The 72,089-nt window shown below is 31.7% G+C and overlaps 6 protein-coding genes across 11 annotated transcripts in view; 4 read left to right on the forward strand and 2 right to left on the reverse strand.

Annotated features, from left to right (window-relative positions):
• The first annotated feature begins 1,199 nt into the window (after window positions 1–1,199).
• On the forward strand, window positions 1,200–4,377 carry LOC113863376 (fatty-acid-binding protein 1). Its single transcript, XM_027496936.1, has 4 exons — window positions 1,200–1,607; window positions 2,090–2,339; window positions 3,187–3,278; window positions 4,073–4,377. Exons 1-4 carry the CDS (start codon window positions 1,250–1,252, stop codon window positions 4,204–4,206), a joined length of 834 nt encoding a protein of 277 aa, XP_027352737.1. The 5' UTR covers window positions 1,200–1,249; the 3' UTR covers window positions 4,207–4,377.
• A 5,156-nt stretch (window positions 4,378–9,533) lies between these two features.
• Window positions 9,534–31,711, reverse strand: LOC113862114 (ent-copalyl diphosphate synthase, chloroplastic-like). Its single transcript, XM_027495252.1, has 18 exons — window positions 31,645–31,711; window positions 31,293–31,365; window positions 27,571–27,722; window positions 27,290–27,383; window positions 27,169–27,200; window positions 14,555–14,637; window positions 14,154–14,457; window positions 13,742–13,925; window positions 13,381–13,595; window positions 12,740–12,860; window positions 12,395–12,507; window positions 12,039–12,265; window positions 11,615–11,730; window positions 11,073–11,171; window positions 10,736–10,972; window positions 10,318–10,435; window positions 9,911–10,102; window positions 9,534–9,767 (listed from the first exon to the last, which is right to left on the reverse strand). The coding sequence occupies exons 1-18, from the start codon at window positions 31,709–31,711 to the stop codon at window positions 9,534–9,536; spliced, it is 2,661 nt and encodes an 886-aa protein (XP_027351053.1).
• Window positions 31,341–36,844, reverse strand: LOC113860584 (protein TIME FOR COFFEE-like). Of its 6 annotated transcripts, none has more exons than XR_003503971.1 (12): window positions 36,672–36,844; window positions 36,144–36,428; window positions 35,969–36,063; window positions 35,695–35,875; window positions 35,309–35,588; window positions 35,155–35,209; window positions 34,833–35,076; window positions 34,637–34,703; window positions 34,442–34,508; window positions 33,921–34,304; window positions 31,984–33,802; window positions 31,391–31,900 (listed from the first exon to the last, which is right to left on the reverse strand). XR_003503971.1 is itself a non-coding variant. In XM_027492992.1 (11 exons), the coding sequence occupies exons 1-11, from the start codon at window positions 36,591–36,593 to the stop codon at window positions 32,057–32,059; spliced, it is 3,495 nt and encodes a 1,164-aa protein (XP_027348793.1). In that variant the 5' UTR covers window positions 36,594–36,837; the 3' UTR covers window positions 31,341–32,056. The 6 variants fall into 6 exon arrangements, 3 of the variants coding, with proteins under 3 accessions (XP_027348793.1, XP_027348794.1, XP_027348792.1); XR_003503970.1 differs by having other exon boundaries at window positions 31,394–31,900; window positions 36,503–36,837; XR_003503969.1 differs by having other exon boundaries at window positions 31,447–31,900; window positions 31,968–33,802; window positions 35,963–36,063; window positions 36,503–36,837.
• A 10,838-nt stretch (window positions 36,845–47,682) lies between these two features.
• Window positions 47,683–49,398, forward strand: LOC113862116. Its single transcript, XM_027495253.1, has 3 exons — window positions 47,683–47,994; window positions 48,211–48,598; window positions 48,743–49,398. The coding sequence occupies exons 1-3, from the start codon at window positions 47,683–47,685 to the stop codon at window positions 49,396–49,398; spliced, it is 1,356 nt and encodes a 451-aa protein (XP_027351054.1).
• Window positions 49,399–57,150: 7,752 nt separating this feature from the next.
• Window positions 57,151–58,662, forward strand: LOC113863458 (probable inactive patatin-like protein 9). The gene is made up of 2 exons (XM_027497048.1): window positions 57,151–58,156; window positions 58,353–58,662. Exons 1-2 carry the CDS (start codon window positions 57,230–57,232, stop codon window positions 58,560–58,562), a joined length of 1,137 nt encoding a protein of 378 aa, XP_027352849.1. The 5' UTR covers window positions 57,151–57,229; the 3' UTR covers window positions 58,563–58,662.
• Window positions 58,663–70,324: 11,662 nt separating this feature from the next.
• LOC113862117 (ARM REPEAT PROTEIN INTERACTING WITH ABF2-like) overlaps window positions 70,325–72,089 on the forward strand; it is a 5,331-nt gene continuing 3,566 nt past the window's right edge. Inside the window, exons 1-6 of the mRNA XM_027495254.1 lie at window positions 70,325–70,541; window positions 70,626–70,789; window positions 71,411–71,583; window positions 71,680–71,800; window positions 71,873–71,947; window positions 72,047–72,089. The exon at window positions 72,047–72,089 is cut by the window's right edge and continues 52 nt beyond it. Coding sequence (XP_027351055.1) covers window positions 70,325–70,541; window positions 70,626–70,789; window positions 71,411–71,583; window positions 71,680–71,800; window positions 71,873–71,947; window positions 72,047–72,089 — 793 coding nt within the window. The remainder of the gene's footprint in view (window positions 70,542–70,625; window positions 70,790–71,410; window positions 71,584–71,679; window positions 71,801–71,872; window positions 71,948–72,046) is intronic.

The raw sequence follows: 72,089 nt of genomic DNA on the forward strand, positions 1-72,089 counted from the left end.
TTAATGGGAGACACATTTATATTTGATGTAAAGTATCTTAAATAAGTTTGTCTCTTTTGAATATTATCTATTGAAAAAAAATAAAAAAAGATAGAAAGAGAGTGGTCTCTTATCAAAATTTGGACTAGCTTAACCCCAAAATATGGTAGCCCAGTTGAGGATGGAATCCACAGCCCAGTCTCAAAGTCTCGTTGCAGTTCTGTTTGAAGTCCGAAAGAAACGTTTTTTGGTCAAGAGAGTCCACGAGACTAACCTTGGAATAAAGGCCTGGTTGTGTGCTCTTTATTAACAGAATTTTGGGTGAAGTGATAATTTTTTACTTTGGAAAATTTATATTTGAAATCTCATAGCCTCTGTTTTAATTGTTTTTCAATAAGAGATATCAGTATGGTGGGTGTGTGATTATAATGTGATCTAAATATGCAACTAACAATAATTAATCATACTGCAAATTTTAGCAAAGGAATTGCAAATTTCTTTGACCAGTGAAGCCACGTTGTGTTGAATTTGATGGTTAAAATTATAAACAAACTTACCCGATAAACAAGTTAGACAACGGAAATTTATTTTTTTTATATAGGGATTCTATCATAAATTTATTCAAACTAAGTTTAAATAATTTTTTATTTTAATTTTGATATATTATTAATATACATTTTTATTCATTATTATAACTATGGCTTTAAAGTAAATATTATAAAATTAATAGTTTTTAACATTGTACTATTTTATAATTTGATAATAATATAAAAATATTAGTATATTTAAAATAATTTTATTTATTATTATTATTATTATGTAATCACAGTTATTATTCACCTATAAATGTCAAACTTATAGATTTTAAATTGAATTTAATGTTTAGTTTAGTTTAAAAATAAAATATGAACTGATGTTTTAATATTTTTTTATTAATTTCAGTTTTTAAAATTAATTTTAAGTATTTATAAATAATCAAAATTTTGTTAAAAATATGATACTTATCATATTTATACATTTTTAATTAATTTTTTTACTATATTTTTAGAGAATGTTATTATCATTTTTTTAATTTTTCAATTAAAATAAATGAAATTGATCCAACATTTAACAAGTCAAAATTAATTAATTACAGTCACTTACATTAATCATTTATTATTTTAAAAAGTGAAAAATAAAAAACTTGGGGGCACCTGTGCAAATTTTGTTTTCCCATCTAGACGCGTCTTGCGTGGTGTGATTCCGAAACAGCGACAATAACGAAACAAAGATGGTGTCCCTCCGCTTCCCTTTCTTGTTTTCTCAGCTCCAACCGCCTCAATTCCCTCGCCCCTTCACTGCAATCGTTGCAGCCACCGCCGCAACCGCCGGAGCCACCGCAGCACTCGTCGCTGTCTCCTCATCTGACCGCCCCTTCCTCCCAAATGCTATCACTTCGTTTTTCTCTTGTAATCACTCTCTCCCTCTCTGGGCTTCACTTAGTTTTGCTGACACTGGAGTTCCCGTCGTCGAATCAAAGACCAGAGCTTCGTTCCCTTCTGTTCTATCCACTTCGCAGCAGCTATGTGGAATTGGGTTGCGGAGAAAAAACATTTTGGGATTGAAGAACATCGATGTATATGCATTTGGTATCATATTTTATTTTCCTTCTATAATCACAACCCTCAATACAAAAGAAAAAGGGAAAATATTTTCTCAATTTAGCATACTACTTTTAGATGATATCACATTAACGTCTTTTCCTTATGTTCTTTTATAATATATACTTAGAAAAGACCTAAGTAGATTCCCTTTAAGATGCAGTGTCAATATGGTTTTACTGTAATTTAATTTTTGTGTAATTAGTTTGTAAATTTGCTGAGTTTTACCTTGGACAAAAGGAAAAGGAAAGAAATGTATATAGAATGGCGATGTAATGACGAATGCTAAAACTCTTTTTACGTTGAGAAACTTACCTAGAGAAATTCTTCGGTTATTCTCTTTTGTTATGTGTTCATATTTTCTAGGTTATTAGTGGCCTCGTCATGAAAAGATCCAATTGTTGTAATGCGCTGAAGGGACTGAAACAAAAATTTTATAGTATTTAGAAAATTTGTGTCATTTGTTGCAGGTGTCTACGCTGACGATAATGACATAAAGAGATGTCTTTCTGAGAAATATGGGAAATTTTCTGCTTCCGAATTGAAGGGCAATAAGGAGTTTACTGAAGATCTTATGGAAAATGATATATCAATGACAGTTAGACTTCAAATTGTCTATAGCAAATTGAGCATTCGTTCTGTACGTAGCGCGTTTGAAGAGTCTGTAGGAAACAGACTGAAAAAGTTTGGGGGATCAGACAATAAAGAATTGCTTCAAAGGTCAATAGTTCCTTCAACTGCCAATCTCATTTGCATGTGTTGTGAGTTTAGTCATTACATATTTATTACTTGTGTAGAACTAGTTGTGAAATTGCTGATCTGCATCCAAATTATTGAACTCTAAAATCCACACACAACACGCACTCAAATTTTTTTGTAAAACATTGAGTATATATGTGCATATCACTGTAACACCTCAGAACTCTCTTAAAGTTGTCGGAGAAGTTGGCTTTTGGGAGTAATATCTTTGAAGCCTTTACTTTTTTCTTCTCAAGCTCTAATGCACTATTTAGTTCAAGGAGGGATTTTTAATAGAAGTAAGGCACACCTTGTTTGGTTTGCAAAGGGAGAGGAGAGAAAAGAGCAATTTACCGTTGTACCTTTACTATAGATAAATAAAGCCATTAAACTCAAATGTTTGATTTAAGAATAATTTAATTAGAAGAACACAAAAATTTGAACTATTTTCTCTCCACTCCAAAGCAGCCCCCCCCCCCCCCCCCCCTCAACACACACACACACAGACATTGTAGGGGAATCAAAATAGGAAGGGAGGAATTTTGGGCCTCTTCCCTCCAAATATTGAACCAAACATCCTATTTTTAAAAGAATCCCTCCCTTCCCCTCTATTTCCCTCCAACCAAGCTCTATACCACTCAACGATATCTCTTACATGCTTTAAAATCAAAAGCATTTTATAATTGTTTCTAATATATTGGCTTTGATAAGCCGTGGAAAATTTTATTATGAGTATCTCTATTCATGAGATGTAACTTTTTCCATCCAAGTGGATCAGACTTTTCTGTTGTATTTTGTAATTTTACTTTACTAGCATGCTGTGATGTAGGTTTACTTCACAGTTTAAAGATGAAATCAAAATACCATGTGGATCAGTGATTCATCTCTCAAGAGAGAAAGGTCACGTTCTTCGCACAACCAGTAAGTCATCTTTCACTGTGTCTGCATTTCCGTCTTCTAAACTTTCAGAATTGTAATACAGTTAAATGTATATTTTGTGCTTCAATGAGCGTTTTGTATAAGAATAAATCAGGTCTTTTCGGCAGTGATTCAGAAAATCAGTTGAGAACTCATTCAGATGATTCATTTGTATAAATCTTCCTTCAATTAAGAACTGAATCTAACTTAAGGGTTGCCCCCTTATACACCATGCACCTAACTGGCTGCATGAAGCTTATGCAATGAATAGAAAGACAACTCCATGGTCATATGTCATTTATACCTTTCCAATTACAATTTACAACAAGGAAATGGGTGGAAGTACTACCGCAATTTTATATTCTGAATCTGAAAAATTGATAATGGGAAAGAGTTTTGTCTCAAATGAATTCAGCTAATGTCGAAATGTATTCTCTTTTTATAATTTGCACTGAATCTTTTGAGAAATTAGCTTTTGAGGTCACTTTTACCCTTACTAAAAATAGCTAGCATAAATAACACAAGTAAAGGTTTCAAATTTAAATTTACTGTATCTAGTACCTGATGCAATTATACGTTGGTAAGATTGTCATTCATTAGAGACTATTGTTAAGCGTTTAACTTGGGGGGACCTTTCAAAGTGGAACTGGTACAACAATGTGTTGTATGCGTGTTTTAATCGCTTTATGTGATTAATGGGTACGCTGTGAATTACATGCTTTATATTTTTGTTATGTTACACTGCAACAACAATTTGTTACATTAATTTAACATTAATTTAATCTCATATCTTGTAGTTGACGGACAGGAAGTGGGAAGCATCCAGAGTAAACTCCTATGTAAGTCAATTCTAGATTTATATTTTGGTGAGGAACCATTTGATAAACAGGCCAAGGAAACCATTGAGCTCAACGTGGCTTCTTACCTTTAGAGTTAGAATGTTAAACTAAGAATCTTCTCTGAGACGGGGATTCTATATACCCTTTTCAATTCCATGCTTCGAGTAATTTTTGTTTTCTCTCTCGTTGTAAAATAATAAGATTATTATAAGAATATGTTCGAGGATATAGCAAAATCTATCTCCAGAATTCTGCACATCGCTTACTAAATTTTCCATTTGCGACCGCATAGAAGTTAGTTTCACTTCAAAGAAAATCTTGGGCAAAGTGATACAATCGACTTGTGATTTTGCCCCAATAAATAATCAAGATTAACATCATGAACTTAAATCACATATATATCTCAATCTTTACTTTCCCCGTGGAAGGTTCAAAAACAAGTTGAACTTCTATAATTACATGGTTACAAGGAACGGTCCACAGCTCAAAACAGAACCTTGCTCATGATCGCATGTAATCTGTTAGTACTTGTATGAAAACGTGCATATAGCCCGAAATACAAAAATCCAAGCAATATGTTACTGTAAATATTTTTTCCCATTGTATAAATAGTTGATACATTGTTTAATAAGTAATGTGTTTTTCATCTTTTAACATTTTGTTTCAAAGCTTTTTCCTTCTTGCTCAATAACTTTTTGTGGGTGGGTGATCCAGTTCCAACTAGATGTAATTACTTTGCAATGAAAGCCTTAGCCAGTCATGCTTTTAAATAACATAGTTAACTAACTATTATATACACACAAACAAAATATTATTTCAACATTGTAACGTGAGCCCTGCTTAATAGTTACGGGACAGTCGTGCTTTTAATAATTTTATTGAATTTTGCACTAAGTCTTCATAATTTAAAAGGTTTTAATAAAATTTGTGTTACTGATAAAACTTTTTGAGTAAGTTCTTAAAGGTTAAACATTGTTAACTTTTGCAAAACTATAAGACCTATTTGAAATTTAAATAAAATATACTTATTCAACTATGCTATCTATCAAATAAAATCACTACTGTTTGTCTAAGCTTTTAATATATTATTTTTTATATAAACATATTATAATTTTTTTTTTTAAAAAGTTGAGAAATCTTTGACAATTGTTAGCAAGCAAAGATTCCCTTTAAATTTTTGTTAAATATAAAGACTTTATTAAAAAAATTTAAACTATAATGTTGTGTTTGAATAGAATAATTCAAAATTATTGCATTGCATGTATTTGGATAGTTAAAAAAGATTTTTTAAAATATCATAATATTTTAATTAAATAATTTTTATGTTAAATAGAAATAATTTCAAATGACTTGTCTTTAGAGAGAATTTAAAAATTTCAACATTATACTTAACCTTTTATATTTATTATTCATAACTCATTTTATATTAAACTTTTACTGTAATCATCTCTCATTATTAATTTTTTATTTTTAAAATTTTAAAAATTTTCATCTAAACAAAACTAAAAACTTTATTTTAAATTTAAAAAAATTATAACAGCCTAAAAAAATATTTAGTCATCATTAATTTAAACAATTTAATTTTTAACTAAACCAGTAAATTAACAAATTAAGTACCTTCAGTGTTCTAATTACCATTTCAATTTCAGAATAACGTTCAATTGTTTTTTCTTGTTTGCTACACCAAATATTTTATTGAGAAATCCTAAAGTTTCAACCTAATGGAAGGATATTTGAAGAGTAGGTTACCTTACAAACAATTAGTTAGTAAATAGTGTGAAGAAATTATTAGGAGATAGATCGAATATGAGCTTTTGGAGTGAGATGTGGTTGGGCATGAACAATTTTGAGTCTCACTTTCTAAGATTGTTTGCTTTGGCACTACATACGGAGAGTGTGGTGATAGATAATAGTTTTTGGTTAGAGAATAGATGAGTATGGAGGATTCGGTGGAGGAGGAAACTTAGACTATGGGAGGAGGAGATTGCTACTAACTTTTTTATTATTTTGCAGAATTATCGACCACACCAAAACACTTTGGATAGATGTATTTGGATGAGTGATAGTATTAAAGATTTTCTACAAAATCTGGGTATTGTACTATACAAAGCAATGTGGATGTAGGATAAAATTTTAACATTTTAAGCATTCAAATTTTGAACAAGGTACGGTGTTGTTAGGTTCCTCATAAAGTCTAAGTGTTTATATGGTAGGTGATCCATGACTCTTTTCCCTTCAAAGCTAATCTTATTAGAAAAAGGACTAAATTATATTTTAGATAATGATATATGCGTTTTTTGTAAAAGAGAGATAGAAAATATTGTACATTTATTCATAGATTATAGTTTTGTAAAGTCTATTTGGAGGGCATTTCAACTTGGTTGAATCGTTCATTATGCTCATATTCTTCCTTAGTATAGAACACTATTAGTTTTTCTGAGCTGCTACCAGATAAGAAACGATGGAAAGTCACTTTAGTTATTTGGAGCTTGACATTGTGGTATATTTAGAAGCATAGAAATAAAATTATTTTTTTAATTGTGAATTGAATATCCTAAAAGTGATGGAGATGATTAAATTAAAGACATGACAAGCTCTTGCAACTTGTGCTAAGATAGTTTGCTTCTCATTCCTTACTTGGTGCTCTAAACTTGTTCTTACCATAGAGTTACTCTTTCTTGCATAATGACAGAGAACTATTATTCAAAACATATTTTCCTTCTTATTATATAAGAGAAGGTTAGGTCTAATAGAAATTGTTTGTTTTGGGTTGATTTGTAAAACTTAATATATGGAGCTTAATACTTGTAAATATGAGTTAAGCACTCCTAGTGCTTAATTAATGAAACTTTTGTGCTTCTAAAAAATATATATATATCATCAAATAATGGTGGGCTTTAAATTTGAGATTTCACTTGACGTACAATTAAGTTGAATAAAATTATTATGATCATCTTAATTTAAATCATCACATCATTTAAGACAATAAACAATTTCTTCTGCTTGCTTTTCATGGAGTTGCCGACAGTCAAATGCCTTGACGCACACGACTAAAAATCTTGAATTTCTCTTCCCAGGGTCAAATATGGGTCCACCTTTTTTCCCCCGGGTAGTGGATGCAAGACAGTATCAAATAAATTGACCTTTTGGGTGGATAAATAAATTGACTTCAAGTAGGTGCAAACGTTTTCTTTCGTAGAATGGATATTTTATTCAAATTGACTTTATGGGTAAAAAGCTAGCTCTTTAGATTCTCTTTCTGGAATATAATAAGAAATATTGCCCTTTCATTGGTTGAGGGAAAAACAAATCATCCTGTGATCACCCTACCCCTGACCATAGTTATCGTCATTTACAAGTTACAAGCCACAAAACTCCCAATTAACAAATAGTTCTTTTACTAGTTTAATGCAATGAATCCTTGACGAGTGATAATATTATAAAGCTAGCTCCAAATACAGAGCACTGAACCATTATTACTTTTGCAATCTTAAATTCAAAACAAATTATGATAGTTAGAGCTGTGGTGTCGTCTATCTATCATGCTTTTCATTCTGAACTAGACATTATTCAACACTCTGACCGTGGAAATTAATTAACGAGAACGAGAGTATGCTTCAATATTCAAAACTTTAAAGAGTAAGATAACCATTTCTTGAGTAATTAAAGTTGTGTTATCCAATCCAAGTACGTCTCTTCAGTTATTGAAAATGGCAATCAAGCATGAATACAAATAAAACGAGGACGACTCACCATTCAATTTGAATACTTTAAATTAGTTCATAAGAAAAAAAAAAGTTAAAATTCATAAGAAAAATTCTAATTGTATTCTTATATGTGAGATATCTTAACAAATATTACATTGTTTAACTATAAAGTATACTTGTACAAATTTTTTGTAAAAAAGAGATAAAAAAAAGAAAAACGTTACGTAATAACCATTGTGATAGAAAAAAGAAGAAGAAAATATTACATAATAATTATTAAAACTCTTGTTTAATTAGGTTTTATAGTAGTAAGTGTTTAAAAAAACATTTCAAATTCCCTATGAGAGACTCGAAGTAGCCTAAAAATAAATAATTATTTAATTAATATAAATTTATGGTTAACTCATTCTTAGTCATTTTATACTTTTCATATATTTAAAAAATATAAATTATTTCAGTATTATAGAAGTCAATTATTTTACTTTAATAATATTTTTTACATAATACAGAATAATATAAAAATTTTCAAAGCATGTAATTAATTACTTTAATATAAACAAAAGTAATATATGTATGAAAGTAAAAAATAATATAATTAACACAAATAACATAATATAAGTTTGAGTGGAAACAATCTGCACTATCATAGTATCATTATTCTTCTTTTGTACTGTACCAGCTGGAATTTTCTTATGTGTGTATATATTAGAAGAGTCAAAATTGATGAATACCAGGCCAAGTGTCTTTACAAGCTAAATAACGAGGGGGAATTGACGAATTCAATTATCTAAATTTGACTATTACCGTGGAATCTGTATAGTAGTTATTACTCATATATACCCTCAAATATATTTAGTAAAAGAAAAAGGCTATCTGGATTTTCAAGTTGATTAATTAAATATCATCATGCAAGGATACGTAGCCAAACAATGAACTTATAAATGTTAGAGGATTTTATTCTATCGGACAAATTTGAATTTCTTAAAGTTATTTGATTAGATGCATAATTTTGAAAGACCCTTATATTTCAAGTTAAATAAGTAAAGAAGGAATTATCATATTTCAATTTGAGTATCAAACTAATAAATTAGGTCATGCTTTTTCACAAGCAAAATTTTGTGCTACTATAGTAACATATTAGTTTCAGTAGTCCTATATTTTCTTATAAATGGTTAAAGTTTAGTTACATTTTTATAGATTTCAAGCTCTAATATTTTCCTTTTATAATTTTATTGATCTACCGAAATGGAGGCGATTATTTCAGTTACACAATTGCTTGGTTTCTACTCTTTATTAGGATGCATTCAAGGTAGATATTAGCACTCCAACTGAGAAAAGTTAAAATTTGCAGTCCCTGTAGAGGCGTTGAACATTTATTTTATCATTTCTTCCAATTGAATGCTAATTTCTGAGTGGAATCCTCTTTCTCTCAACTAATGTCTTCATAAGAAACTATTAAAGAGTTTAAAATTCAAATCAGGTCTATTATGATTCTAAAATGTTAATTTTCAATCCTCTAAATATTATTATTTGTTAATTATCAAATAAAAAATTGTAACACTTGATATAATTTGTTAAATCTTTTTCCCTTTAATTTATTGCATTTTTATTTACAGAAAACAAAATGATCACCAATTTAGCACTTATTCCAATGGCCACAAGGGAAAATAACATAATGAACTCTGACTACTGTTCTAAACATTATTAGTGATTTACATCACTTTTTGAAAGAGAACCTTCTCAATATGAGAGTCGATGTTCTCTGGGTCACAATATGCTGCATAGTAGAAGCTCTTAGTCACTGTAAGAAATGAATTTTTGATATTGGAGTGCACGCCATCTGAGGAATTTTGGACCAGCAGTTGCACAAGTTCTTGCATATCTGATTCTATTTCAGGGGTAGTGATAGTGGTTGTACTCAGCTTACTTTTGCCACTGTCATGTGCCTAACAAAATGCAAAAATTCAAGATACAAAGATTTAGAAAAGCTTATACATATTTTATTTTAGTGTATGAAAATTACTAAAAGTATTTTTTTATAAATTATGTTTAACTTGTTTGATAAATTGCACCATTAAATTTCAGTAACCTTGTCGTTTTGGTAATTTCGGAGCCCATGGCAGACTCTATTGGCAACTTCCAGCAACCTATGGTACTGTGGATTGAGCTGAAGTTCTTCTGACCAAAAGCCAGCCATTAAATTTATGGTTTCAACAATCAGTTCTGCTTCTCTTTGAGTGCTTTTCCCTTCATTTTGCCAACTTGACAGCCAGCCTTGCCACTGATAATAAAAATAAAATAAAAGTTTAAGCGAAGAAATCTAATATCTAACAACCTTTTTAATTTGAAAAAAGAAATTTGTAGTTATTTATAAAAATAAAAAATGTTTTCACAGACTAAACAAGTCCTAAAGTTCTTGTTATTACTATTCTTTACATATTTCACATAAGTATATATATCATATAAAGTTATAAAGCTCAAGAGAGTTTCACTCACTGTTTGATTCAAAAAATGAGAAACTTCTTGACCATGAGCCTTGAACATCTCAAACCCAAGGTAATCAAGGTTTGCCAGCAAAATCTCCAGGAGTTCATCCTCTCTCTTGTTCAATTGCCTGCAACACACTCAAGACAAATTTTGTTATTATTGATATAATTTATCACACAAAAATGTTAGTGACATGTTTTTTAAAATACCCCCTTTAACATATTTTTTTTATAATTAGTTAGTATTTATAAAAATTAAAATAATTAAACTTTTTGTAAAACTAGATTAATGATAAAGAATGTATTATTAACAGTTTTTTTTACCATATATTATCTTCTGCAAGTACAAATTTTTTCAATACTAAATACAAATAGGCATGCACAAAGTAATATTGTGTGACAGTACAAACAATGAATGGAATGCTTACTTGTTTGAATGGTTTGGTCCGTTAATGCTGCTGTTAAACCGCTCCACAAATGCAGTCCTAGTTTCTTTATCCTTTATAAAGGACCTCAGTGTCTCGAGCAACGCTAGTGTTTTTGCCCATGCAAGTCGCTCTCGAGACCTCTCAGACTCAAATATGCTTGCAGCTGCTACAAAGTAAGCAAATAGGACACTTCTTTTGCTCAATCCAAACCCCTCTAGTCCTGATTCCGAGTACCACCTAACATACATGCCATTCAAAATATTCCAAGTTTATTTGGCTATTGCGTACTATATTGAAATTAGCATATATATATATATATATATATATATATAGTTACCTTTGGATTTTTTCCCATTCTGCACAATGCACTGCTTGACAGTTGCTGTAATCCAACTTTGCGAGCTCCAGATAAAGATCACTGTTCACGTGGGGCATCCTGATAAGAGAGAATAATAAACAGATTTGTTATGACTTGAGTGTATATCTCAAATATGCAACAAGTTTCGTCACAAGAAAAAGAAAAATCCTTGAAGAACTTCGAATCATGGATCATACGTACTTTTGCTTATATTCAACATTTCTTATAAAAGTGAGAATTGATGTCAAGGATTTAACTCTAGATTACTTGTTCATAAAAGTTGTAATATCATGTAATAAACTAACTATCTTAAAAGCTTGAGTTATGAAAGGTACATAATAATTTTATATTAACATTTTGGGTAATAGTTATATTTGATAAAAGTGATCGTCTCACTGAATTATTGATGAATATATTGAGTACCCAACTGTGGACTTTTCTCCATAATCATTTGACCATGGTTTAAAAAAAAATTGAATGTTATATTTGATTTATTAGTATTGGCATTAAGAGATTGGTACCTATAAAGGGTCTTGCCAATCCAAACATCATTGTTGCCACCATATTGTTCAAGGAAAAATCTTGTCTCCAATCGGGATAAGCTAGCATACCAGGGCACATCCAGCGCGTAACTAACCTGTAGAGTATTCGTTACAGTGTTAATGGGCTAAATTCCGAATTGGAGAGAAAATAAAATGAATTGCTCTATAGCCACATAAAATTATCGAATCTTTTTTTCATTGTTTTTCTCAGAAATACATACCTTGGTGTGAAGTACGCTGATTGCAATATAACTCTATTCTCATTTCACTTCATTTATAGTTCATTTTCTCTTTATTGTAAATATATATAGCTAGCGTGAGAACGTGTTGTGAAAATAAGATTACTTTTTTTAAAAAAAAAAAAACTTAATTATAGGTGAATAGTAATGCTCTTGGGACGCACCTCGCCAGGTAAGTCTTTGGTTATGATCCATTTATCTAGGAGCTCGTTAGCAGCACGTTTCTCAGTTAAAAAGTTTGCTGAAAAATTCTTGGCATCCTCAAGAATCTTCTCTCCTTGAAATAGCACTTGAGATGCTCTAAAAAGATTAAACATCCCTGTCACAGCTTGGTTTGACTGCCCAGAGAAGCAGAAGAATTCACCATTTTTCTTAAAATGCTCGAACACATCTACCAAAATTGGAATCAAAATTAACACTTTAGTCATTTATGAAAACCATATATATTTATCTCTCTAAGCAATATAAGATATTAAAGGAACTAAGATATTTTAGCTTTTGTAGTATAAGGATAACTTACTCGGTGAAACTTGGTGACCATTCAACCTTAGCAGTCTAAATCCCATTGCTGTGTCATCTATATCTTGAACATTTGAATTCCTTGCCCAGCAAATACCCTTCTCAGTCCAAAATCTGGAAATTTTTAAATTACATTTATTCAGTGATTAATTAGATAGGAGACAATGCAGGTCTCTTTTCTCTCATTTATAATTTTTCTCCCTATTTGAAGAGTACTATTCAATAGTAAACAGTAGAAAGTATTTAATAATTAGAATGTAATATCAAAAACATAACAAAATAATATACTTGATAACGTGTGTTTTCTTTTAGTATTTGCAATTGTTGATAAACTCATTCCACGTACCTGGAAATATAACTCACACAATCCATGATCTCTGATTGAAAGTATCTTGAAATTCCAAGACGATCTAGCCGATCAACAACCCATATGTGTTCAAACAAATCCACCGGGAAGACATTTGGAACTAGAAAAATAAAAATAAATAAATTATATTTGCCCTTGGAATATTGAAAACGAAAATTAATTATTTTTCTGTTTTTCTTTTTCATTCTAACTTAGAAAATGAAAACTTAAAAGAAATCCCTACTTTAAATTATAATATTTTGTTTCTTAGTTGTTATATATTGAGATTTTTTTTTATTTAGAGTAACAAAGAAGTAAATAAATAAATAATGATTTAACTCCTTAAATCAGTTTAGTTGAAAATGTATGTACCAAACTTAATTAAGTGCAACTGTTTAAGTGTTGTTTAATAAATTTAAAATTGTATCTTGATAATTTGCCATAACATTATATATAAATATGTTATTAAAATAAAATTCTAATTTTAATTGATAAATAATACTAGAAGCATTTACAAAATAACACTTAAAAGTTTTCTCCATCATTTATGTGTCTTAAATGTTTTCTTATCCTTTTATAATTATTATGGGCAAAATTTGTATATATCATAATGAAAAAAGCATTGATCAAGACAGTTTTACCTCCCCCATTGAACCTCTTGACTGTTTTTTCCAGGTATTTGAGAGCATTTTCATCTTTGGTCATCATAAGAGCATAAGCTGTGGAGGATGGAGAGAATAAGAATGACCCGTCTTGGGACTGCAGCTGAAGAAGTTGTTTCCAGTCCAAATTTGGCATTCCCTCCAAACTATGGAGCAATGTTGTGGGCACCTTGTGCATCACTTCTTTCGGTATTCTACACCGCGCGCACGACAATTAAAACGTTACATAGGATCAAAAAATAATAAAAAGAATTAGACTCATATGCAACTAAATTATAATTGAAAAAGCCTACGTAAACATTATTTTAGTCTCCAAGGTTAGTGTTACAAGAATGTATACTTTTTGAGCTTTATGTCTCTCATTGCAAAAATGTGTTTCAGGATAGGAGAATCATCTGGCACTTCAATATTCAAACTTGCGGCTAAATCGAGGAGAGAAGGAAAAGCAACTTCAAACCCGATTGGCATATGCTCTACATTCTCATCCTGAAGCTTGTGTAGATTTTCCTTGAAGAATTTAATTCCTGTAACATATGAATGTATAACAAGCACAATAGAAACATATTAACTCAATGCCGATCGACCATTGTTTGCTCAACCATCAAAAAGTGATGAAATTCTTGTATATGTGTAAAACAAATAAAGATTAATTCATAGTTAAAAAGAGCGGTGAAAAGAGAGATAAAAGAAAAAGAGGAGAGAAAATAATAAATAAAAATAAAGGTAACAGAAAATAGGTATAATAAATTTACCTTTCTCACACTTGTCATGATGCATATTCCATGATCTTAAAGCAACAACACAAGCCAAGGTGTTAATAAGTCGGTCATGGGCTTCAAATAATTCAACGTCTCCCCAGGAGCCATCGGGTAGCTGATTATTGGCAATCCATTCAAGACAGGATGGGAATTGAGGTGAATTTTCATCATTAACATTTTTTACTAGAGCAACCCATGCTGTGTCATAAGCTGATATGGTTATCTCTCCTTCTTCCATGGAATCCAACATTAACTTGATAGCATTTATCTTCCTTCGAATCTCGTTTGTTACCAAAACCTTCAAGATTACGATTGTAAGTAAAAAATCAGGTGTCAAACCCTTCATAGGCAGTATGTGATAATTACAAAATCAAGATTAAATGAGAAACATGCACCTGGTGAGCAGCTTCCTCGTTTATATCATCATCCTTTACTGTCTCAAGCCATATAGAGGATGGCAATTCGTCAACATAATTGCCTATAAAAATAAAATCATCAACATAATTTACTAAATAGAGTAATTATATTGATTTTAACAGCGTATAGAAAACGAGAAGTATTAACTAGGTTACTTAAATTAAATGATAATAATGTATGTGAATATGGATCTCATATAAAAATAAACTAACTAAAATTCATATCACCTTGAGTCCGAGACCATATTGGCTGCAATCCACCAGAGTTCTTGAGATGTTTGCTTTCGGTGATCCGGAGGGGACATTTACCTGTTTGAAATTTGAAGTGACATTCGATCAGTACGTGTTCGGATTTCAGGCCTAATAGCTATTTTACTATTCTAACCTACCCCTACATGTTTTCTTAATTACCAAAACATTTTAATAATAAATATAGGATTATATATATTGCTCTGCATTTTATTTCAGTTTAATTCAAATACATTTTTCATATTATTATAAAATTACTGGATTAATTCAAAAATTGGTAAAGCGATAAATAGATATTGTGTTTTTGTGTATAATTTAATTTTTCTTTTCTGTGACCACCTCTCCCTTCTCCATGCCCAAATGAGTACAATTGATTTTATGGTTAACAAAAATTAATAAAATTAACTTAAAACTATGCATATGTAATGAGACACATTATAAATATATATATATATATATATATATATATATATAGTACAATTTATTCAAAAATTTTGTTAAATGCTGAATTGGTAGTTTTACTGTGTCAAGGATATTTCATTTTAAATAAAAACTTCATAGTTACAATTTTCATGAAAAAAAGATGATAATAATATGTTTTTTGACATTTTTTTATTGTTGAATTAAATTCATATGAAGATTACTAAACTATGTAAACCACTGTCCTTATACATATTTCTGATCATGAATGCATGGAGTTATTAGAGTGTTTTTTCGGTCAAATGGAGTATCAGTATTAGAGGCTACTTTGACTCATTTCACATCATAAAAAAGGTTGACTTCCAAATGGATAATAGGTTAGGGGGCATTAGGGCCTTAGGATACTGTACAAGATAGATGGAATATCTTTCTCCCTGATGGCATTAAAAAATGGGACAGGAGTTGACCAAAAAGAAAATGGAACAAGATCTGTAACAAGGAATATTCAAATGTTAAATCCTTCCAGAACTGTGCATCTTGAAATTTGAATATTAAGAAAATGATTGAAAGTAAAGACGGATTACTTTCTATATATGGTATTTAAAAATTATATATATTATTCATTTTTAAAAATTACAGAAATATAAAATTTATAAATCGTTAATAATGATTTTTAGTATAAGTAGAAAAGTTAAAAAATTATAAATCGAAAAAGTAATGAGTTTTAAAAATCATCAACCGCAATTTTTTAAAAAATAAAAAATGATAATAATAATTTTTTAAATAATAATAAAATATTTAAAAAGTATAAAAAAAATAGTCAAAAGCTGTTATTGATGATTAGTCCTCGTAAAAAATTGCTAAATCATTTAACTCTTCTCCCATTCTAATATAAAGAATTAATCAATCAAATAATAAATGTGATAGTGTGAAAATAAATAAATTGTTGATTGTAGAATGAGAGTAAAAATCACCATTAACAATTTTTTTTAAAAATTCATATTTCTGTAATTTTATTAAAAATTTTATATTTCGATAATTTAAAAGAAAACATATATAAAAAAAGAGAGTCCAAGTAAAGAGAATCAATTTAAAATATAAAATATGATTAAAGAAAAGCATAGAACTGACATACCCCACAATAAACTAAAAGATGGTTGAAGGAAGAAATTGAAGGAATAACTGGATTTTGCTGCAGGTCTTGCACTTGAAGAAGGAAGGCTGTGAGTGAGATGGAAGGACAAGTGAGTAGTCATGGTGCACTGGTTCTTCTTCTCAACCCTTTTGTTATCACTGTGTAGTGTGGACTATATATGGTGCAGTAAATCAGCAAGTATTTCAATGTATATTTATACTCAAAGAGTGAACCCAAACTGAGTAGAACCCTATGGATTGGACCCACCTGCCTCCATTTTGGTTCGTGTATTTTCCCACTGTAAATTTGTGACTATCTTTATCTAAATTTGGTAAAATTTTGAACTATTTTGTATAGATACATCTCACCCCTTTTCTTTTTTGGTACATTTCTCACTTCTTTTCTAAATACATTGAAATGTGTTGCCGTGTTGGCCCCTTAGTTATTCTGATTCTTAATTTGACTAATTTTCCGTAACTGATGCTTTACCTACCTCGACAATTATATTTTATGTTTGTTTGATTTATAATATTTTAATGTTGAGATCTGATAATAAATGTCCTAATAAAATTATTGAATACGAAGCATTTAATACTATCAATAAAATTCTTTTCATTTTACAAATAAAAAATCATAAATTTAATATTTTTTAAATGTCAAAACTATGCATCTAAATTTAACATTTAATATTTTCAACAAGACTATTAAATATGTTTTGATTCTTATCCTATAACACGAAATGATTGTTATTTTAAATTGAAATATATATATATATATATATATATATATAATTTAATACATTAATAATATAAATATTATAATTTTAAAAAACGTTTATTAATTTATTATTATATAACACATATTAAGAAAAAAGATAAAATTTAAGTGTAATATTATAGATATTAATGTTACTATTTTTCAATAAAATTAAAATTTTATTTCGATAATATGTAATCTTTAATATTGAAGTACTGAATTTTATTATATAAACTATTAAAGTAAAATTTAAATTTAAATTCAAAAATAGTTTAAATAGTAAATATTACACTTAAATTTTATTCCTAAAAAATCGTTCATTGAATGACTATTACCAAAAGAAAAAAAGACAAAATACATGAATATATGTAAATAAAATTTAACTCTTGATCAATGAAGCAATAAATAAGTTTTATGAAATATAATTATATTATGTATTAATATACAGAAAAAATATAAAAAAATTATTAAAAATTTGAGATTGAAAATACAAAAATCTAAAATTCTTTCGAACACTTTTAGCATTATTTTAATTCATTGCATAGTACTATAATATATATATATATATATATATATATATATTACACGACATACCAAACTAATATTTTATTTTCTATATTATTTATAAAAATATAAAATTTTATTTTTAAATGATTTATATATTTATTCTATAATAAAATTCATATATATTGCACGACTTACTGAACTAATATTATTACAAGTATTTTTAATCGCTATTTAATATTCTTCAAAGTTTTTAATTTCTAAAGCATAATTAAAGATAAAAGTTTTAAATAAATATATAGATAAAAAATAAAATGTTTATCCAATTTTATACACAAAACATATTACTTTCTAAAATACAGAATTCAACATTCTCACGAATTAATACAAAATAAAATAAAATAAAAAATTTGAATTTGAATCAAATCGGTTACAATTTAGTATTTCTAAACAAATCCATTTATCAAAATTAAATAAAGATGAAAATTGTAAATATACTACTAGAGAAAAAAATTAAAATATTCATTCAATCTTTTATTATTAAATATTTCTAATATCTTAAAAAATAATGCAATATAATTTAATTGAAGATTTTTATTGAGAAATATCGGTATTTGCTTCAATACATTCACTGTGAATTCAACATAAAGTCATGTTTTACTTAATCAATGAAGTAATCAATAATTAAAAAATATTAATTATATTAATAACATTTTTAATGTATATTTAAAATATATATTAATTATTTATATACAGTACATTTTTATTAAAATTTTAAAAATATTACTTAATTAAATATATTAATAAAATAAAATATTATAATTTTTAATAAAAAATTATTATTTATTAATTTTTTATTATATATCTTCTAACGTGTATTAAAAAATTAATATATTATTAATATTAAAACAATACTAAAATATACAATAAATCGTTAAAATTTGTGTATTTAAAAATACAAAAATCTAAAAGTTCTCTTTACACTTTATCAAACTCAATTTTATTGCATAGCATTTTAATTTTCTAGATAACAAATTTTACTTTCTAAAGTATAAGATTTTATATTCTCATAAATTAATACTACCTTTTTTCTATTTATCTGTTTACGAAGAGAAAAACTTATACAAACGAGGAAATTCAATTTTTTATTAAAATTAATTGACAAACTTACTGAGTTAGCCTTTATTAGATAAATATGACAAGTTTCTTTTTTTTTTTTAATAAACAAATAGGAATAACGAGTGCACCACATAAAGAAACATAAATAATAAAATTTAAATCCAATTAATTTAAAAATTAATTTTAAATCAAATTGAATATAACCAATACAAAATAAGTAATAATCAAAATATCATCAATGATTCTTTGGGATTTTAAAAAAAATTCTATCTACCACTCATAAATAATAATAATAATTATATATATATATATATAATTTTTTCCTTATAATATTTATTAAATTATTTAGTCTTAAAATTAATCGTTATATTAAACATTTTAATAATATATATCATATCTACAAAGTTTTAGATCAATTAAAAATTATTTAATATCTTATTTATTTACATCAAATTAACATAATATGTATTTTTACAATATATAAAATAAATATTCTTTAATATATTTTTATATTTAATTAATTTTGATAAAATTTAAAATAAATGATTAAAATGATATAATAATTATAATTTAATAGTTAAATTAATAAAATTTATATTTTATATAAGTTAATATTTGTGGAAGAATGAGGGTAACGTATAAAATGTAATTTGATTTTTTCCGTGTATATATTTATATTGCTAAAAAGACATATTTAGTAATTTTGGGGAAATTCAATTTTGAAGTTTTTTTTTTTAAAAAAAAAACTGTTACGTTGTCTACTTAGAAGTTTCCCCCCTCTTTCTCTCGTTGATGTTTCCCAGATTTAATTTATTATTTTTAATCGAAATTAAACTTATTTCGGAATTCATTTGGCTAATTAAAAAAATTAAAACAGATAGTAAAACCCAACTCACTAGAATTGGTTATAGAAAATAAAAATGTTTATTTTTTAAACTAAAAGTACGACAATTTTTATTATCTTTTTCATCTTTAAAAATAAGAAAAAAAGTAATATACATATATTTATTGGTCTAAATTAGAATACTTTTAAAAGAATAAAAAACAATTTATAATGTTAATTAATTTGTTGAAATTAAAATACTGAAAGTATTATTTAAATATAATTTATTGATTTAAATAAAGTTAAGTTATTTTTTTCTTATAAAAGTAATATTATTTATGATAAGTTCTTTAAAAGTTATTAAAATTTAATTTCTTATTTATTTGAAATGTTAAGATTTCTATCGTAAACTTTATTTTATTAATTGTTAAAACATTTTTGTATCTAATTTTAATTTATTTCGCTTTCATACTTTTTAGTTTGTTTTTTTCAGGGAGTCTTTCGAGGAGCCTTTTGTGATCAGTTAATACCTCTCCTTCAAATAATACCTTGCTCGTTTTGGTAATTTGCTAATTACATATTATTGTTTTTTTAAAGTGTGATTAGAGAAATTGCTTTTTTATTGCAATTTGACCCTTTATTTACTTTTGGTAAATTTTATGATGTTCTATAAAATAGAAGATATTTTATATTCTCATCAATTATGACTATTAATTTTATATTAATAAATAATAAAATTAATGATTTAATTTAAAAATATAAATATTTTTTAATTTTTAAAATATTAAAAGAATTACAACTTTCATTCTAAAAGGATATACAATATTCTCTCAAATTTAGAAGTTTTGTGAGAAGTACCATTAAATTTTTTTAATTTAATAATGTGAAACAAAATTTAAAATAAATTTATTCTCTAATTTTATACTTCATTTTTTAATATGAATTTTATTACTTAATATACTATTGAATAGTTTATAATTGACAATAGGTTATGATTTATACATTACATAAATTGTAAAAATATTTATGTTATCATTTATTTATTATTTGAAGGGTAATTTTAATAAAGATTCTCTCTTTCCTTATAGACCAAATAAAAAAATATTTTTTCTTTTTTTTTCCTGTTTCTTTTTTCTTTCTTTTTCTCTCCTCTCTTCTATTATTGCAATTAAAATTGCAGCAATCATGAAGTATTTAAGATTGGCATCAAATGACATCAAAGTGCTAACAATAAGAAAATGAATCTTCCAATAATTTTTTATTAAAAGTGAATTTTTCAATCTAATCATTGGATTAAAATTTCTTATAAAGTAGATAACGTTTAAAAATCTTACATAATTTTAATATTAATTAATACTTAATTACATAAATTATTTTTTATTTAAAATATAAATAAATAGTTACTATTGAATTATGTGAATTTATTTAAAGTGTCTAAAATTTTATATGAAAAATAATAATTAGATTAATAAAAAATTATTTTTGATAAAAAATTTATTAAAAGTATCATTTTTCTAAATATGACATTTGGTCTCACTGAGTTGTAATTCAAATATTTATTTTGCTATCTAAAGTTTAAAAAGAAAATAATAAAAATTTGAATTTTTATTAACATGGGTAAATTTTGATCTTACATGTATAATAATATAATAATGAACTCAAAATAAATTTTTTTGAATCATATTTTAAAAGAAAGTATTTTATTTCAAAAATGATAATATGTTGATGTAAAAAAATAACAATGAGTTCTTTTTTTTCCTCTCTTAATGTTTTGTTATAAAAAGTAGGGTGGGCAAAAAATTTGGATTTATTGGCTCAATCTATAACCATAACAAATTGAATTTAAAAATTTAAATTTTTAAAATAACCAGATACTCTGTCATACTTGGTGTCCAATTCTTAAAATCGTAGGTTCTGGATTGTTCTATCTCTCATTCTCTAATCTCTACCAACCCTTTATCTTAATTTATGAATGAATCGCTTAAAGAGTTTTGTTCTTTGCATTTATCACGTTTCATGCTCGGTGTCAATGTGTTTGATAGTTAAAAATTATTGAGAGTTTGGCAGCATGTATCCAGGACTTTCCATGGAGACGACTAAGTCTAGACACAATAACAGTCACATATTTTAGGGTTATTTTCTTTATGTTAATAAAAAATATTATTTGAATAAATATAAATAAAATATATTAAAAAAGTACTCATTTAAATAAATGAAAATAAATAAATCATACTAAAAATACTCATAATAATAATTAATTAATTTAATAAATAACATATTTGGATTTTTTCCACGTGAGAAAAGAGTAAAACAAAAATACAACATCCAACTTTATTTATAATCTTCACTTACTATTTTTCTCTTTAATATTCGTGTTCTTTCATGGGAATTAGTGGCGAGTCTATGCCAGTAAAGAGTGAATGTGATGTGTGCGCTCTTCTACTGAGTGTCAAGAAAAGAAATGCTAGTATTGGGACTCTATTAATTTAGTTTAAGAATTATGTGTGATGTTTGTATATTGTGAGTGCTTTGTGCCAATAAACTGATAGAGTGAATGTGCCTTTGCGTGTGCTAATGAGGGAGATGCGTTTTATGGTATGTGTGAGGGGCGATGATAGAAAGAAGAGTGGCATGACTCTATGTAGATAAAATATTTTAAAATAATAGAAATTTTTTACTTAGTCTAATTTTTTTCTTTTATGGGATATTTTAATCTACTAGTTTTACTTAGTTAAACCTTATTTAATATAATAGGTAAATATTCCTTCTTCTTCGAAGCAGTATATATCATTCCTCTCTAGTCTAGTAACACACATTTTCTCCCTCATCTACTATCCGCTATCTTTATTACATTGGTTTAAGAAATTACATTTTCTATCTGTTCTCATCATTTGTGTTCTTCCCAAAAGAGCTAATTGTATCAGAGATTTTTCACATTATTAAAATAAATTATGTGCTAGGAATATTCTTTGAGGACATTGTTGTCACATGCCTCAAGTTATCAGTTTCTATTAATTTCTACAATAATTTGAAGAATTTTCTATGGCACTGAATATATTTGTATCCATTTCAATGTCTTAAAGAATTTTCTGGGACACTGAATTTATTGGCAGCTACTATTAATCCGTTTGAAGTAGAAAAGTCTTGCACGTCGACCTTAGCTGAAGAGGTCGAGAACAAGCAATGGCACTTTAGATCTGGTTTCAACATCATGCGAAGGAACTGTTGCAGGTATAGTGATGGTTCTCTGGTGACAGTGATGGATTCTACCACAATTGGCTCGTGCAATGGCTATAGAAAAGAATAAGAAAATATTTGAATGAAAATGTTGTGTCATGAGTCTTAGCATGATTGATGTTTTTACGTAAAATTAAGAATGAATTCATGCGGTGAATACTATCTATACACACAACATACTTTTCTACTTGACATGTTTTTATATTTTTTTTTCAAATTTATTTTCTATTGCTGTTGAGCTATTTCACTCAGAAAAGTGAGAACCGTTTGGCTTCTAAATTTTGTTGGAAAATATCTTGTAAATGCAATTATAGCCATGCAAAACTTATTATGCTAAATGACTTTAAACATAAGTTTATTTAGTGATATATACATGGTAATTAGTTTATTTCATTGCCAAAAAAAATCACTTATTAATGGCAGTTAAAAAATTTACAATTAATAACAGTTTTATTTGTCTCTAATTGTTCTTTCTAAAAGAAAACCATGATACAAACCTTGCAGTAATTATTTAGTAATAATTCTAAATTTTGAAATTTAAATATTAGAAATTAAATACGTAACAAATATTAAATTTCAATCTATAACTATTAGTTTCTCCCCAAAAGTGGAAGATGAGTCTGGTTTCACTCCAGACTCTTATGAAGTTCATCCTCAATGGAATCAAATGATTGTTGAAAATTTTAATACTCAAGTGATGGTTCCTTGCTTAGATTTTGGTAGTGAAGACTCGCAGATGAATGATAGTCCCAAAAAAGAAGTTGAAAGCCTGTCAATTGGAGAGAGAAATCACTAAACTATGTTAAACCAGAGAGACAAAGACAGAAAAAATTTAACTAGAGATTTTAAGCCTTAAGAATCGTTATATATCTAAAATAAACAAAGCATCTATTTCGAGTGATGTCATTACCTTGATCACTGATCTCAGATCTATCAAGTGTTGGAAACGTTTAAATTATTATATTTTCCAACAATTACATAAAATTGACATTAAATTTTATATTTTTGTCTACATTTATATTAAATTAACGTTAAATTTTTTATTTTTATTAATAGTTATCTCAAATTAATGTTAAACCATTTATTTCTATTAATAGTTGTTAAAATTGATGCTAAATGTTATTTTTTAACGATTATTGATAACCATCAATTAATGAATCGACACTAAATTCTTGTAGTTCTTATAGTGTTTATATCAGAAAGTTAATTATTATCTATTTTAAAAAAATTCAATTATTTTTATAGTGATCTATTTTTATTCTTGAACTTGCTTTTGACCAAAAAAATTTATGTGCATATATTGTAAGAGTACAGTTATTTGTGAAGATTTATTTTACTAAAATATTATATTTTTTCCCACCCTTCAAAGTTTATTATCGTGCGACATTTTATTCCAAGTAATATGAGAAAGGCGCCATCAACTATGAATCATGAAACTATATGGTATTATATATAGTAAATTTTTTTACTATATTAATAGTCCGACAAATTAGATTTTATTCAAGTGAAAATAAATTTATAAGTTAATTTATTTTTATCTTTGGTAAGAATTTAGCATTTAAAAGTTACTCAAGTAAATCTTACGTGAACACTAAGACCAAATTTATGACAACTATAGTTAGTAATTTCTAAGACTTTTTCATTTAGAAAAATAATATCTTAGCATATAATTCTTATGAAATAAACTTCTGCATTTTGCATGATTTTTTAAAGTAGTTATTAGATGAAAAGGTTACATGCAAAATTATGTGAGATAAAATTACAGTAATACAATCATTGGGCTTTTTTACATAAATAAAATATTTTAAATATAAAATTATGCATGTGTCTTCAAAAAAAAAATTATATATAAATGTCCTAAATCTAATATATTAAGGTCGATTAAAGTTTACTTTTTTGTTGCAAAGAAAACGATTATAGTCGACTTTCATGCTTCAAAGAAGTTGATTTAAATCGACTTCCATTTGTTGATTTTTATTTTCTTAGAAATATGTTGATTATAATCGACTTCAGTGTGATTCTAGAGACGAGTATAATCGACTACTTCATATATATCGTTCAACCTCTTACCACCACAAAAAACAGATACTAGAGAAACTGAGATCAAAGAAAAGCAGATACAGTGGACAAAAATAGATAACGATCTATATCGGCTTAATTTTATTGATCATATTGCAAGTAAACCTAACACATAGGTAAATTAATTTTTAAATATATTTAGTTAAATTATAATTAGTTATTTTTATATTTAATTTAATGTATTATTGATTGTGTAATTATTATTTAGAAAGATATGTAAATAATTATTATATTGTAAATTAAATTAAATTGTTTGTTATAATTATAATTATTATACTAAGGAATGTAAATTAAAATTCTATTATATATTTTTAATTATTATGATAAATTACTTCTGGTTCCCTAGAAGTATGTCGATTATAATCGACTTGCATGGTAAAGGGAATTCAATTAAAATCGACTTTAGTGTGATTCTGGGGACGAGTATAATCGACTATTTCATATATATCATTCAACCTCTTACCACCATAGAGAACAGAGACTAGAGAAAGTGAGATAGGAGAAAAGCAGATACAGCGAACGAAAATGGATAACAATCTATATCGGCTTAATTTAGTTGATCATATTGCAAGCAAACTTAACACACAGGTAAATTAATTTTTAAATATATTTAGTTAAATTATAATTAATTATTTTTGTATTTAATTTAATGTATTATTGATTGTGTAATTATTATTTAGAAAGATGTGTAAATAATTATTACATTGTAAATTAAATTTAATTATTTGTTATAATTATAACCATTATACTAAGGAATGTAAATTAAAATTCTATTATATATTTTTAATTATTATAATAAATTAGTTTTATGTTGTAGTAATTTATAATTTATAATAATTTTGTATATATTATTTTGTTATTATATAAGAATCTCGTATTTTAAAAAGTAAACGTTATAATATAATGGTCGTTTCAAATTCAAGAATAGAACCATTTCTTAGGGAGACTGGTTTTTGGAATGTTGCACAGATGGTCCCAGTATTTGATTATGATAAGACACTCATAAGTACACTTGTAGAATGTTAGAGACCTAAGTCACACACATTTCATCTTCCATATGGAGAATGTATGATCACTTTGGAGGATGTTATGTTTAAGTTAGGCTTACATGTAGATGGGGTCCCTGTGAGTGGTTACATTGGAGTGTGGGAGAAATTTTATGATTGAAATATATGAATATTGTGTAAAGATTTACTTGATGTAGTTCATGATGAGAGTAATAAAAAATAATTTTATGTAAATTTATAGTGGTTCATAGATATATTTGGAGCATTATCTTACAATGCTGATGGACAGACTATTATCCGTTACACTAGAACGTACATAATGGTGATATTTGGTAGGTATTGTTTCCAGATAAATCATGATTTAGGGTTCATACGAAGTGACTACCTCTTTTAACTGATTTTACTGAGATTTCAAACTATAGTTGAGGTTTTGTTATTCTAGCATCCCTTTATCGTGAGCTTTGTCATGCGGTGAAATATAATATTACTGAAATTGCAGGTTGTTTGCCTCTTTTACAATCTTGGGCATGGTATAGAATACCTCAGTTAGCCACTAGGCACAATCATCCTCTCATTTTTTTTCATTAGCATTGAGGTACATATATTTATCAATATATTATTTTTTATTATTTATATATGTTAAATTTGCAAGTAAAAACTAATTATGTCTATTTTAGGTGGAAAAGTTAGAGGTCATCGACGAGATCAGATACAGATAAGTTATTGCAATATATGAGGATTATTGATTCAATTGGCATTACTGAGGTAAGTTCAATCAGGGTGTATGTTACTAAATTCTGTTTTAAATAATTATATTTTTGGTCTAATATTTGTTATTTATTATTTCAGTTTAGGTGGACGCTCTACCGTAACAATAAGGTCAGGAACATTACACCTCCCTTCGTGTATGATGAGGCTGATGTTTGGACATCTGTGACTACTCTTATACAATTTACTGTGATTGAGTGGTACCCTGTTAATTGTGTAATTTAACAATTTGGTAGAGCACAACACATACCAATCAGCCCAATAAATATTGGTTAGTTGCACGCTAAAGATAGGAGATGTGATCTAGATATATGGTGGCCTGATTATTATGTGGCATGGCATGCTGCATGGGAGCCACGTAGGGACCGATGAGTTCCATATCCTCTAACTAATGATAATCGTCCCTCTGTCAAGTACTTTCAGTGGTACTTTTCAGTCCCTAATAGATTTTTGTCGTTGCATGGAGCCCCACAGGATGCAGAGCTTAGGGACTTACCTGATAGTGTACCACTACATGCCCCCCAACACCTGACATAACACACATTAATGATGTTCCAAATAGACGCTCTTTCATGCGTCGTTTGTGTGCAGATACATGTGCTAGTAGATGTCAGTACCGTGATGAGGCGCATATACCAGCCGACCTCCCAACACGATGTAAAACCTGATGCAAATCCAATTGTACAACATACCTCACACTACATATATCACCTGCCACCCACATACCCCAATCACCACTTCATGTTAGGACCCAGCTAACAACAGTACATGGCTAGTCCTTCTCAGCACCAGTTTTTGTCAGGTCCTAGCCAACCATGCATGACCCCTAGCCATCATTTTATGGCAAGCCTTGGTCATCAGTTTATGTCAAATTCTTTTCTTACTCCCAGTCCTATACAACATAGTGATATTGCACGACATATATCTTTCAGTCCACTTTTCATGTCAGATGTTGAAGTTATGACTTGAATAAATTCTACTGATACAAGCAGATCTATGCCACCACCAGATAATCTATATCGACCATCACTAACACATCTGAACTCCCTCCTTTAATGGTTCACCGGAGGAGAAAAACCATCAAATGAATGTCCAACGGGAAGAAGCAGATGACCAGTACATGCATGACCAAAGTCAGCAAGAGAAAGAACATACATACTGCAGATTTGTATGACAGATTGTAGCATGAGTAGTGTACTTTATAAAGTACAATATAGATTCAATGAAATAAAGTCATCTGTATGAGTATCAAATAAGACTATTTGTATACAATGTAGTATGATATTTAAAGTACTTATAAATTATCAGTAAGTGCATAACCTATTAGAACAAATAACGTAAATAATAAAAAAAAATGAAAAGTATAATGTGATTGATAGGCCATTAATATAAAAAAAAAAAAGTGTTTTGGTATCATAGTTAAATCCATTTAATATAACATACTATGTTAATAAGGTATGATTTTTCTCTAGTCTTGTCACTTAGGTTTATTCTAGAGAATTTTTATATTATTAGAATATATCATGTGTGACGAATAAATTCTAAAAGATAAAATTGTCGCACGTGTTAAGTTATCAATTTTTTTTATTTTCTATTCCTATTAATTTTTGCAAAACCTATCATAACAAAATATATTTTAAAAAAATAAAGATTCTTACATAATGTGTTAATACTTAATTAAAAATATATAAATAAAATGGCTACAAATTTAAATTTTCAAAAAAATTAATAAATAAATAAATCATTCAATTTATATTTATTTTTTATTATACTTTTAAGAAATTCAATAAGTTTAATGTATTTTTAAAGAAGAATAAACGCTTATTTTTATTTTAAAGTTTCTAAAGGTTTATATCAAATAAAAAAAAAAACTAAAAAAATTTACTGTTAACAAAAAGGTACAGGAATACCTTGTTTCAGTACCTTCAAAAAGAAAGGTGGAGCATAAAAATAGTCATGCAAATAAAATTTAGACTAAAGATAAAAAATAAATTAGTAAAAGTTAAAATAATATAATAATACATGAATATTAAATTAAAAAACATTTCAAAAACTTTTAAAGATTTTTTTTAATAATATAAAGTCAAATAGACTAAATAATATATTTTATAATAATAAAAAAAGGTTAGTGACATATTTGTATTTCATACGAAAAGAAAGTGTATTTTATATATCTATATTTATATTTAAAATTCTGTTTCAATTAAAACATGAAACACTCATTAATAATGGTATTAACTATTTTTCATCTTGTAATTTTTTTTTTTTAAGTCTAACCTATTATTTATCACAAACTTTTATTAAGCTTAACTTACTTTCTTAAAAGTTTGCATATTTAATGATTTATTTTATATTGAGATTTTTAATAGTTCATTAAAAATATTTATAAATATATTATTAATTAAATTTAATTATAGTTGATTATTTATAAGTATAAGTGCGACAAGAGTAAATAAAATTATTTTATTGTTTTCAATTAGAGAAAACTTTTTGTTAACATAAAAATAGGAAAAAAAGTAAAAAAAAAAAAGAAGAAAATTATATATAATTTAAATAAATATACAAAAAAAATGATGAATGAGACGAGCTAAGAATAGATGTAATCATATATATTTATAAAAGATAGATTAAACAATAATAATACAAAATATTCTAGCAAATATAACTCTTTGTCTTATAAGATATGTTTTAAATATACTTTTCAGTTCTAATAAAAAAGATTAAAATTTTTAATTTAAAATTTTATTTATTTTAAAATTTAATTTATTTAATATAATATTATATTATAATTTTATATAAAATTATTTAATATATTATTATAAATTTTAAATAGATTATTATAATAGATCTAATAATATTTTTTTTAAGTTCAAACCTAACATATCTAATTAATTAAATCTTTTAAAATGTCTAAATTAAACTTATTACTTAAATAAATCAAATTGAACTAAACTTTAAAAAAGTTAAATTATAAGCTCTTATCAAATAACCTGATTTTTTATATCCCTACTTACATGTGACAAATAATTTCTCTTATTATTTTCAGCACCAAACTTAAAAAAAAAAAAAAAAGGGTCAAAATGATCGATTTATGTTTAATAGATACCAATCAATTAATATTAATTTAAATTGTCATAATCAAGTATTTATATAAAATAATTAATAATATTATTATTAAAGTAAATTAATTACAAGAATGAATAAAATTAAAGTTTTAAATATAACTAATACGAATAATTTTTTTTGTCTGAGTTAATAATATTAAGTTATGAGAATGTGCTTTTTAGATCCAATTTGCCGTTTAGGTCAAACTGCATTGCAAACCCAATATTTAGGTGTCCAAAAGTAGGTATAGCCTATCCGACCTAAAGCCCAAACTTTACTCAAGTCACAATGATCATGCCTCTGTTCAAGAATATTTTGACCCAAAAATAAAAATACAGAATTTTTTATCCCTCCCATTAAGGCTTTTTTTTATCTAACCAGTAGTTAGGTGATTGCAAATACTAGCTTGTGTCGTAGCTGTGACACTTGCATCCCCTATTTTACGAAGGAGAAAACTTAGGTTATTCTTTAGACGTCGTTTGTATTATTTATTCATTAAAATTAAAGTTTTATTTAACAAAATATTATATTTAATATTATTATATTTTTATATGTTAATGAGGAAAAACTCCAATATTATTAATTAAAGAATAATATTGAAAATACTTATAATATTTTACAAAAATTTTATTCTTTTATAAATAGCACAGCCTTAGCTTCGCTAAGTTTGCATATTTTCACCCTATTTCTAATTTGTTGAAATTCTTATTGACATAAACATCATAGTAACGAGAGAAAAGCACAAATCATTGTAACGAGACGAGATCTGATAGCAAAGTATAATTTCCATCTTGTATGTCTCGCCGTTCGTTAAAAAAATGCTGAAGTTATTCCCACCGCAAAACATGGTCAACACCCCATTGTAAAATAACCCAGCACGAAATTAAAACCCAACAGCGAGGTTTTAAGAGGTTCAGAAATTAAAACTTTATAAAATTTTAAAGATTTTAAATGTAAAATCAAAGTTTTAAAAAAGTTTTTTTTTTATTCTTTGGATAAAATATATTTTGGTTGGTCGATTTTACCTAAAAGAGGGTTTAAAATAATTCAATTGACAAAAAATTTGAGAATAAAAACGAGCCACAGAAAATAAAATGATAAAAGAACTTCATTGTAACAAGTAAAGAAATTATGACGCTAAATTTAAATAAAAATTCGGAGGTCTAAAATCCTACATTAATCATAATAAATAGACCAGAAATATTATTAAAGCTAAAAAATATTATTTTATCCGTTAAAATAAAGAGACAAGCAGAAAATACTTAAAAGATTAGGTGTCATAATTAATATCAAATTTATAAGCTCTTCAATCGCCTTTAAAAGTTAATGAATGGGTTAAAGAGATTTTTTTAAAAAGCCAATTTCTTAAAATGAATTTTCCTTTTCAGGTCGACAGTAAAATGAAATTGCAGAGGTTTAGAACCCAAAAATCATCGTGGTTTCCACTTATCAGTCCACAGTCGGAAACCAAAGACTACTAACCCGATTCCGGAATTATAAATATATAGATATTACTGTTTCCGAAATTCTGGGTCCGGCATGCTAGTTGCTACCATTCTTCCAAATTTCCAATCACCGCCACTCCAATCTACCAAAAACATGATAACAAAAGGGAAAGCAAAAACCAAAGACTTTTTTTATAAAAAATGATTTTATTTTTGAAGTACACTTCTTGCTATAGGGACAAAAAAAACACATAATGATATGATTTATCTACATGTCAGAATTGCGTCTAACGCGTCAAATAATAAGACCACGTGAACATGCAATAGGCGTCTAGTCAGTAGTATAAGATAGTAATCCCTACTTCGATTTCAAAATTGTAGGCCCAACGTATCCCCACTTCCTTTCATTATCCATCACTCACCAGCAAAAGTGGCGGCACCTGTTCTGTCACGACGTTGAATATTATCATCAGATTGGGGTGCCCACATCAGATTTCTCTTTCACTTCAACCTATATTATTGTCACCTCTACAAAAAAACAGAACCGCAGGATAATAAATATTCCATCACCCCAGAGCATCCGTACCTCCCCATAAGGAATATAATCACATAAGCTGCCAAACCAAAAGTTTGTCCTCAATCTTCATTGGAAATTGCTCGAGGCGTGAGCTTTTTATACTGCAAGATATATACACGGGTGTGCTTAACCACAATTAAGATAACACAGTGCATTTTGAAAAAGAACCAGTAGCAGCAAGGACCTCCATGTGCTGAAAAGAGTGGGATTGCAGAGAATTCCCTTTTTTGTCTTTGATGGAGTGCACTGATTGATTTCTAATACTTCAGTTCAGATAGGTGGCTGGGGCACGAGCTCAAGATCGATGGGACATTTCTCCCACAAACTGGGGAAGATTTTTGGCCAGTCCCAGAAGATGAATTCTCAGTTTGTTGCAGCTGCGAAGTGTTCATTGCTGAACTAACTTTGCTCCCCTGGGAATTTGTCAAGTTGCCCACACTAGGTGGAGTCCCTGCAACTGTTGTACTCAGATGCTGGCTGTTATTCAATAGCTGCTGCCCTTGTAGTGGCAAGGAAGATATGAAATTTCCCCCAAAAGATATTTGCGTATGACCCTTTATAGCTCTTCCTTGTTCATGAGAAAAACTCTGCTGAGTTGGGGTGGTAGATGTTATAATATTGTTATGCACCTGAGAATCCGGAGTTGTTCTTCCTAAATTCTTTGACTGAGACGTTTGGTTAGAATTTTTGGACAGAGTTTGAGTTTGTGAATAAACCGGGGGACAGTTTAAAATTTTTGTAGTAGCAGCAGCATTAGTTGACGATGCTTTATATCGAGTAGCCACAGCAGGTTGCTGCTGAAGATGAAGCACCTGTGGTGGCGGTTGAGAAGTTGAAACTATACTAGAAAGAGGAAAACTTGTGGTTGTTGCAGTTGAAGTGATGGAACGACTAGGCCAGTTTCCAGTCATAGGAGATGAAACGAAGTTAAGATTGTTGGATGAATTGTCAAAAACAAGGGTCATTGGTCCATTGGTTGACGGCTTCCCAGAAGTGGCTTTCTTTTCATCATCTCGGTGGGAAGAATTCCCTCCACTCTTCCCTTCGGTAATAGAATACATCTTCTGCTGGGTCGTATGAGATGTACTTGCAGCTTGATATCCTGGCCATGCAATATCAGGCAGGCTTTGAAATATCACTGGATTTGGTGTCATGGTTGAGAAGTTAAGATTTGAAGGAAGACTGGTCCCATTATAAGCAGCAAATGATAATGCAAATGCTTGAGATGGTATTTGCTCAACTCCCCCCTTCAAAGCCTGTTGCTGTTGCTGCTTGTCACCAAAATTTCCACTGTTGCCACCAAGACTATCTGATGTTGTAGATGGCGTGAACGAATGGCTCAGTGGCTGAACTGGAATCGTGAAGTTCTGCCCAAATGCCTTCTTTTGTGAGTAAGCTGTTCCACTAGCGACAGATGTAGCATTTTCCCCAGCCATCCCAGTCTCGTGCTTGCGAGGATGAGACAGGGAGGTGTGATGCTTTTGTGACTGCTGTAGTTGCATAGTCGTGGATGTCAGAACACTGTTGCTGTTAACTTGTGTTCCCTGTGACTGCTTATGAGATGATGATGAAGCACTTGAAGTGCTTGCATTAAGATAACTTGGTTGTACCAGTGGTTGGGAGTGCGGATGCTGCTGTGGATACTGAAGAGGGGGAAACATATGAGAAGAGTACAAAGGCGCATTGAGCATAGGCGGTGATTGTGCAGGGCTTGCACCTCTGATAGCAGCAGATGCTTCAAGATGAGTTGAAAATGAGAACGGATACCCACTATTTTGAACTACTCTCATATATGGAGCATCATTGGCTGACAAATTTGGGTAGCTAAAGCTCATTGCAGCAGCAACTGCAGGCATTGTTGAGGTACCAGCCGATCCAGGTGCACTGTGGAATTTGTTAGATGAGGAAGCACTGCTGGTGGAGCTCACACCACCTGCCTGACTAGTACCTGTTATTACGGATGCTTGATGCTGACCCAGAGGAAAGAGGAAAGCAGGACCATGCTACATTTAAAATTAAAGCAAATGACTTTCCAAAATAATATTCATGAATGGAATAAAAAAAAATAGGTGGCATCCTATTACTGAACTGTATAGAAGCTATTAGACGACAGGATCATACCACTACATTAGCAGACCCTGAATGTGGACCTTGGTGAAGCACTAGCCGCTTCATTTGTGTTGAATCCATTGGGTTGGCAGGACCAGAACTTCTAACTGCAGCAAGACTACAATCACTTGTCGCAGCCCATCCTTTCTCTTGTGCAGCATTTTGGTTTGGGCCTGGCGAGTGTTTATGAGATTGTTTCCCGACAACCACACTTTCAGCAGAGTGCAGTTGATTGGCATTGTTGTGCTTTGCGTCACACACAGGACCGGAGCCCATAGTTAATGGGAAAAAGGTATTGACCATTGCACACTGCTGGTGCACAAAGATGTTACGAGCAATGTAATGATGGGTTGCACATCTCTTCGGTCGAGGTTGTGAGACAACAAAATTTGCATGCTGCAAGTGCAAATTATGGAGGAAATATTCATGATACAGATCCATATTATACGCAGGATTGAAGAAGATTGACACTGGTGAGAATAAAGGAGTTAAAGAAGAGCAACAAAAACCAGTTTAGTGAGAAATTACATTACCTGTGGGGCTGTTGACGATCTTGTGGTTATATCCGTCTTCACCACTGCGTCCAAGGGCGGCATGTATCTGCCAATCATAGTTACGGGTCTTAGCGAAGCAAATTCACAATATTCACATGACCAAACATTAAGTAAAATCAGATATAGATTAAAATGAAAAAAAAAATCCAGAGGATATAAACGCTGCTCTGGTACCCAAGAGAAGAGAGACTGCTAGGCCTTTCTGATACAGCTGTTGACAAAGGCATTGAACTAGATTGAACTGAAGAAGTAAAGAAGAAGCGTCAGAGACCTCTATTCAAAAAATGAGCCAAAAGCAGAATTGGCAGGTGGTACTGAATAATTAATTCTATCCACAAAAGTAATGGAAGAAAAAAAAATGTCAAGTTACCAGTTTTCTCCACGTTGGGATTTGTCGATGTAGTGGTAGGTTGTTCCTTATTCCTATCCTTCCTATTCAATTCATGGTTCATTGCTAGGTCATTATGTTTATTCAGCTGATCCAAATCTTTTATCTCCACCTCCTCAATTCCTCCCAGAGTTTTGTCTTGGTCAACGATACTTTCTACCTTGACACCATCTTCACCCATCGAAAAGCTATCCCTTTCAGGAGATAAGGTCATAGGCGGAAGAGCCTATAATTGGAAAAGGAATTATTCTTTAGAGATTTGACAGCAGAAACCAAGAGAAATGCAAGGAAGAAGGATCCTCACCATCAGATCAATCTCAAACTTGTGCTGGCCGTTGCCCCCGGAAACAACAGACATCCTAGTAAAATTCAGCAACAAGAAAAAAGGGTCACCCCAATAAGTAAATCAAATAACAAGAGAAGACAAAGCAGTTTTCTTGTTTTTTTAAAACACTAACACTCTTGTAGAAGCAGAATCGTGTTTATCAACACCCAACTTGGATTCTGATCTTCCATCTGCAGTATCGCCACATCCACCATCCAAATTCAAATTGAGTCCCTCAATGCCCTCTTTCGGCCCCTTAGATGACTCAATTCCACGACAACCCGACATCCTAGGTGATTCGGGCGAAGTTTTCTCCGTTTTCGCAGGTTGCTCGCTTTCGATTCTGACCGACTCGGCAGTTGAACTGTTCGGTGCTAGAGTGGAAAAACTGTACTCTTCCACCCTCTTCTTCTCTGGTAAACAAAAATGCCAACAGAAAAAGGATCAGAAAAAAAGAGAAAGGGAAGCCATAAAATACATGAGAGAAATTCCACGATCTGATCCGAAAAGTAAACCCACCAGCATCAAGGGAAGGGTAAGACGAAGAAGTAGCGCTCCCCGGAGGACGCGAATCGCTTGCTTCTAGCTTTTGCGAAGAAGAAAAGTCGTGGTTCTGGGAAGTTCTTAAACCGTAGAGAAGCTCTGCTATCTCAATCTCGATGTCTTCCTGGGTAGCGCTCTGCGGAATCCCAATCGATTTCTGCAACAAAACTCATTGGCTCATTTTCTTTTTCGGGAGAGAAACATCGAAAAGAAAAAACAAATGAGAAGAGGAACCGAAGGTAACTAAGACCATCTTCTTGGGAGGAGAAACATTAGAAGAGGAAGGCGATGGAGCTTCAGCACTCTGTTCTTCGACCAAATGGTGATGCGGCCTTTTCACAGAAACTGCAGAAAAACAAAAATCAGGGAGAAAGAAGGAGACAACAAAAACGAGGGAATTCTAAATATGCAGTTTCTGTTGGCACCTGAACGAGTCCTCCTTGGGACAGTGGCACCGATTACTTCATCGGTTATGTTCCACGGCCGTAAGGGAGAGGAAGTAGAGGTCCTCCCCCGACGGTTTTGATCGGATGCGGACGAAGCAGTATTGGGAGAAAGCACGCGCGAGTCTTGAATTTCGTGGCTTTCATTTCCCACACTCTCTTCTTCGGTACTGTGGGAGTTAGAGCCTTTCTTCCTCTTTGACCAATCCCTATCCCTCTTATTGGCCTTTAACCTCACCGTCTCTTGCAACTCCACCGCTCCTTCCTCTGTCAAACAAACGCAAATAAGATAAAACATGATGAAAATTAAGGGAAAATGAAAAGGAAAAAAAAAATCGTACGAAAAGAGCCTCGGAGAGAAATAGTAGGGTGACGGCGTCTAGGGAAGGCATTGGGAGGCATGGATGAGGATGATCTTCTGGTTCGGTCCATTTTGAGTTTGGGATTTCATGTAACCAAAATCGGCGAAAAATAAGTACGTAAATTATGCGAGAGAATTGGATGCGTCACCGGAATCACAGCACCAGCGGCGGCTAAAGGCTCGGATTCCTTTGACACCGAAAGGAGTGGTGCTGTTTTCTGCACAACAAAACAAATGCTCCCACTTCCCTTCTTCCTTTCTTTTCGCTTTTCAATCACTTTGCTTTTCCTTCTCAACAAACTTCACTTCCCCATCTTTTTCTCTCCTTTTTTTTATTATATTATTATTTAATTTAATATTATTATCAGCTCATCTTATCTTTCCTTTTTTATTTTTATATATAAAGAGAGAGAGAGAAAAAACATTAGCGCTTCACTTTCACCCTCTGGAGCAGTAGCGGGCGGCTAGGATTTCGCGATGATGCTGTTCTTTCGATCTTGGCCGTTGGATGATTGAGATCGGACGGTCACGGGCTTCGGTTCTTGCGGTGCCTACATGGCACAGACGTCCTTGTCTGGTGGAATATGATATCAGCAACGCGCACTTCGCCATGTGTCACTTTTTTTTATTATTTCGATTTCATGTTGAAATTAAGTAATTCAACGCAACACTCGTTTGAGTGGCGCGTGCAGCGAAAACGCATGAGTTGCCTATTTTTTTGTGGCTGGCTTGCGGCGGGGTAGGATGGGCACAAAATACGTGTCAATTGTCTATTAGTTGGAAGGCGTAAAAAATATCTTGTGCCACTGCCACGGTAGAAATTAAATATATTTCAATTATTAAATTTAATAAAAATCTCGGTACAGTACACACAAGAAGAATAATGATAGTGCTCGGCTGGCACTGCTTCAGACGGACCTTTGCTTCCACTCAAACATACACTATTTCTTTTTTTATTTCCGATATAACTATTTTATTTATATTGAATAAATTAATCAATTAATTACATGCTTTAAACAATTTTTATATTATTCAGTATTATATAATATTATTTATGCATAAACTTTATCTTTGAATACTTTAATACAGATATGTTTTTTGTCAGAAAAAAAACTTTAATTTAAAATATAAGAAAGTAATTTATTTATATACTTTTGGGCCACATCAGTCACCCATAGAGAATTTGAAATGGTTTTCAATACAATAAAACAACGTGGCACCGCCAACCAACTACCTTGTCTCTCCAAGCCAACTCATAAACGTAGTTATTTAATTTTATTTCTCAATTTAAAATCCATATTCATAAGATCTTCAGTGTGAAACAGTTTTAAAAAATAAAATAATAATAAATAAAAGAAATTGGGTCACGAGCGAAGCGCAATCAAGCCCGTACGTCGATAGATTTTTATATTACTTATAATAAAATTTAGAAAATGCTAATTATTGTCCTACAACATCGATTAAAAATTAAAAAATATTGTTTTTAAATTTTTTTAATTGGAGCTCTAACAAGACTTAGAAAATTATTATATCGAGTAACCTCAAATTGTTAGTTGTTAAATATACAGATATTAAATTTAATTCAATAATGGCGACAAGTTAGGTTAGCGTTACTGAGGGACACTTGAGAGAGGGTGGTAGTGACGGGCCACTGTAACCTCTACAGTGATGCCTAAGATCTTGCCACTGCCTGTGGAGGTATTTGGGCCCAAAATAGTGTGCCAGAGGTTGCTGTTACGTGTACATCTGTTAATATCTTTTCAAACACCATTCCACATCTAATTAATATCTTTACATTTAAGCCAAAATATCTGGCACTTGAAATTATTCTGCCTATTTTGTTAATATTACAAATCGTTTTTGTCAATTTCTTTATTCAATTAATGAGACCATCATGGAGTTGCTTTGAGAACTGAAGTTAGTTTCCTTTTCATTGATGCATGATTTCCACTTTCAGCAAGTGATGAGACTATGAATTCAATTGGACTGGATAACGTAAAACTTTAATTATGCAAAAAATGGATTGTCTTACTCTTTAAAGCACTGAATGAAGCATACCCTTGTTCTCATTTCCACGGTTGAGTGTTGAATTTCTAATTCGGAAACAGAATCGTGATAGACACCACGGCTCTAACCATAATCATTTCTTTTGAATTCAAGATTACAAATGTATAATGGTTCAGTACCCGCCCTGTATTTGGAGCTAACGTATATTATTATCACACGTCAATGATTCATTGTATTAAACTAATAAAATAATTGTAAGTTGATTGGATGCTTTTAGGGTTTTAAGTAAGAACTGTGGTTAAGAGGGGTAGCGTGCAGTGAAATTTAAACTTTGATGTTTTCTTTTTGCCTTTTATCAGTTACCAGGAATATTTTTTTTTGATTGTTTCAACCGAAGAAAGGGCAACGTTCATTATTATAATCTAGAAAGAGAACAAGGGCTTCAGGCTTTAGCCCATCAAGTCAATTTGAATAAAACCTATTCTCGTCCATTCCTATTTCAATTCCTCAATATCTAACACTTTTCTTATTCATTCTTATTTTTCTCCTCTCCATAAACAAGGAAAAAAAAAACAAATGAGAAATTTTATTGAAATGAATTAAAAATAGTTTATAAAAGATTTTTTATAAATTATTCATTGAGCATTGTTTTCCTAAACCATCGAAAATATATATTGTTGTTTGTTGAAGGATTTACAAAATTAAGATTAAAAGAAAAAACAAATGGTATTATTGATAGCCTAAAAGCTAAATCGATTGTGGAGGATTACACCCAATAAGTTAATATTGACATCCTTAGTACATTTAGATTCATTGCAAAACTCGCATTTATGGAATTATTTTTAACATAAAAAAATATTTATGGTTGACATTCTCCAATATATATTTTTTCATGGGGATTTAATTGAAAAAGTTTTACATGGAATAACTCCTAGCTAGCTAGGTTACAAGGTTGAGGGGCAGAATATATTGTATGTAATTTAAATAGTTATATTTATGAATCGGGGCAAGTCTCAGGCCTATGGTTTACAAAACTTGAATTAATTGCATTGTTGAGCATCAAACTCCCAAATCCAGCTATTTGTTTACCCTTCAATCTGGCTCTTCACATGCGTAACATTAACAATCTATGCGGATGAACAATACATAGTAGCAAGACCAACTTTTACGGTCATCGATTGGGTCAAGTTGATACTACAACAAATGTTCAAGTTAAATGTCATTAACAACTAAAATATGTCCTCAGTTTAAAAATTTATTACTACGTGCCACGGATTTATTCCAACTCAAGAATTACACTCTCTCAGTTCATGAATATAATGCTTTAAGTTGCAAACCGTTTAGTCTTCTAATGAGCTCAAATCTCCAATTAATGAGACGTTGCCAATGCAGATTCATTGACTAATTCTTCTCAACGTTGAAGGCTAATATATTTGATCACTTTTAGATTCATGAATGCATGTTGTGCATTGAATAAACTAAGTCAATTTTCAAGGTTGCTCCCAAAATGGCTCACTTAAGTACTTCAAGTCATCTCCCGATCAAGACTTGTTCTTATCCACAACCTGAAGTTTTCCATCTAAAAGGCTTACGCTGATGCAAATTGGGGTGCTTATTTTAACACTAGAAGATCCATCTTATGATTCTATATTTTTCTAAGAAATTCTTTAGTGTCACAAAAAAAAGTATATTTTTTTTATTAAATTTTGTTAACATCAATCTTATACTGAGTTTAAATATTCACAAATAAAAAATTTTATAAAAAAAATACAAAATTATTATATTAAAGTTATAAAAATATAATAAATAATTTTTTTTAATAAAATTTTACTATTATTAACTGTTTAACTTCAGTCTTAGGGTTTAACATTAATAAAATATTTTTTTATTTAATATAAATTTTACCATATCTTAATCAATTATTCATACTTGATCAATTTAAAGGATTTCTAATCATTCTCTACCATTTTAATTATTTCTTTAAATTAAAATGTCTTATTTTATAAATATATTAAATTTTTATCGTTTTTAAATATTTAAAAATAATTTATGCTATAAATCTACCACAAAGCTTTTAAACATTAATAATAAAAAAAAGTAAGGTTTAGAGTAAAATAAAAAATAATAAAATATCAAATTCAGTTAATTTCAAAATTAAAAAAAACTGAAGCAAAATTTTAAAAAATTAAAATTACAGGCAACTGAATTTAAATTTAAACTAAAAATACAGTTAAAACTGTTTTTTTTTTTTAACAAAAAGGGTGAATGTAAAGTAATTTTAAATACTCCAATTATTATATACACAAATATGAAATTAATTAAAAAATGTTCCATCGTGCGATGATTCCATTATTCTTGTTGGAAGACCTTGGGAATACGCATTCTTTTCTATCATTTTTTTATTTATGTTCCTGATGCGTGGATCTCTACACCTTTCGACAAGAGAAGAAGGTATTATTTCAATATAAGAACGATAAATCAAAACGTATATTATCTTTCTCCATTAAAAAAACATTATCCTTCCCCAAATACTATACTATAGATATTATATAAATACATTGCTTGAGAAAGTTATAATCCTAATGCAAAAGCAATGAAAATTTGTGACACATAATTCTTTATTGGCTGCGACACTCCTCTTTGATTTAAATATATGATATGAGGGAACCACCCTTCGTTCAACTTGTCCTATACTGAAATTTTATTGCCGCTATTGCTCTTTATTATGATTAAAATATGAAATGAAGCTTTTATAAACACACCCCAATTAGATTTAATTAATAATCAATGGATTCAGCCCGCCAACACATGACCAATGAGCAATGGCATCGGAGATATCAGTGATACTTTTTTATTAAATTAACTTGTATTATTATTATTTTATTTCAGCTACTCTCTCTACATATAATATATTAAATTTTAACGAACATGCTCTACTAAAGAAATATAAAAATAATAAAATATATTTGTGGGTTAAAGTACCCAATTTATTCAACTTTAAAATAGTAGTACCAAAGAAAGAGAAATAATAATTGATTAATTTAATCTGTTGGATTCAAGTTGTGTGCATATACACAGTCATAAATATAATAATTTTGAGGATGTGAAATTATTTAGTTGCTATTTAACTGTGGAAGTCACCACGATTGAGAAATACAACAGTAAATTTAATTTGAGAAAAAACAGAATTTCTTAACTGGGGTACCAATTTAACTAGGTTCTTAAATGCTTTTTATATTAAGTTGGACTCGATTGGATTTTTTTTTTTTAAATGTTCTATTGCAAGCTGCAAGGTAGTATAACTCTATACCACTGTTCTAAACTTAAACGAAAGGTATCTTACCTATGCATGGAAGCATGAATATCTCATAGTTTGACAATTGAGAAGGTTAAATTAGTCCAAAGCGCAAACTCACGTTGAAAAGATATATTAATTAGTGCCTTAAAAAATTCAAGATATATTTTTTATTAAAAATATTATCAGTACACTTTTTTTCATAATTTATAATGTATTTTATATAATTTATAAATATATTTATTATTTTCTTAATTAATATCTTAATAACAAAACCTTTTTAAAAAATCTATGACATGTGTTCCAATATATGTATATATATTTAAAAAATTGTCATGCATGAATAATTTAAATTTCCTTTCATTTAAACAGTTTTAATCAAATGAAATTTAAACCATTAACATGAATTATTATATGTTTCTACTAGTGCCTATAATTCCATATTATTAATAGAATACAACAAATTTTTGGTATGGATTCATAACGTATAAACCAACGCTTTATTTTTTATTTTTTAATATGTGAAGAATAAAATCCCAATAGTTGATTATAATTTTTAATCACTTTATTCCTCACTTTTTTAAAATCCTCGTTTATAGTTTTTCATTTTATAATTTTTATTTTTATTTCACTTTTTTAATTAGTAATTAAAATATATTTTTATTAGGAACTAAATGAGAGTTTTGAAAAGTCAAAATAAAGATACCAATACTTACAATTCAAATAATTAATTTAAAAGTGCGTGCATATCTTTTTAACTATTTTTATTGTTTAATGCAATTCAAAATTTTCATTTTAATCTAAAAAATCTCTTTATACATATGATACTTATTTTGTGAATGAAGTATAATTTAAAAAAATATATATTTAATATATACATAGACATGTATTCTTTAAAACAGAACACTACAATAAAAATAATTTTTAATGATAATTATTTTTGTCAAGGTTCTTATATTTTTTTTTTCAAAATCAATGTTAAAAAATTGTTCATGTCTCCAACAATTTTTAAATTGATGAGATGGCAAGATGAAAAAAATAATAAAGGTGAAGTCTTATAGCATTTTATAGATTTTAAAGCTTGAAAAGCTTTTGACAATTATTACTTAGATTTTGCTACAAATCTTCACAGTATTTGTCTATGATTTTCTAATAATGACTTTAAATTATTTGTTACAACGCAATATATATATATATATATATATATATATATATATATATATATATATATATTATTCTATCCTTACTCGTATTTGGACCAAAAGAACTTGTGAATAATATTGATGTGTTTTTGGAACATATGATAGAAGACTTTAATAGATTATGGAATTTGGAAGTAAAAATCTCTAATGTCTTTACTAAAAAAAAATTTTAAATACGAGCAACTCTCATGTAGGCTATAAATAATTTTGCTTCTTATGGTGCTTTATGAACACGATGAGGATATTATTTTATGGAACATTGACGTTTCTCAAAGTTTGAGCATAACTATAAAAAATGATTAAAGTATTTTGATGAAATGAAAGAATTAAGACCACTTTGTCTATTACTGGCGTTAATGGTTTTCCGTCAAGTTAAAAACATAAATAAAAATATAAAATTTACTATTGGTAAAATGAGTAAAGTGAGGGGAAATTTTCTTAATTATAATTTGTTGTATCAAAAGTTGGTAGTTGGATTAAGTATAAAATGCATATATTTCTTAGTCATTTTTAATCTAAGTACATTATGATCTTTATACTAATGTTACATGATATTGCAGAATTTTTTTTCATAATGGTTAAAAAAAGTAGCCTTGGGTTTGTCAAAGAAAAATACCATAATGAATATGTGTGAACTTATAAAGAGCTGTACTGGGAAAGGAATCAACTTGGTTCCACCCTGAGAAAAAAGAAACCGAATACCTATTCGGCATACTAGACCGGGTACCCCTCGTCAGGATTAAAAGGTAAATAATCTAATTAAAGATAATCAAAATACCATGGGCCTCAATATAAAAACTGACTCAGGCCCATTAGCCCAATAGAATGTCTATAAAAAAGAAGGTAAGAAATACAGGTAAGGGGTTGACTTCCCATCATTAAATAACATTTATTGCTCAGAACCGAATCCTGACTTTACCATCGGAGTGCCTTTTGCAGGTATTCTCCTTATCAGCAAATCAACAGAAGGACGCCTGATCAGAGGTTTGAAGACAGTTGTTTCCCAGGAAGGAATATTTTGGCGCCCACCGTGGGGCCTGATTAGCTTCATCACTCAGGATTAAGCATGGTAATGACGAGAAGCCAGCAGGAAGGAACTTCTAGGCAACAAATGGAGGGCGTCACGCCAGAGGAACCAGTACCGGAAGTGGTGATACAGGGAGGAACGGAAGAAAGCATTCTAGTTGTACTGAGGCAGCTAAGGGCAGAAATGGTGGAGATGAAGAAGGATCGCGAAAGAGATGCACTGGAACTCTCAGCCCTAAGAAGGGAAAATGCCGGCCTAAGGGAAGAAATAAGGACACATGTCCCCTCCCTTACTACTCCCGTCGTCCAAGATCAAGGAGAATCATCAGCGCTGCAAGAAAAATCAAGACAGGTATATGAATCGGTAACCGGAAACGACCGAGACGAACTTGTGAACCGGAGCCCGTTCATTCATCACATTCTAGAAGCTAAGCTGCCCGATAATTAGAGAGGGTTGGCAATAGACAAATACGATGGCACATCCGACTCCGGAGAACATGTGGACATCTTTACAACGCAGGTCGGTCTGTACACAGAAAACGATGCCTTATGGTGCAGAATCTTTCCTACTTCACTTCGAGGACCTGCGCTTAGTTGGTTCACCCGACTCCCCCCATCTCCATCGACTCATTCGTAACTCTCACAAGACGTTTCAACTTGCAGTTCGCCACAAGCCGGCCCCATCCACTGACATCCTTGGCCCTAGTCAATATTCGCCAAGAGAAAGGAGAATCACTTAGAGCGTTCATGGAACGCTTTGGCAAAGTGACTCTTTCAATTCATAACTTGGAATCAGCAGTGGCTATGCACCACCTAACAACAGCGTTGAAGCCGGGACCCTTCGTTAATAGCCTCTACAAAAAACCCCCGATCGACCTAGATGAGTTAAGGAGCCAGGCTGCGAAATATATGCAAATGGAAGAACTATCTGAATACCGGAGCCAGGTACGGATGGAGCAAGGCTCTAACTCAAAAAATGAAGAAAGAAGGGAGACCTTTAAAACAAGGCGGGGGAACGACAGAGGAAAAGAACTTGAGCGACCACTTCGAGGACCGAAGTATCCTTCCTACACGACGCTCAACTCTAATCAGTCCAGAATACTTGATCAAGCGTTGGCCACAGAAATATTGAAAATGCCTAGACGCACTAACACTCCTCCTCGGGCAGATAAAAGTAAGTCTTGCCGATACCATCAGAACAGGGGTCACACTACCGAGGAGTGTACGGCGCTAAGAGACAAAATTGAAGAATTGATTAAAGGTGGACACCTGAAAAATTTCGTACAGATAGATCCCATAAGGCAACCCAACAAAGGAAGAGACCGCCACCCTGATTCACCAAAGAGATCCGACGACAAAAAATTTGAACGACACAGGAGCAGGTCCAGGGAGCCCCCACCTAGAAGATTTGAACAAGATAAGTATCCGAAAAGGATCATTAACACCATAGCCGAAGGGTTCGCTGGTGGAGGACCTACCCATTCGGCTAGAAAGAGGCATCTTCGGCATGTCTGTTCTGTTAATAATGTTTCATTGGGCAGCAAAATCCGGATCTCGCCTATTACGTTCACTGACGATGACTTTCAGGGAGTCGATCCGGTACAGGATGATCCCATGGTAATTCGTGTAGACATTCTTAACTGCACTGTTCGAAAAACGCTAATTGACCAAGGGAGCTCGGCTGATATCCTATACTGGAATACATTCAAGCAATTAGGCATCTCAGAACAAGAACTCAAGGAATATCATGAGCCATTGGTCGGTTTTTCTGGGGAACGAGTAGAGACCAAGGGGTGTATCGACTTGTATACCTCGTTTGGATCAGAGCATGAGGGCAAACGCATAAGAGTCACTTATCTTGTAGTACACACGAACACATCTTATAATATACTACTCGGTAGACCATCCCTGAACAAATTGAAGGCCGTAGTTTCCACTCCGCACTTGGCCATGAAATTTCCGTCTGAAGGAGGCCGAATTGTTACCGTCCATGCCGATAAAAAAACAGTCAGGGAATGTTACTTCGCAAGTTTACGCCTTAAGCCTTTTCAGGGGAATACCCGGGATGTCAATATTGTATCCCCTCGGTTGGAAGAAGAGTTGGATGTTGAACTCGATCCTAGAGTGGATGAGGAATATCAAGTCGAGCCCAATGAAAACAAACAATCTTTCCAACTAGGAGCAAAGCCAGAACAAGTTGCGTATTTAGGGATCGGTTTGAACGAACAAGAGAAAGTCGTTCTCCAAAAGATGCTAGTAGATAATGCCGATTTATTTGCTTGGACAGCCTCGGATATGCCTGGCATTGATCCAGCATTTCTATGTCACCACTTATCGGTCTATAAAAGAGCCAAGCCGGTAGCTCAAAAGAGGAGAAAAATTGGTGGTGATAGAGCAAAAGCGGTAAGAGAAGAAACCAGCAAACTAATACAGGCTGGCTTCATCTGAGAGGTCAGGTATTCAACATGGTTAGCCAACATTGTCATGGTCAAAAAAGCCAATGGCAAATGGCGAATGTGCACGGACTTCACAGACCTCAATAAAGCATGCCCAAAGGATGTATACCCCCTACCAAACATTGACACCTTGGTCGATGGTGCTGCGAGTCACAAAATACTGAGCTTTTTGGATGCTTATTCTGGGTATAATCAAATACGAATGTACCCCCCGGATGAGGAAAAAACAGCATTCATCACAAATTCTGCAAATTTTTGTTATCGGGTGATGCCGTTTGGTTTGAAGAACGCAGGAGCAACATACCAGCGACTCATGAACAAAATTTTTGAAAAACAAGTGGGTAAATGCATGGAGGTGTATGTAGACGACATGGTAATTAAATCCCTTGCATTGAAGCAACATCTTGACCACTTAGAGGAGGTATTCGGAGAAGCCAGAAAACATGGTATGAGGTTCAATCCTGAAATATGTACATTTGGTGTAGCTGTCGGTAAATTCTTGGGCTTCATGTTGTCCGAAAGGGGGATTGAGGCAAATCCCAACAAATGTAAAGCCATCATCGACATGGCCAGCCCTCGCAATGTCAAGGACGTGCAACGACTGACCGGGCGGATTGCAGCCCTGGCTAGATTCTTGCCAGTAATGGCAGAAAGGTCTCGGCCTTTCATTGAATTGTTGAAGAAATCGCAAAAATTTGCGTGGTCCAATGAATGTGAGGACGCTTTTGTACAATACAAGCATGTGCTGGCAGCACCGCCTGTGTTGATTAAACCAACACCAAATCAGGAAATGATTGTTTATTTGGCCGTGCCCAATCACGCTGTCAGTTCGGTTTTACTTCAAGAAACACCCGAACCGAACCCCGTATATTTTGTTAGCAGGACACTTCAAGGTCCTGAATCTCGGTACCAGTTAATGGAGAAAGTGGTACTTGCCTTAGTCCACACAACTCGTCGGTTAAGACACTACTTTCAGAGCCATCGAATAGTAGTACGTACAGATTGTCCGATGGCCAAAATTTTGAGGAAACCAGAATTGGCTGGTCGGTTGGTGGCATGGACAATTGAATTATCTCAATATGACATCCATTTCGAGAACCGACGCCTCCTTAAAGCCCAGCTGTTAGCCGACTTCATCAACGAGTTTACTACATAACATAATACCATTTCAGACATGTGGAATCTGCACGTTGATGGGTCATCAAATCAAACAGGCAGTGGAGCGGGGGTCATTCTTGAAGGACCGAATGCGTTCGCCATTGAACAGTCTATCCAGTTCGGATTTAAGGCATCCAACAATCAAGCCGAATATGAAGCTTTACTCGCCGGTCTCAGGCTAGCAAGGGAAATGGGGGTTAAACGCATTACTGCTTGGAGCGATTCAAAAATCGTAACCGAACAAGTTAACGATACCTATCAGATCAGGGACTCGGTCATGCTTAAATATTACCAGGAGGTTAAGAAAATAAAAGCCGAGTTTGAGGAGGTATGTATTCGGTACACACCCCGAAATATGAACGCACGAGCCGACAGGCTAGCTAGGCTGGCAAGCCAACAGAAACCAGGGCAGCTGTAGAGCATGGTTCACCAACAAATCCCCCAACCTAGTGTCACCAAAGAAGAATGCATGGACATAGAAAATTCATCTCATAATTGGATGACCCCTCTCGTCCGATACCTCACTAATGGCAGTCTCCCATAGGACGCAGCAGCAGCTAAGAAAATTAAAGCACATGCAGCCAAATACCTTCTTCTCGGCAAAGAATTGTATCGAAGAGGAATTTCCATCCCCATGCTTAAATGCCTAGAAGACGATCAAGCTAAATACGTGATGAGAGAAATCCATGAAGGTATTTGTGGAACCCATTCGGGCGGACGAACTATGGCAGCCAAAGTGCTCAGAGCTGGATACTACTGGCCAACAATAACTCAAGACTGTCAGTTGTTTGTAAAAAGATGCATTCCCTGTCAACAACACGGCCCTCACCTGCGCCAACACGCCGATACCCTTCGGCACATTAGCTCTCCTTGGCCCTTTGCTATTTGGGGAATGGACCTTCTCGGTCCTTTTCCCTTAGCAAAAGGGCAATGTAAATTCCTCCTCGTTGCCGTAGACTACTTTACCAAATGGATTGAGGTTGAACCCCTAGCATCGATCACGACCCACAACGTACAAAAATTCACTTGAAAAAATATCATAACACGGTTCGGTCTCCCTCATGCACTGATTACAGATAATGGGCTTCAGTTTGCAAATCATCGATTCAACGAGTTCTTGGCAGGCCTGCATATCAAACACCGAGTTACATCTGTTGAACATCCACAGACGAATGGCCAAGCCGAGGCTGCAAACAAAGTAATCTTACATGAATTAAAAAGGAGGTTGGGTTCGGCAAAGGGAGAGTGGGCAGAGAAGCTGCCTGAGATATTATGGGCCTATTGGTGCACGCCGCAAACCACAACAAAAGAAACCCCCTTTCGGCTTACCTATGGTACTGATGTCATGGTGCCGGTAGAAATTGGAGAGCCCTCATTCAGGAGAGAGAATTTCAAAGAATCGGCCATTGAAGAGGCTCTGGCCGTCAACCTGGACTTAATAGATGAAATACGTGACCACGCTGCCATTGTGACCGAGGCTAGTAAAAGAATGATGGCTAGAAAATTCAACTCCAAAATCAGTCCACGAAAATTCTACAAAAACGATCTGGTATGGCGAGTAACCGGGGACGCGCGCAAGGATCGACAAGAAGGGAAGTTGGCAGCTAACTGGGAAGGCCCCTTTCGGGTCACGGCAAGATTAAATAACGGAGCATACAAGTTGGAAACCTTGGCAGGAAAATTAATACCGAGAACCTGGAATGTCACTCATTTAAAGTATTATTATAGCTAAAACCTTGTAATACGTGCACAGGTGTACTCTTTTCCTATCCCAGGTTTTATCCTCTTCAAAGAAAGTGAAAAGGGGTTTTCCTGAGAAGGTTTTTAACGAGGCACCTAATCAATAAATTTTTTCTTTCTTCACCTATACAGTTTTTATGCACTAAACATCTTTCAAGCACCATTCCCCCCAAGTTTCACTTGGTCAAGGTTGAATTATTTCCCTCCTGAGTACCCCCACTCGGTCAAGGATGAAACAATTATATTTCCCCCCCAAGTTTCACTTGGCTAAGGTTGAATTATTTCCCTCCCGAGTACCCCCACTCGGTCAAGGATGAAACAACTATATTTCCCTCCCGTGTACTCCCACTCGGTCAAGGATGAAACAATTATATTTCCCTCCCAAGTTTCACTTGGCCAAGGTTGAATTATTTCCCTCCCGTGTACCCCCACTCGGTCAAGGATGAAACAATTATATTTCTCTTCCAAGTTTCACTTGGTCAAGGTTAAATTATTTCCCTCCCGAGTACCCCCACTCGGTCAAAGATGAAACAATTATATCTCCCTTCCGAGTACCCCCACTCGGTCAAGGATGAATTATCATTTTTCTTCCAAGCGTCTCTTGGCTAAAGGTCGAAATATCTCAATCCCGAATACTCCCACTCGGTCAAAATTAACGAATTACGAGTTCCTCTTAGTTATCATTTGGTTAAGGCTGAATTTTTAAGACGAAATCATCTCCCTCGTCCCTTATTCAGCTAAGGATGAGTATATTAAGCATATCCTATATTAGTGCAAGTTGTGTGACAAGATACAAAGCATGAGAAAGAAGGATAAAATTCTATTTCAAAATAACTAGTTACAAAATGTGGGCACTAATGACCCATGAATACACAAGGCGAATAATTTAACTTTCTATCCTTTCCGCTGCCTCGGGAGCGGCTGCCGCAGGGTTGGCAGAATCCTCAGGGAGGCGTCTCGGCACTTCGACGTCAGGTTCTACATCGTCCTCAACCTCGGTGTAAGGAATGAACCTCCCGCCAAAAAAGTCCTTTGTAATGTCAAAATGGAAGTCTACCGGTACTTGGCAGAACCCATGACACTGGCGAATAGCATGGTTAAAATCGGCTTCATGCTCGTAAGATACTTGCTGAGAACACTTCTCGGCAAAGTTCCTCATCTCGGTTTCAGCCTTTTGCCTCTCCAGCGCCAAGGCTTCTTCCATCTCGGCAGATTTGGCCCGTAAAGCCTCCTCCATTTGACAGGACTTTGCCTTTAACGCCTCCATCTCCTCCCCCCTGACCTTCGCCACCTCCTCGGCTGCGTGTACTCGGTCCTCCATTATTTGAAAATGCTCTTTGAATTGGTTAACCTGACCCTGCAGGGATTGAACGGTCTCGTTCAGACTGGCTTGAATCTCTCTACTCTCGGCCAAAGCCTCTTCAGAAGCCGAATAGGCAGCCTTTAACTTCTTAACTTCGAGAATAGGATCCACAACTAGCCTTCGGAGCATTGCGGTGGACCGAACATGAAGTTCTGCGTAGTAGCGCCACAGTGACTCGTAGTCCAGACCGCCGACCAGTTCTTTCCCTGCATCAAACAACAAGTTTGGAGCAGCGAGCCGACCGGCATGTGTCCCGTTCACCAAGAAGCCCTCGGCCAGCATGTCTAAGGGAACTACAAGGGAAGAACTGCTTCCCTCCCCAGCAGCTACCACTCGGGTTTGACCCCGAGCCCCTTGAACGCCGCCAGGTTCACCCGAGTGGGCATGCCATCTCTTCCTTTCCCTTTCGGGCTCCTTGCCTTTGCCCTTGTCCTTGCGTTTCTTGGAGGGGCCTTCGACTGGAACAAAATCTTGAGGAGGAGGGCGAGGTTCTGGCACCTCGGGAAGTTGGTCAATTTGAGGATGGCGATGCTCCTCAACGGGCGTTCCCTCTGGCATTCTCTGCTTCAGAGTGCGCCGGAAGGTCGGCATATCCACACCTCGCTGAGCCATTAAACCTGCATTAACAATAGCAAGTCAAATCAATATAGCTCAATTCCAAATACAAGTCAGAAACGAAATAACACATACCCTCCATATTCCACCGAGGACGCGGAGACTTGAGGACGAGGACTACATGTCGGGCAGGAATGTCCCAGGGAAGGGACTTCAAGAATTGCAAATCCGACAGCTCCCTAGCCGATAACATATCCTCAGGGAATGTGTCGTATCGGCGCGGCACCCGAGTCCAGTGAAAAGGGAATAGAGGATTGTCCTCACTATCAAAAAAATAATTTTTACCTACAGGGTCCACGGTTACCTTGAAGAAACCGGTCTTGAAACCCTTAAAAGACGACGCATATGGCTTAAATAAGGGCAACTCGGGTTGCCTTATTAAAGATACCCACCTCGCCAGGTCAGATGGACGTGTACAAAAAAAATGAAGAAAAAGACCTACACTAGGCTTTATATAATGAAACTTGCAAAGTATCCTAAAGGCTTGAATTGCCGCCCACCCGTTCGGGTGTAGTTGTGTTGGCGCTACATTCAATACCCTCAAAACCCCCATTTGGAAATCGTCAAAGGGTAGCCTGATACCTAATTCCCTAAACATGTACTCATACATAAAGAAGGTGTCGGCCATTCCGACACCTCCCAGGAAAACAAAATCTGGGTTCTCGCCCTCGTCCCCTTTACAAGGGTCAAGGTGTATAGGATACGGGTCACAAGCCTCCCATAAAGAAATATCACAATTATCTACAAAGAATTGAAGACTTTTATTTCTTTTGAAACGAGAAAAGTAGGCGGCCACCTCACCATGCACCCACTCATAACCAGGCACCGTACAAGGAGGAAACACCTGCCTTTCCCAAGGAGGACTAGTACTAGGAAGGGGTTCAGGAGCGTCAGTATCACTTGACGATGACGTCTCGGTTTCGCTACTACCTTTGCCGACCTGTGCCTCTTCAATCCTCCGGTTTGAAATAGACGAAACTTCGCCACTCCCCTCGATTCCATTTATAATATCAACCTCAATGGTACTCGACCCCGAGGCATTCGACAGGGAATCCTCCCACTCAATACGATCAGCCATGATAGAAAAGAAGTAAAGAAAAAATGAAACGCACCTTACGAGCAGTCAGTAGGGAAGAAAAGCCTAAGATCTCTGAACACTCGTCGGTTTGGAGCAAAGGTATGCAGGGGTCAGCACAGAGCAACAGAGTAAGAAAGGGATGCAGGGACCACCACATATTTATAAGGGACTGATGTCGGGCAAATGAAAAGACGCCCTTTCGTTTCGAACCATCAGATCCCTTCCAGATCAACGGAAGAGATGGAGCACCCTTTTGTTTCACATACCCTCTGACAAATCCTCAAAACCAACATTCTAGAATATTCCTTCGCAAATTTATTATTTATATTATAATCTCGGCCTATATCGTGTTGTTACTAAACCGATTACTCCTCAGTATAAAACTCAATACATCAAACGTTACCATCACTCGAGACCGGACACCCCCCACGATGCATTGTAATTCACCCTAACCAAATGACCCTCTTGGTACAGTAATAAGCACTCCAACCGAATACCTATTCTAATATTACCATTTCCATTTTTAAGCCCTTGCTTCGCAACTCGCCGGACTTGTGGGGCTAGTGTACTGGGAAAGGAATCAACTCGGTTCAACCCTCAGGAAAAAGAAACCGAATACCTACTCGGCATACTAGACCGGGTACCCCTCGTCAGGATTAAAAGGTAAATAATCCAATTAAAGATAATCAAAATACCATGGGCTTCAATATAAAAACTGACTCAGGCCCATTAGCCCAATAGAATGTCTATAAAAAGAAGGTAAGAAATACAGGTAAGGGGTTGACTTCCCATCATTAAATAACATTTATTGCTCAGAACCAAATCCTGACTTTACCATCGGAGTGCCTTTTGCAGGTATTCTCCTTATCAGCAAATCAACAAAAGGACGCCTGATCAGAGATTTAAAGACAGTTGTTTCCCAGGAAGGAACAAGAGCAGTTAATAAAAGTCCATAATTATTCTCCTATTTGAAAACATAATAATTAAATTGGACAAAATAATTTAGGTAATACTAATATTAAGAAAAATGATGAATCAAATGATATTGTTGTAATGAACAATTACTTTATAATTTGATGTTTGATTAAATTCAATTCTGACATTTAAATGCTGTTATGTCATGTTCTTCAAAAATAAGCCTACAAAAGATTAATTGACGTTAAATTCATTAATCACAATTAAACCATAAGAAAGAAAGTCAAAATCGTTTTAGCTTTGTTGGCATTATAGTTAAAATTCTATAACTAACACATCTAAATATAGATGATTGAAAATTTTGTGACAAATATGAAAATATGAAGTTAGTGAAATTTGTGAGAGTAAAAAATAATTATTTTTAATTTTTGTTAATTTAATCTTAGATTCATGTTTATCATTCATCGTATGAACTTGTAACTATATATTATTTGTTTGTAGAATAAGTTTTTATCCTAGATGAAAATTTTGTCAAAAAATCACTTAAAAAGGAATAAAAGTATTACAAATGTGTTTTGAAGAGTTTTTATATGACTATGTATAAGAAAAAAGATGTCTTATTGAAAAATCAACTAAATCTTAAACCAAGGAATCAATAAATTGGTTTTGTCTCTTGTTGGATTTAAGATAAAGTAAAGGTAATAACTTTTCTATTAAATATTTAGATCATTTTTTTATTACAAAAATAGAAATGTAATCAAGCAAATCAAAATAATTCTGTATTATTTGTAACGACTCTTAAAAAGTTAAGACAATAGAAAAGGTAAAGATTCAAAAGTTTTATATCATAATTAATCTTGATAAATATTTTAATTTGTAATGAAAAAATGTGGCTATACAATATTTTTTGTATAAAAAATTACACATAATCCTTTTAAAATTAAAAAAATTAAATATTAAATATGTAATGAATTGTTAAAATAATAATATATTTTTATGCAAAAAATTAATAGTATAGTAATTGTGAAAACATATTGAAAGAAAGAAAAAATGTCCAAACAAAACTACATTAATATTCTTTTATATTGAAAAGTCTTTATTTTTTATTTTCTTTACTTGTTTATAAACAAACAATACTTTTAAAAAAATTATATTATAACATACTTAAAAATATGAGATGAATTTTCATATTGAATTTGCTTCTCACACAAAACCATCATTGTTATGATATATGAACTTTAATTATTAATAAAATTTATAAAATTTGACTATTAAATAAATTAGATATATCATTTATTTAAAAATATATATATTATTATTTATTTAAAATAATTACATGCATATTATTAATTAAAAATTTGCTGCTACAAATATTATTACTATTAAATTTTTACTAATTAAATTATTCATATTTAAGAAATTATTAATTACTAATAAAAATAATTTCAAAATTTCATTGCCAATAAAAAATAATAAATAAATAGAAAAAAATTAAAATTAATTTTAGTGACCATTTAAATTATCATTTATATTTGTCCTTACAAATTAAGATTTTTAGCAATAATAAATTAAAATTTTAGTAACATTTTTTATAATAATTAATAAATCTGTTATCAAATACAACAACGATTAATAATATATTATCAATACAAATTTTAATGAGTATTTTCATTGCCAGCAAAAATTATAACAATTGTCATTAAAAAATATTTTTTTATATTGAATATAAATGGAAAAGTTTTAAATAATTTGTTTTTTTTACTAATACTCTTTTAATTAATATAGAAATTTGAAACAATATATGTGCAAAGTATTTATACTGGTTGATTAACTTAAAAGTTAAAAGAAAAATATAATCATAAGAGTAAATTAGAAAATTTAGTAAATGGTTATGTCGAAATAAATATTTTTTAATGCTCTTTGGCCAGCAGTAATTATGAATTGAGAATAAAAATGTCTTAAATTTTTAAAATTTTGAAATACTTTATGATTTTTAATCTTAAAAAGTTATTATACATATATATTTTTAAACAAATAAATAAAAGTAAAAACAATATTACTAAAGAAAGGCGAAATCTTTGAAGCCCAGCTGCCGCCCTGCCCGCCCAATTGTCTGAAAAAAGAAGCTTTCATTTTTTGTTTGTTCCATAAGAGGACAGTGACTTTGATACTTTTAATTTAGCTTTTGATTCAGACACAAAAAAGACAATTTTGATGCTTTTTTGGACCTAAAAGTGAGCTTTGGTGCTTCTCTTCTGAGAATAGTCCACCAGATCGAATGGGTTGGTTATATTTCACGCTTCTATTGGTCCATACTTATATGTCCCTTTGGACCCTGTTCCCCATTAGCATATGGCCTACACGAGCTTCCAACGTTTGCTTTCGTTGGGGTTGAGGTACATTATATTGTGGATTTTTCTTTTGCATTCCCTTTTTTCTATTTGTATTTTCTTTCTTTTAGCTTTTAAAAATTTAATTTGAGAATATAGAAAATTTATTGGAATTTCAATTTTTCAGGTGATCAAATAACTTTTGAAATTAATTTTTCCGAATATACTAAACACTCCCAAAATATTTAATTCTGAAAGTATTTCAAAATATTTAATTCCAAAAAAATATTTAACATATTATGCTTAGAAAGAACAAAGTGGAAAAAGAAAACGGTTGAATATATTTTATTTATGCTGATCACTCATCTAAGTTGCAGGCTATGTGACCAGTCATTTTTAACTAAATAAATTGGACTATAATTTTCTGCGAATGCAATGCAAGAGTCCCTTAAAAAATTGAGTATAACTCATTTTTAAAAGGTAACTTAAAAGAAAGTTGCACAAATTTATATATCAAAATATTAGAAGTACGTTTTAAATGTTTTCAACTTAACACTACGCCCACATATTTGTGTATAGTATCGACCGAAGAGACTGAAAAACTCTCTTTTCTCAACACGCAAATACATGGGCAGATACAGAATGAAAAATTTAAAAGTTGATAAACCACAGTGAAACAACTTTTGATCAAAAGTCCCAATCATAAAATAACGTGGTATCAAGTCCAACTAAAGGTGTAAAAAACTGGACTCAACCATTCTGCTTCTGCTTCTGCGTTAAAAAGTTGTTTTAGAGTTTAGTGGTCTTTTTATTACAAGGCTTTGCATCTTTTATAATTTTCTTACTGTAAAGCGTCAGTTGTGGCGTTACCAGAGATAAGTTTTAATATGGAACGAAAGATTGTGTCTCACCAACACCAGCGTTTCAGGGTTAACTCAAGCTTTCTGTACGCTATGCTCTTCTTTTCCACGTTGATTCCCTTCCTACAAACACACAAATAATAATTTAAGTTATAATAAAAATGAAAGGCGAACCCACCCCAAATCAAGCGAAAGCCGAGCCGAATACAAGCCGAGATTAGCAGTTCCTCCAGCACCGTAACAACACGCGCACTTGCACGTGCAGACACACTTCTACCACGTACGTAACACTCTCTCAGGGTCCCGCGTGTACTGAACTGATGCAAGTGCCAACAGGGGGAGGGAAATCAGATTATTAATTTAATAATCAGAAGAAAAACAAGTAACGCACAACAATTCATTATATTATTTTTTAATTAACTTAAAGTTTTCTTTTAATTAAAAAAGAATATTTAAAAATTGTTAGAAAAAGAAAATGAAGGACAAGGAGGAAGGAGCGTGTCCGTGTGTGGGCATTATAACTACCCCATTGGCAAACACTACGTGGTTTTAACTCGTCTGAGAGAGAGGGCACAGAAGGCGCATTCTTCATCTTCAACCGTTATTAATGCTTCTCCACAACAAAGCCTGAAAACTCTTCCTCTTATTTGCTTTCTTTGATAATGGAGCTTAGCAAAGTCACGCTGGAGATCTTCTCCAAACTGGAGCAGCAATGGCTCTCACACTACGAAGCCACCACCAAAACCCGCATACTCAGCATTGACGGCGGAGGAACCACTGCCATTGTCGCCGGCGCCGCTCTCATCCACCTCGAGGACCAGATCCGCGTCCAAACATCCGATCCTGACGCTCAAATCGCTGATTACTTTGACATCATTGCCGGCACCGGCATTGGCGCCCTCCTTGCCGCCATGATCACCGCCGACGATGGCTTCGGCAGGCCTCTCTATACCGCCAGAGACGCCGTTCAGTTCATCGCCGAGAGCAACAGGAAACTCTACAATCCGAAACACACCGGAGTTTTTCGCCGACACCGGAGATTCTCCTCGAGTAGCATGGAAAAGGCGTTGAAGCAAGTGTTCCAGAGGAAAGATAAAGAAGGACGGTTGTTGACCATAAAGGACACGTGTAAGCCCCTGCTTATCCCTTGCTTTGACCTCAAGAGTTCGGCGCCATTCGTGTTCTCCCGAGCCGACGCGTCCGAGTCACCGAGTTTCAACTTCGAGCTTTGGAAGGCGTGCCGCGCCACGTCAGCCACGCCGGGCCTCTTCAGCCCCTTCCATTTCGCCTCCGTCGACGGCAAGACCTATTGCTCCGCCGTGGACGGCGGTTTGGTGATGAACAATCCGGCGGCCGCCGCGGTCACGCACGTCCTCCACAACAAACGCGATTTCCCGTCGGTGAACGGCGTGGAGGATCTCCTGGTGCTTTCCATCGGAAACGGAGCGCCGGCGAAGAGAGTGCACGACGTCCGCGAATGCTCGACGTCGTCGGTAGTTGACATTGCTCTCGACGGCGTTTCCGAGACTGTTGACCAGATGTTAGGGAACGCCTTCTGTTGGAACCGTACGGACTATGTCAGGATTCAGGTACACCATTGCCTCTTCTCTTTCTTTCGTATACTGTTTGGTTCCCAAGAAAGTGAGCAATGGGAAAATGAAAGTCGATTCAGTGAAAATTGCCTCGTTCTAAGTAAAGTGAAACACTATCTCTAATTCTAACGAAATTGTCATAACGTAACTGTTATTGTGACGGAGTGAATTGACAGCGCGTGCTATTCTGCAGGCATTCGGTTTGGGTGGCGAAGTAACGAAGGCGGAAGAAAAGAAGGTGCTGAATGAAAGAGTCTTAGAATCGTTACCGTTTGGCGGCAAGCGGTTACTGCAGGAAACTAACGGTAATAGAATCAAGAGCTTTGTGCAACGCCTTGTTGCAAACGGAAAGACTAGTCTGCCACCTAGTCCCTGCAAGGTTCCGCCGTACGCCTCTCGCTAACGGCCACTTTTTTCTCCCTCATATTTTCACGCTGTAACTTGTATCCAAGGTTAGGTGGGTTAAAAAAAAAAAAAACTCGAAGTTTTAATTTTACGTGGTGTTGGAGTGAATAGCGGTTAATAATAATTACATGGTAGGGTTTGTTGTTTCTTTCTTTTTACTGGCTTGATTCTGAATTTGACTTCTCCTGATAGAGTATGATGAGTTGACATTTTTCCCAAAGAGACACGACGATTGGGCTTTGATAATTACCGTTTCTTTTGTGGGCGATGCTTAGCTGAAGTGAATGGTAATTACAGTTCCATGTGACTGTTAATTCCCCAAAATGGCTGCGTGATTCGCGGAGCTGCTGCACCACGACTACCCTCGTGACCAATTTATTTTTATTTGGAGGAAAAAAAACAAAAACAACTACTCCCATGCAAGCCACCCTCAATGGTTCCAGTTAAAGTTTTATATTTTTTTTAATAGTAAGTTCTAATATTTTTATAACGGTACTAATTATTTTTAATTTGTCATAATTTATGACAAATTAAAAAAATTCCTCGTCATTAGTTCAATTCTAATAGCTTTTCAGTTCTAGTTGATATTCAGATTAATAATAGTATTTTTTAAAAATTAGGTAGTATATTGGGCACAAGTTCCTTCTAAAAGTTAAATTTGTATACTTTATTTAAATAAAAATTATAAACCTTGTTAAAATTGAAGGTGTGAGAATATAGTATGCCATCAAAAAGGCGTTGAGCATAAATATATTTCCATATACTGGAAGATTCTCTTAACTTCAATTCACATACATCACATAAAATTTTATAATTAATGATTGTATATAATTTTGTGAAATTTTAAAGACGCGATTCAACCTAGATTTCTGACTTCAAAATAATTTATTTGTTTTTAAGATGTTGGCCCGAAATTCTTTTTGCTCAAGATGACTAATATCCAAATACTACATGAGATATTTAGGTAGTATGAGTTAAAAATGGGTAAAAACTCTGTGGCCTGAATTAGTTTAAGCTTGTAAGTCTTGAATTTTTTTTTCTTAATTATTGCGGTAAATTACACCTTTTTAAGGAATGCTTAAATTATAATGTTTTTATTTTAAAATCACACTACATGCATTGTGTTATATCTTAATCAAGTTTAATCTAAGTAAATATTGTAATATATAGCAGTGACTAACCACCAACGAGCTTTTCAAAAGGAATTTTTTTCTCTCTCTAATTTTGTTACGTTGGTTTAATTATCTATATCTTATTATCAGTTTTATAAAATTTGAAGCAAAATTAAGTTTTAAACAACTCAATTACATATCACTCGGAAACTTCACCTAATTCTCCAAAACATTTAAAGAATCAAATTTAGGTGTTAATAAATCAAGAAAAAAGATTACACATGAAATTGCTTATATTAAAATAAAATACATGTTGATTCCATTAAAACAATGATTTAATTATTTAAACTAAAGAAAATAGACATGATGATTTACCCTGACTATAATATCAATCCTTTAATTAAATTACTGCTTGGTTTGATTTGAACCGAAGTTTAGATACATCATATTTATTATATTACTTGTTAACCTGGAACAATTTGTTTTTCTATTTTATAGCTCGTGAATGAGTACATTTCAATAACTTCAATCGAACATATTTGATTATAGTATTATTCAACACAACCACAACAACTCAAGGCGAATTGGCACAAATAGATCAAGGCTTGAAGGAAATTATTACTTTCTAAGTGAGTACATATTTAAATATCTTTAAAGCCATAAATTCTATATTGCTTGACATCCTTAAAAAAAATCAATAAAATGAATGGTTATGTTATTTTTATCACGTTCAGTATAAGGGACGGTGAATAACTACTTAAAAAATTGTAAAGAGTATTTTATCAACATTTTTAATCAATGTAAGATATTTTAACATATTTTTTCACATTTAAGATAAAGCATTTAAAACTATTTTAACTTTCAAACTATATTAATTCTTATATCATATTATAAAATAAGACCTAATTCGCTCTTAAAAAAAAATTCATAAAGAGAGAGTTGTACAAGTCTTATAAAAAAAACCATTTTAGTCACGTGAGACATGTTAACAATATGCTATTGTAAAAAAATAATTATTAAGTATAAGATTGAAGATATTATGAAAAAAAAATATAAACCTGTATTTATGTTTATATTTAAAATATTTATGACCCGATATACTTTTTTAAAACCCGTGTCAGAAAATACTTGTCTCCTTAACTTTTATCACATGTTGCATTAAGTTTGCAAATTTACAAAACCTATTTACGATCATTATAATTAATGGAGTCTAACGTAGGCGTGTTGACGTTGGAAACCCCCTTCCCCCAGACAAGTTTGGATAATATTGCAATAATTTCATGCAAAAACATGTAGGCAAGGAGGGGGGAAAAAGGAATCCAATCCCATTGTGTCAAAGTGATATCATTAATTCATTATAACAAACAAGTGCCTTTATTTTCTCCGTGATTACTGATTCCTCTCTTACAAAGCTTACAAGACGTAAATTAACTTTTCTTTTCATTAACTTAACTTTTTCAGCCTTTCATTTATAGCATGCTCCTCTGAATTATCTTCGCCCTTCTTTTGGTAGGTGAGTTTGGTGATTGCAGTGTAGTACTTCTCTCCCCCACTGCTCATTGCTGGCATCACAGCCACCCACCGGTTGCTTATGCCACGGCATTAAATAGCCTGTAATTTCTGCTCCTTTATGTCACTTTCTTTGTTGGGTTTTCAGTTTTTCCTTTGTGTTCTATCTCATATTTTTCGTTGCCTTTTTTATGTGCAGGTTACTTTACAGTTTACACCAAGTTATGTAGCGTTGTGGCAGAGCACATACATGCTCCCTGCATCTCCTCACAATTATTCAAATTTTTATTTTAACGTTATTAATCATAACTTCTTGTATTTATGTTTCAAGTTGTATTGTGATAGCTTAGCATAGTATCTTTTACTGTTAAACAGCTGTAACAGCCGTGACTTAGTTTCAGGTTCGATTGTAACATATTGTCGGTTATTAGAGTTCACTGTATTACTATATAAATACTGTAGTCAGTGTAAAATTTTGTCTTCCTCTCTCTTCTACATCTAATTCAAATTAATTATCTGATTTCTGATATATATAAAACTTTTAACATGTTTGTAAACACAGATTAACTGAGCCAATAATGACATTAGGTAGTTTTAGCAAATTAACCTGTTTGATTTGATCGAGTTCTTTTTTCCTTTCTTTTTGGTTTCCATCTATTAGAGTAAAAACTATTTTCTTGAATTGCATTCAAGTGCTCGTGTAGGATGCTGATCTTTTTTTGAAAAAAAACTATCAAGTTTTTGTTTAAATTAAAAAATAGTAATGGTTGACACTAGACAAAATTAATGCGACATAAGAGTGATACAGTGCAACAATGTACCCCAAAAGAAGTAAAATAAAAAGGATAAAATTACTTTACATGTGGATCTACTCAAGAATCTCTTCACATTTTACACATGATGTCTAGAATCTGAATATTGATGGAATAATTCCAGGATATTAAATTTTGGGTTCATTAGTAGTGGAGGATTCTTGAGGGGAGGGGGACCACAACCCTTTTCAGCTTGTGTTCTTCGGTTTTAGTTCATATGGAAAGGGATTAGCTTTGAAATTCTTTGGCGTCAGAGTTTACCCTTCAGAGCTTAGTTAGTTCCCAGCAATTGATTTCCCAATTGGAAGATATCTTTTGACGAGGGTTTGAGTATTTGTTCTAGCACTGAGAGGATCACCTTTGTAATTGGTGAGTGTACGTAATTGTTAGAAGTTTTGGTTCTTATCCCTCATGCATATCTAAAAGGTGATATAGTTTATGTATTGTTATACAGATTAATTTAAAGGTGTTCACAGATGGGTTTGGTTTAATTCTAATAAAAAAGGTTCAGACTAATTGATTTTTTTTAATTGAAAAAATCCACAAACATAAACTATAATCTGATTCAGATACTTTTAGTATTTTAATTTAAAAATGTTAAAAATATATAAATTTGTCATAGAGTTATACAAATGTACAACAACAATAATAATAGTAACCCAATTTATAGTGTACCAAGTGCTATTAATTTAACATCAATTTAACTACAGTTAAACTAACTAATGATAAACCAACATTTCTATTGGTTGATTGAGGCAATCCTGGTTAAAAACATTGACAAATCGCTCCGAAAATTCACCACCAATTCATTCTCAATATCTTAAAGAAAAAATTAATTGAAAAAGGTTTAAAAAGCGTGAGACCACATGGAAATGTTTAAAGTAGAGATTTGACACAAATTAAAAATAATTTAGCTGATGAAAATAATGAAATGGACAAATTAGGTACGTGCTTAGCCCATAACTAGATTTGGTTAGTCATAAACGACAAATGGAGTGAGATTTGTCGTACCCATAGAGGAGCTTGATGTTGTGTCTTTTGTTAAACTCACGAGCGCCTGATTATGAGAGTACACTCATGTTGGAGAAAATAATGGCAACTGGACTGCGTTTTGTTTAGGTCTCTTGTCAGAGTAGTCCAACCACAAAATCACGTTCTTCTGGATCTAACCCGTAAACAAGCTTTTGCCACAATGTTAAAATACCTTTCTTGGATTTATGTTTGACGCTTTTGTTAATCTTAAACGTTTAATTGATATAAGTACATTTATTTTAATAAATTAATTATAAATTTTATAATTTTTTAACGTATTTTTTTAAACACGAAATCTTTTTAAGTTTGGGCTAAACAGAAAAAAAAAAAAAACAAAAACTTAGGTTCTTGAGGAGTGAATTAGGATGAGCCGTTTTCCGTTATTGAGCTTGGCGGCTCAGAGATGGCTGGCTAATGTTGTATGGGTATCCCAACTCAAACAAAATAGCCAAAATGGGTCAAATCTCAGGGGATCCCTACTGTCTGACCATGTTATATGTAATGCGACTCAATCTTTTTTATTATTTCATAACTGTGAAGATAAATTGATACTAACAATTTTTATGTAGATCACATGACATAATATGAAATAAAATTAACTCATACAAACTTTTGATTTATAATATTTACTAATAATGTTATTATATATTTTATATTTAAAACTTACCTTTTATATATAAATATAGATACACTATAAGATGCCACTCGATAATTATATATGCATAACTACGTCACCAGACGTGTGTGTTTTAAGCTAAAGCTGTTGATATCATTTATATTAAACAAATTATATAAACGTGCAAATTTGTGATTAAGTGATGGTAAAAATATTGTACTGATAATGCTTCAAATTTGATTCATAAATACCTTTGTGTCAAATTAAATAAAGAGTGCAATGTTTTAAAAACATTTCATAACATAGCAGCAGTAATTGTTCTCTTGTTTTTAAAAAGTAGTATTTTTAACTTAATTTATTTTTTTAAATAATAATAATAATTTTACAATTTTAAGGTATACTTTTTTTCTTCTAATTTCATCTTTGAAATAAGTATTATCTAAAAAAATATTTTTTTATATTTTCTCTTTATTTATTTATTGTATAAACAAAACTTAAAATAAGAAAAATAAATTTTTTTATAATAATTATAATAAAAATAATATAATTATTATTTTTAATTATTGTACCGTATATAATTTTAAAAAATTATTTTTTAAAAATCAAAATATCGAATATTCAAGGCTTCAAGTTCAAGTATTTACATTTTATGATTATCGTTTTTTCATACTATAAATATATATTGCTGAAAACAATCATGTTTAAGTATGTTAGACAAGTATAGACAAGAAAATTCTGTCTCTAGTAATTAACATATTTATTTTAACAAAAACTCGAATTCAAAACTACATTAACAGTATTTTATCAGCAATATTTAACTACAGCTTGTGTATAAGCAGCATAGTAAAAAGTTTTAAAATCAACGTATTTTTAAATGCGCATTGTTGGTATCTAATGGCTGTTCATGAATGCTTAATTTAAGGGGAGCTTGTTTATTCTTTTGTTAAAGAAGATTATAAAGCCGTGTTATACTCTTGAAAGACACTCGAGTGATGAGAATATATGGGCTCCTTCACGAGATTTAAACATTCAAGATGAAAGATAGATATGAAAAATAGCTATTACTCGGGTATTAATGAGCCATTTAATACACTGAGGCTCCATAATTTAAAATGAAATAGAATGGGTGGTGTCTTTGAATGGTTGGTTTGGTCAATTCATCACATTAATTAGTGAATTTCATTATTTTAGTTTGGACCAAATAATTAATGAAAAGGTTACAATAAGGACATTCAAAATTAATGCGGGGATAAGATTAAGCTTAAGTAGTTGGTAAGCCATCTTGTTCAGTAAATTACAAATTTTATGACGAATAAGTATTTTGAAGATTACAAAAAATGTTATTAACATTAGCTCTTAAGATTAATTTGAAACATACAAAACACTTAATTTTTCTAAATACTTATTATTTTTTATATAATGACTAATTAACTTTCTAATAAAGCTTTATTAATTTTAAATACTTAAAATTAATTTAAAAGCTAATGTCAATATCAAACAAAAAAAACACAAAATGTCAACTGTATGGGATTTTGCATATGATTGGGACCCAAAATAATAAATTTTTATTTAAGCACCTAAATATCTGTATTTTTTAAAATAATAAATTTAAACACCTAAACATAATAAATTTTTATTTAAAAAAGTAATTATCAGACTTTTATAAATTTAATATAATAAATGTTTTTTTTTTAAAAATCCGTTTAAACTTAATTCTAAAGATTAAGGTAAAAATAAATAAATACTTTAATGTATTTTATGTTTCACAACGCTTTCCATGCATTTCTATCAACCAGGTAGCATTGACGCTGCTGCTTTAACGTTTTTTAAACTATTTGATGAGTGATTAATAATGACCGTTCTCCCAACATTATTCCTTGAGAATTTTTTAGCACACTGCGAAACAGATACATAATGCCAAAATAGTCCTGAACAACAACGATATGGACATGCGTGCAAACAGCTTCAGATTACATAGCCACGTTACAAGTTGATGGATGAGCTTATTAAAGCATGAAAAAGCATCTATTTCTGGGCTCAAGAAGAATAAAATCTCATGGACTGCGTCATATATTATTTCTTAGGCAGAAAGAGATAAGAGGATCTGAACTTCTTTTTTTACTTTGTGAAAAGATGCAGACATTTTACGTGTTGAGAAAGTTGAATGCCATTTTTGCACTAATTAATATTTCAGAACAATGAAACGGTTTGTTTGGGAACTTTGTTTCTTTTAGCTTTTTTAACTGGACTTATTCTATTTTTCTTCTCCTTTTATTTGTAATTTCTATTTGCAGAAAACACGAGTAATAATCAAGTTTCTCATTTACTTATCATTGTTTTTTTAGGTATATATTTAGATTAGCTTGAAATTTATGCTGCTTTTTTAAGGATAAAAGTTTTTAGTATGTTTGAGGATATCCTCAAAGTGAAAAGTGTGTTTTATATTAAGAAGGATCATCATAAGCATAATTTTAAAATTTACGATTAAAAATGATCAACTTTTTAATTTATTTTTCTTTTGTTTCTCATAATTAATTATTTGAAATAACAAAATTGATTTCTAGAAATGACTCCACACATTTCTTTTCATAATTTAATTGTGAAAAATACATTTCCAAATAATTTAAACGAATATCATTTTAAAATTACTCTTACTAAATATATGTAACATAAATTTATTTATGATTTTTGTTACTAATAAACAATTATAGATATATTAAAATAAATTTTCACAGCCAATCTAAATAGACACTAGATCTCTGTTACCTAATGAAACAATATGAGCAATTCTATTTTGTTCATCTGCCTTTCAATGGGTGGGAATACAAGTGCAACACATCCTAGACTAGATCTGTTATTAACAGGAATTTTTTTAAAAGATAAGAAAATTGGAATGGTCATTATTCTAAGAATGTTAGTCCCAGGTGGCATTGATCAACATTATTGATTGAAGAGAGGCTACCATACCTTATAGTACTAGAAGGTACTGTACTAACAACTTTATGTCTGGATACTAGTTTGGTGTTAATGTCAGGGTATGCCCAAGGGACTGGTGCAATGGGGCTCCACCCAATATTGAATCTTCTGAATTCTGAGTTGGTAATTCCATTAAAAGAGCCATACACATATGCCATATTCTGAACATCTTATTGTTCCTAAGCCTGAGGCTCTGAAACTGACCCATTACTGAAGAAGGCCAATAACACAGCTTTATTGAACGCGAATCATCTAAATTACCTTCCTTTCTGACAATTTCCTTCTTCGCAATTAATTGGGTCGAGTATAGCAATGGCCCCGGGGAAGTGGGGAAGTAGAAGAAGTTAGATGCATGCAATGAATGAGCTTTTTAAGATTACTGCTATGCTTTAATTAATTATAATTCATTCAAGGTCCATTACGTTGTAAATTCTCTCTGCATCTGCATTTGCAGTTAGTCAGGAACCAAATAATACTATTGCTGACAACATATTTTATCAAGTCCTTTGCATTTGTAGGATGCATGGTCCACTGACACCAGAGGCATTATTTGTAAGATTTGCATTTGCATCTTCTCATTATCCTTTTGAAGGTTTGATTTTCTTTAATTAAGGGCCTTTTAGTTTTGGATATTGGATCTCACCTAACAGTCCCATACATACACTTTTAGCCTTTTAAGTTGGTTTTATTTCGTTATAATTGAATTAAATTTTGCTAAATTTTTTTCTAAAATTAAGCTTTTTTTATGGATTAATAAACTAGCCCATCTTGACCCGTTTATTTTCTTTTGTGCAAGCTACAAAATATAACAAAACTTTAAGGTAAAAATTGCATATTAATAATAAGAAATGTTTTAAAGAATTTTAATCAATAATTATAAAAGTACGATGATTTCATATTTAAAGTAAAAAAAAGTTGACAAAAAAAATATGATTTCGATCGAATTTTAACCAACGAAGTCATGCCAAAATTTAATATATTTGTGGTAACTAGTATATCAAAGATTTCCTAAATCAATGTTGGTAATAATTAAAACAAAAAGATAGATATTTAAATTTGAAGTTTGATGAAAAACTCTCAATCCTCGTGCTTTAATTTTATTTTAATATACAAATTCATTTAAATTTTTGATACACTGATTGGAATACAACGTTTAAAATATCCTCTTAATAAAGTTCAATAATTAAAAAAAATTGTCCGATGAGATTTTGATGAAATTTAACATAGTTATGATGAAATAACTAAATTAATAAAAAATAAGATAACAAAATAGAATTTCAGCATACTTTTAAAGGGGGAAAAAAACTAAATTTACCTTTATCTTTCACAATTATACATGACACAGTGCTGAAAAACAACCATGAGTTTAGTCAACTCATATACGATTGTTTAAAGTCCTGTGAAAAATGGCATTTAAAATAAACAGGACGTTAGTACGGAAGGTTTGTGGGTGGGGACACGGAAGAAAAGGACAAATAAAGTTGTATGGAGAAGTGAAAATGGCAAAAAAATGTGGTGCGCGAGGATACACAATGTCCTTTAGAAACCCAAAGGAACCTTCTTTAACCTCGCCGACAAGTGACACCAACCTTCACAGCTTGGCTACAATGTACTACACTACTTAAAAACCGTATCATACACCAAAGCCCCATCCCTTCCTTCGTTTTTTAAAGGTAAAGGCTTAAATTTTTCATTACTTATCAACGTGATATCGTGTCTTGTTCAATGCAACCGTCTATTTATGGTTGATATGTATGACAAAATAAGGTTCAGGAGAGTGTGTCATAGAAAAACATCAATCACACCGTCATATAAGGACGCATCTTAGCATCGACATGTTTATTTTATCTCAAACTTACGTTGACATAACATTTTAACTGAGACGTCGTGATAATGCTTATGATATCATTGTATTATAGTTAAAATGCATTTTAACTTAAAATTAAAAAAATTATGTCCAGTGAAGAATTATATATTAAAAAATTTATTATTTTTAAACCTTTTCAGCCTCACCTCGCTTTACTCCAAACTAATTTTTAATTGAAGATATTGCTTTTTCATCCAAACATTTAATGCATGGTTTCATTCTTCTGGGAAGGTGCGGGGGTGGGGGAGTCCAAGCTTTAATCTTCGTTCAGAGGCCCGTTTGACCCTCATTTTTGGACTTCTTTGTTTTTCTTTGGGCCATTCCTCAGTTGGGCTGGAATATGGTTTTGTTATTTGTCAGGCCTAACACTCTTTATCAAGTTGAGGCAAGGAAGAAAGTATATAGCACGTCAATAAAAAAAAACTGCAATCATTTTTCGTGTGGACCAAAAAATCACAGCTAGCCCAACGTTTAAAAAGCAACATCACTCTGAACTTCATTTATTGAGTTTGACCATAAACAAATCGAACTTCATTTCAATTTGAGTTTGACCATATACGTGGTTACAGTGTCGTAATATTATTGGCTACAATACTTGAAATACAATATACTCACGTAAGCACATGTTATTCTATTTTATATGTTTTTTTTTTTCTCTGAGCTATTGAACAAACACTTTTTGTTTTTCCATTGTGTTTTATTAAAACATATTATATCGAGCGTCCAATAAAAAAATGATATCGTGAGGTACCGTAATCGCAGGTCATTCATAAAAGTTTTATAAGATTTTTTTAAAAATTAAAACATTATAAGTTTTTAAAGTTTAACGTTACATGAAAAAACAGACCAATATAAATAAATTTTCAAATAATTTTAGATATTTTTTTGCGTCGATTAATTTTCATTTATAGTTTAACAAAAAATTTCTTGTGTTTTGATGCACATATACTTTTTTTTTAAAATTGTGTACACTATAAAAATTCTTCAATTAAAGTTGCATTCATTTTTTAAACTTAATCACTTCGTTTAGATTTATTTTATGTACATACCCCTTAATTTTAATATTTTAAAGATATTTTTTTTTTGCATACGTTAAAATGAATTTAATAAACCGTTAGACAGAATTTTTAAAATTTTGTAATCCTTTTAATTTTATTACTTAATTAGTTTTTTAATTTATAATTTATTTTATTTAAATGTTCCTTGACTCATTACGTCTTCAACCTTTTAAAGTTTTTTATTTTTAAATTCATTGATTATGTAGTCATATAATATTCATTGATTATGATTTATCACTAATTTGTACTTGTTTTTAATCTTTACATATAATATTTAAACTGAATTTTTACCTTGTTATGTTACAAAAAGTCACGAGTTAGCAAAAGTAATAACATTTTCATAAATCATTTAAAAAAAAATATATACATAAATTTTATTAAAATTTGTTATACAATTTGAAATATTAAATTTAAGAAATTATAATTTATATTAGTCAACTGCACTTGTATTGCAGACGAAATGAGTGAAGGAACATATCAATTTTCTTGATTCTCTGAAAATATTGTTAATTTTTTGATTTATTTATTTTGGGAAATTGAGCTTGCTTTGTAAGTTTCAAATTATTTCCTTAAGAGGAAAATGAGGACAAGTTTATAAACGCACATGGCGGGATGCGCGCGGTAGCCAAAAAATGTTGAAAAGAAACTTGGCGGGCTAATGAAAAGGGTCTTAGCGCTAACCCCATCGTATAAGAGAAGCTCGTCAATCTTTCGCTTTTCCGTTCTCTCTCAAATCCAAACATCGATTCACTGATTTTCGTCTTATCTAACCACTGTGATGGAAAATCGCCACCCCGCCGCTAGACGAAGCTTGAAACGCAAGCTCGAACAGCAAAACGACTCAATGGAAGACCAAACAGATCGCAAGGTACTGCACCAAGATTTCTCTGCTAAGATTCTTCAACAAGTTTCTCTCCTCAATTCCACTTCCTCACACTCAAATCGCGCCGCCGTTAAGTCTGCCGTCCACGTCCTTTCCGAACTCGCCAATGACGGTGCCGTTTTCCGTCCATATCCGTTTTCGTTTATGCGTTTCGCGCTGTTGCTGAATTTCCGTTTTCTTTCGCTACTTCTTGCAGAGGATCTTGTGGATACCATAGTGAATGGCGGTGCTGTTCCTGCTCTGGTTAAGCATCTAGACGCGCCATGCTCCGTGAAAGATGACAGCGACGGTGTCGTTGAGCCTTACCAGCACGAGGTGGAGAAAGAATGTGCCCTCGTCCTAGGGCTTATTGCTGTTAAAGTAATTAAGTTATACTCACACTCTTAATTATGTGAAATTCAAAGTATTTTTAGTTAGACGAATATAGCTATGTTGTGTATAATAGAATCTAAGGTAGAACGAGGAAGAGCTTATTTAATAGGGTGCTTATAGATTTACTTTGGATTATTTGTATTATATAATCTACTTTTATTTTAGACATTGATGTATGTGGCAGAAGCTTTGTTACTCAAAACATTTTAGGTGTTCTGGTGTTGATCCTTCAATTAATGTGTGTGCCACTGATAAAGGGTGTATTGTTAGTCTTGGTTTTCAAATGTTTGAACTATTATGGATTAATTTTTCTAGAATGTCTTGATGAATCTGAAAGTTCCGTTTGCAACTGCTTAGTATTAAGAAACGAATAAATTGGAATTTCTCTGATGTTTTGTGCCACTGATAAAGGCGGTGTGTGTTATCACTGAATCTCTATGTGCATTCCATTTAGTAATGTAATACAGTATGGCACTTGTTTAGAAAATGATTATGTTTCTTTGAAACCATTTATCGTTTCTCCCCCCCCCCCCCCCCCCCCCCCTTATTTTTGTAAATCATTAAGCATCTTAACCCTGATTTTTATTTTTGCTTATCGTCATCCAACAGCCAGAGTATCAGGAATTCATTGTTGATGCTGGAGCCTTGCCCTCTCTTGTAAATTTATTGAAGAGGCACAAGACAAGCGCCATTTCTCAATCACTTATTGGTCTTCTATGGAGAGTAGCGGATGCAATAACCAACCTTGCCCATGAAAATACCAGCGTTAAGACCCTTGTCAGGTTTTTCTATTTTCTCCATACTTATATATATATATACACACACACACACACACCAATGTTCTATTCTCTAGGCTTATAAGGATATGGTAAATTCAGGATGGAAGGTGGAATCCCCCCTCTTGTTGAATTGCTTGAATTCAATGACATAAAGGTACAGAGGGCAGCTGCGGCGGCCTTGCGAACTCTTGCATTTAAAAACGATGACAATAAAATTCAGGTAGTTGACTTTCTGCAGCGATGGTGTGGTCGATTTTTTGTTGTGGTTGCTTACATGAATAATAAATTGCAGATAGTTGAATGCGACGCATTACCCACTCTTGTACTAATGCTTCGATCAGATGATCCCTCAATACATTATGAGGCGGTAAGATGATGAAATGACTTTATACAATCCATTGTACTTGATTTTTCTGCCTGCAGAGTTCTATACTACTAGCACTAGCTGAATTAGTTCTTTTTGCAGGTTGGTGTGATTGGAAATCTGGTTCACTCTTCACCAAATATTA

Source organism: Abrus precatorius, unplaced genomic scaffold (genome assembly GCF_003935025.1).
Source record: "Abrus precatorius isolate BTA unplaced genomic scaffold, Abrus_2018 Scaffold3, whole genome shotgun sequence".
Classification (NCBI taxonomy): Eukaryota; Viridiplantae; Streptophyta; class Magnoliopsida; order Fabales; family Fabaceae; genus Abrus; species Abrus precatorius.

What these genes read in the sequence shown, in the direction of transcription:
- LOC113863376 (XM_027496936.1), top strand. Translation starts at nt 1,250, where the DNA reads ATGGTGTCCCTCCGCTTCCCTTTCTTGTTTTCTCAGCTCCAACCGCCT. An exon ending in AATAAAGAATTGCTTCAAAG is followed by an intron (nt 2,340 to 3,186) that starts GTCAATAGTTCC and finishes GCTGTGATGTAG; the next exon opens with GTTTACTTCACAGTTTAAAG. An exon ending in TCACGTTCTTCGCACAACCA is followed by an intron (nt 3,279 to 4,072) that starts GTAAGTCATCTT and finishes CATATCTTGTAG; the next exon opens with TTGACGGACAGGAAGTGGGA.
- LOC113862114 (XM_027495252.1), bottom strand. Translation starts at nt 31,711, where the DNA reads ATGTGGGCACCCCAATCTGATGATAATATTCAACGTCGTGACAGAACA. An exon ending in ACGAGGAAGCTGCTCACCAG is followed by an intron (nt 14,458 to 14,554) that starts GTGCATGTTTCT and finishes GTAATCTTGAAG; the next exon opens with GTTTTGGTAACAAACGAGAT. An exon ending in GAAATTACCAAAACGACAAG is followed by an intron (nt 9,768 to 9,910) that starts GTTACTGAAATT and finishes GCATTTTGTTAG; the next exon opens with GCACATGACAGTGGCAAAAG.
- LOC113860584 (XM_027492991.1), bottom strand. Translation starts at nt 36,593, where the DNA reads ATGGACCGAACCAGAAGATCATCCTCATCCATGCCTCCCAATGCCTTC. An exon ending in TTCTCTCCGAGGCTCTTTTC is followed by an intron (nt 36,429 to 36,502) that starts GTACGATTTTTT and finishes TTTGTTTGACAG; the next exon opens with AGGAAGGAGCGGTGGAGTTG. An exon ending in CAGGGTCTGCTAATGTAGTG is followed by an intron (nt 33,803 to 33,920) that starts GTATGATCCTGT and finishes TTTTAAATGTAG; the next exon opens with CATGGTCCTGCTTTCCTCTT.
- LOC113862116 (XM_027495253.1), top strand. Translation starts at nt 47,683, where the DNA reads ATGTGGAATCTGCACGTTGATGGGTCATCAAATCAAACAGGCAGTGGA. An exon ending in TAAAAGCCGAGTTTGAGGAG is followed by an intron (nt 47,995 to 48,210) that starts GTATGTATTCGG and finishes AGTCTCCCATAG; the next exon opens with GACGCAGCAGCAGCTAAGAA. An exon ending in TCCCTTAGCAAAAGGGCAAT is followed by an intron (nt 48,599 to 48,742) that starts GTAAATTCCTCC and finishes CACTGATTACAG; the next exon opens with ATAATGGGCTTCAGTTTGCA.
- LOC113863458 (XM_027497048.1), top strand. Translation starts at nt 57,230, where the DNA reads ATGGAGCTTAGCAAAGTCACGCTGGAGATCTTCTCCAAACTGGAGCAG. An exon ending in CGGACTATGTCAGGATTCAG is followed by an intron (nt 58,157 to 58,352) that starts GTACACCATTGC and finishes GCTATTCTGCAG; the next exon opens with GCATTCGGTTTGGGTGGCGA.